Below are 60948 nucleotides of genomic sequence, written 5' to 3'. Positions count from 1 at the left end.
GAGGAAGGGAAACCGTCTAGTCCAATAAGTGAAGGATCTGAGCACTTTAATTGGGAAAGAGAAGAAGAGATGGCGGGCGACCAAGATGATCTTCGAGCTTTGGAGGATTTTGCTCAACCAATCATACCAAATTCACCTTCATGCATCTTGCTGCCCACAGAAGCTAGAAACTATGATCTTAAATCTTCACATTTCCATATGTTTCCTTCTTTTTATGGCTTACCTAATGAAGATCCTTTAGCTCATATTAAAGAATTTTACAATGTTGTGAGTGGGTTACCTTTACAGGGAGTAAGTGAAGCAAATCTGAGGATGAGAGTGTTCCGTTACACCTTGAAAGATAGGGCCAAGGGTTGGTTAATGACTCTAGTACCTGGTTCACTCACCACATGGGATGCCGTGGCTAAGAAGTTTTTGGAAAAGTTCTTTTCCACTTAAAAGACAGCCACATTAAGGGGACAAATCTTCAACTTCAAACAAGATGATGGAGAACCTTTCAATGAGTGTTGGGAGCGCTTTAAAGGCCTTCTGTTGCAATGTCCACACCATGGGTTACCTCTTCACTTACAAATGCAAATTTTCTATGATGGACTAACCCAAACATGTCAATCAACTGTTGATAATGCAGCAGGTGGAGCTTTGAAGAAAAAGAATGCTCAAGAGTCATATAACATTTATGAGATGTTGGGATCTAATGCTCAACACAAAGATGTAAGGGGTAAGAGAGTTGGAGTATATGAAACAAGCTCTAATCATGATCTTTCTTTGCAGGTAGCTAACCTAGAAAAAAAGCTTGAATCCGTGCTCAACATGGTGCCAAAAGCAAGTGAAGTGTGTGCCATTTGCAACATACCAAGCCACCTTACTCATCAATGTCCATCTAGGGAGGCTTACCCCGAGTATGTCCAAGAGCAAGTGAACCTCATGAATTCTTACAATCAAAGGCCAAGGAATGATGTGTATTCCAATACATATAACCCAAGTTGGAGAGATCATCCCAATCTTTCGTGGAAGAACAACAATCAATTCCAAAACTTCCAACCAAAACCTACTCTTGAGGATACGGTTAAATTGTTAGCCCAAAATACCTTGCAATTCCAACAAACCACCAATAGCACTCTCCAACAACATTCGGCGGCTCTAACCAAAATGGAGACACAACTGGGGCAGATTGCAGATGCCTTGAGCCAAAGAGAGGTTGGAAAGTTTCCAAGCCAACCTGTGATACTCCAAAGGAACCAAGAGCAAGCCAAAGCAATCACTACACTTAAAAGTGGTAAGGTTATCAATAATAGAGTTAGCAATGAAGTTACTAATGAATCTAATCATGTGAATGCAGGGGTTATTCAAGGAGAAAATGAGAAACCAAATGAGGAACCAAGCCATGCTACTCCCTCGTTTGAAGCACCAAATCTTCACAAGGCCGAGAAACCTTACACTCCACCAATACCATTCCCTGGAAGACTTGCCAAGAGCAAGCAGGATAAGTCATTTAAGGATATTTTTGATATTCTAAGTAAGGTGAATGTTAACTTACCCTTGCTTGATGTCATTAGGAACATGCCAGCTTATGGGAAGTTCTTCAAAGAGTTAAACAACTACAAAAGGAAGTATGGACCACATGAGAAGGTAGTGGTGTCCGAGAATGTAAGTGCCGTGTTGCAAAGAAAACTTCCACCAAAGCTCAAGGATCCAGGAAGTTTTTCTATCAACATCACCATAGGAGACAAGAAGGTAGAGAAGGCGATGCTTGACTTAGGTGCTAGCATCAACTTAATGCCTTATTCCGTATACCTTCAACTAGGTTTAGGGGAATTGAAAGCCACCACCATCTCATTACAACTTGCGGACAGATCCGTGAAATATCCAAGAGGTATAGTAGAGGATATTCTAGTTCAAATTGATAAACTAATCTTGCCTGCGGATTTTGTAGTGTTGGACATGGAAGAAGCTCCTATACATGACCAAGAATTGCCTATTTTGCTTGGGAGACCGTTTATGGCCACGGCCAAGACCATCATTGATGTGCAAAATGGACTCCTCACTATGACAGTGCTAGGAGAGACCGTTCAATTCAAAGTGTTTGAGTCTCTTTCACATCCTTCTTCATCTCTTGATTGTTATGCCATTGATGTGCTTGATTCGCTTGTTTTCTCTAAGTTCTTGCAGGCACAATCTAATGAACCATTACAAACTGTTTTGAGTCAATCTCAAGATAAGTTTGATGAAGAAGATGCACTCATGGAAGAGGTAGCTGCCTTGGAAGCATTGGCACCATATCCTTTGAATATTTTGCCTCTTTTAGAGCCTTTAGAACCATCGAGGTCACATTTAACCCCTTCCACTGTTAAGGCACCAAAACTTGAACTTAAACCACTTCCACCACATCTAAAGTATGCATATCTAGCTGAATTTGAAACTCTTCCAGTTATCATAACTTCTGACCTCACCCCAAATGAAGAAGATAAACTAATTAGGGTGTTAAAAGAGTTCAAATCAGTTATTGGTTGGTCTATTGCAGATATCAAGGGAATAAGCCCTACCATGTGCATGCATAGGATTCTTTTGGAAGAAGGAGCAAAGTCAACCCGTGAACCACAAAGGAGGCTCAATCCACACATGAAGGAAGTTGTGAGGAATGAAGTGTTGAAGTTGTTAGATGTGGGGATCATATATCCCATTTCTGATAGCAAATGGGTGAGTGCTATTCAGGTGGTACCTAAGAAGGTGGGAATCACGGTGATGAAGAATGAAAACAAAGAGCTTGTGCCCACAAAGCCCACGGCTAGTTGGCGTGTTTGCACCGATTACAGGAAGTTGAATTCTAGCACTAGAAAAGATTACTTTCCTATGCCTTTCATAGATCAAATGCTTGAGAGATTGGCAGGTTACTCACACTATTGTTTTCTTGATGGTTACTCAGGTTACAATCAAATTGCAATTGCTCCGGAGGATCAAGAGAAAACTACCTTTACTTGCCCGTTTGGCACATTTGCATATAGGAGAATGCCTTTTGGACTTTGCAATGCTCCAGCAACATTCCAAAGATGCATGTTGGCAATCTTTTCTGACATGGTAGAAAGATTCATTGAGGTATTTATGGATGACTTTTTAGTGTTTGGTTCCTCTTTTGATGAATGTCTTAACCATCTCTCTTTAGTACTTCAAAGATGTCAGGAAACAAATTTGGTTCTTAATTGGGAAAAGTGCCAATTTATGGTGAAACAAGGAATTGTGTTGGGGCATGTAATCTCTAGCCAAGGAATGGAGGTGGACAAAGCCAAAATTGACATCATCACCAATATGGCAGCTCCCACAACCGTGAAGGGAGTAAGAAGTTTTTTGGGACATGCGGGTTTTTATCGTCGTTTCATTAAGAACTTTTCAATGATCACTCGTCCATTATGCAATCTGTTAGCTAAAGATGTTGTATTTCATTTTGATAAAGCTTGTATGGATGCATTCAATACTTTGAAACATGAATTAACCTCAACCCCTATTATTATGGCACCAGATTGGTCTTTACCTTTTGAATTAATGTGTGATGCCTCTGACTATGCTATTGGTGCTGTTTTAGGGCAAAGGGTGAACAAGCTCCCACACGTGATCTACTATGCAAGCCGGACTCTAAATGATGCTCAACTTAACTATTCCACAACTGAAAAGGAGTTGCTTGCTATTGTTTTTGCCTTAGAGAAGTTTCGGTCATATCTTGTTGGATCTAAAGTTATTGTGTTTTCTGATCATGCAGCCCTTAGGTACTTGATGACAAAAAAGGATGCTAAGCCACGCTTAATTAGATTGATACTCTTACTACAAGAGTTTGACTTGGAAATTCGAGATAAGAAGGGAAGTGATAATGTTGTGGCTGACCATTTATCACGGCTCAATGAAAACCATGGAGTTGGACAACCTTTGCCTCTAAATGAATCATTTCCTGATGAACAACTCCTTGTTATTCAAGAAAAAGAACCATGGTATGCTGATTTTGTTAATTATCTTGTTTGTGGTATAATTAGAAATGACCTTTCTTTTCAGGAAAGAAAGAAGTTCCTTGCCATGGTAAAGCACTACGTTTGGGACGAACCATATTTGTTTAAATATTGCCCTGACCAAATCATTAGGAGGTGTGTCCCAGAGAGTGAGCAACAAAGCATTCTAACGTTCACCCATACATTGGCATGTGGAGGACATTTTGGTGCCAAAAAGACATCTCTAAAGGTTTTACAATCTGGTTTCTTTTGGCCTACTTTATTCAAAGATGCTTTTGATTTTTGTTCTAAGTGTGATAGGTGCCAGAAAATGGGGAACATTAGCCGAAGAAATGAGATGCCATTGAACAACATTTTGGTGGTGGAGCTCTTTGATGTTTGGGGAATCGATTTCATGGGACCATTTCCATCCTCTTTTGGTTACTTATACATATTAGTGGCAGTAGATTATGTATCCAAATGGGTTGAAGCCATTGCTACAATAACTAATGATCATAAGGTTGTTTTGAATTTTCTTAAAGATGTGATTTTTTGTAGGTTTGGAACCCCAAGAGCTATTATTAGTGATGGTGGCAGCCATTTCTGCAACAAACCCTTTGAATCCTTGATGAAGAAGTACAACATCAACCACAAAGTGGCAACCCCGTACCATCCTCAAACCTTAGGACAAGTGGAGATTAGCAATAGGGAGATCAAGAACATTTTGATGAAGACCGTAAGCCCTACAAGGAAGGATTGGTCACTGAGGTTGAATGATGCACTATGGGCATATAGAACAGCATATAAGACCCCCATTGGCATGAGTCCTTATCGCCTTGTGTTTGGGAAAGCTTGTCATTTGCCAATGGAGCTTGAACACCGTGCATATTGGGCCATCAAGAAGTTCAACTTTGATTACAAGGATGCTGGAATAGCAAGGAAGCTCCAACTTAATGAGTTGGAAGAACTCAGAAATGAAGCATATGAGAATGCCAAAATCTACAAGGAACGGACTAAGCTCTATCATGACAAGGCCATCCTACGGAAGGAGTTTCACCAAGGTATGAAAGTACTGTTGTATGACTCACGTTTGAGACTTTTTCCAGGTAAATTGAAGTCTAGGTGGGTGGGACCATTTAAGGTGCTGCAAACATTTCCCCACGAAGCTGTGGAGATAGAGAACATGAAGAATGGCACCTCTTTTAAAGTCAATGGGCAGCGATTGAAACCATATTTGGAGAAAGTGGAGGAAGAGCAAGTTTATCAAGTTGTAGATTTTCTTGAGTTTACAACACCGTGAACAAGCTACCATGTCTTGCCTAGACATTAAATAAAGCGCTTACTAGGAGGCAACCTAGTGTGGTTTGTGTTCTTTCCTCATTTTGTGTTTATGTTGTCACCATTCCATATTCTTTGCCTACTTGCATTACATACAATTTTAAGCATCGAGGACAATGCGTTGGTTAGGTTTGGGTGTGGGATGGAAGGTTTGTGTTTTTTTTGAAGATTTGTGTTTTTTTTGTGTTAGTTGTGTTAGTTTTGGTTAAGTGTGTTTTTGCTTACTAATACGAATGTATATGAGGGCTATGTTTGTAGACAAACTATTGGGTTGCTATGAAAAAGGGTTTTATGACACGGGACATGTCATAACTTTCGAAGGGGTGTTTATTTTTAAGTTCATGTCGGAGCTCAAAGGTAAGCCGCCTTCCCGAATTTCAATTTTCTTTTATACTAATATGTTGTTAATGATTCAGGCATCCACTCTAGAATTTAAACCATTACCGGATCATTTCAAGTATCACCCTCCATTCAAAGATCAATTCCATGCCGGTTGATTTGATTAAAAAAAAAAAAAAAAAAAAAGAATAAAAATAAACATGGCAGAAAGATGAGCCTTCACAAAGGATGTTTACGTGAAGCCCCACTACGAGGCGTCGGAGCAGAAGGCGTCGGAGCAGAAGGCATCGAAGCGGGAGGCATCGGAGTGGGAGGCATCGGAGCGGGAGCATTCCAGGCCTCAATACTTGGCCAAACGCTGGATGACCCAGGAAAAAGGTGCCTCTGGAGATAAGCCGCAAGCCTTTGACGGTCACTGTGAATTCGACCCTCAGATTCTTGCAGTTCATCAAACTTCCTCTTCATGCCCGACGAATAGTTATTTGCAAGCACATGCAAACTTCTATTCTCGTACTTAAGCTGTTTGATCTCCTGCTTAAGACTTTCCACCTCTGCCATCAACGATTCCACTTGGCGGGACCGAGCAAGCAGGCGTTGGCCCATGTTGGACACAGAGCCTGCACATTGAACGCTGAGAGCGAGAGACTCTTGAACGGCCAACTCATCGGACCGTCCTGAAAGCAGCCTACTGTCCTTAGGAGTAAGGAGGTTCCTAGCTACTATCGTAGCTGTTGTTGCATCGGTCATCATGGAGTCTTCACCTGAAAGAGGACCATTAGAAGATAAAAAAGAAGGGCGCCATACATTACCTTGACGGGGCGCAACCGGATCGCTGCTGAGACTCAAATCTAAGCTAAGGTTCGATGAGTTAGTCATTTTTCAAAAGTGTTCAATGAGAAGGTGTGGATGGAGTTAAATTTCGAAGGGCCGGAGACGATTTTCAAGAATGGGAAATCTTCAGAGTGTGTATGTTGGCAGTGATCGATAGCTCTATAAAAAGCCAAAGCGACGCGTCCACCGATTCAAAGAGCCGGATTTTCTGGCGCAAGTTAGGCGACGCTCCCTCAGCTTTTCAGAAAACGCGTTCAACTTTGTCAAAAGATTTCTGACAAAGCTGAAAACACGTGGAGGCCATCATTGCAACTACACATCTTTAGCCGACAAGCGCAAAGTTCGGCGACGCTTTCTCTGCTTTTCAGAAGACGCGTGCAGCTTTGTCAAAAGGAGCCGCATCTGCACTACCACGTGTCATTCAGAAAGCAAAGGGGCGTCGTTCAGAAATCGAAGGGGCGCCTGCTCAGAAATCGAAGAGGCGTCTTCAAAGATCGAAGAGGCGCCAATATTTCAAAAAGCCGGATTTGCGGGATCAAAACGTCTGTCGACAAGGGTAAAAGAATGGTACCACCACTTGTTATTATCTCTATATATGTCGACCTTCATCTTTTATGGCAAGGAAACCTAAAGAAAATGCCCAACTCTCCCTCACTTCTGAGGGCGCACTCCCAGCAAAGCCTTTCGAAATACTCAATTCTTTCTTCTTCCCCAAAGATGATACCAGATGCCTGGAGTACAGATGACCCAGGAGGAAACGACGGATTGAAGTGTGCTGATTCATTCACCGCTTCTTCAAAAGCAAAGGTATCTCATATCATCAAGGTCAAAAGCAAAAGTATCTCATATCATGCTCTTTCCCTGTCTTTTTCTTTGTCTTTGTTCTTACTCGCATGGCAAAGTGAAAGAAGCAATCAGCCAGCACTTGGAGTCAGTCTTCTGTTCTGGAGCCAACTGCCTGGAATCTATTCCTGATTGCTTACCTAGCATTGCTCTCGAGTAGTCATCTTCAACGGTTGATACACTTCCAGAGAAGGGACCACTCCTGCAAAGATTGAACAAAGAAACAGATAAAAGGGGTAAGCTCAGACCTTCGGGGAAGACCAAAAGAATCCTGCTGCCCAGTTCAAGATTATGTAGCACAAAGGAAAATCAACGATGGGCGGAAACCAGTTCAAGAGAAAGCCTGTGGAATCACCAAGATCAATGCCTCAATGCAATCACCAAGGAGAAGAGGGAATTTACACTCCATAACCAGATTTGCGTCCCTAAACTCTTCTCTTTGTTAATTACATTTTGCCATGTTTAGTATGTTTAAGTGCTTTTTGTGTGTTTACTTATGTTTTGTGTGAATCTATACTTAAAACATTGAGGACAATGTTTGATTTAAGTGTGGGGGGGTAACTAATGTTGTTAATGCAAATTCGTGGGATTTTATCACCCATAACTTCAAATGTTGTTCCTTGCTGTTTTAAGGTGTTTTTAAATTGTTTTAGAGTGTTTTAGTGTGTTTTGTTTTATAACTCCGAAAATCACATAAAAATTTGAAAAAAATGTTTTGAAAAGCCTAAAAAGAGTGTTTTGAGTCGTTTTTGTGTGTTTGTGTCTTAGGGTACCTTCCAACACAATGATAAGGATTTGGTTTGTAATTGCATGACGGTTAAAAAGAGTTATAAACATGGATGAAAGTTTGATTTACTCTTGGTATATGCTTGGTTATGGTTATAATGTATGACTTCACATGCAATCATAAAAGAAAAATTCGTTTTTGTAACATGCTTGAAGGAAGGAACTCAAACAAACGCTACAACCTTGTGAGACTTGAGCCTAAACATTCTTTGGAGAGTTATTTTCTGTGATTCTTTGTTTTCTAAAGTTGTTGCATGATCTCATTATTCCTTGCTTGGTTGCTACTTAGAATGCAATTGTATCATGCTAGAACTAAATGCTAGAACTTATATCCATTTCATTCAAAGCATTGAATTGCATAACATATATCAAGATAAAGTTGTGTAGTTGCCACCATAGCCAAATAGCCTTACTTCCCATATTTCGTATTTGTTGTAAGTTTTAACCCCTTTGAGCCTTGTTTAGCCTATGTTCTTTGTTAACCCATGTTATCCTTACCTAGCCTAGAATAGGACCATCCATGCCTTTGTTCTTAAAGCATAGTAAGCATGACGGAAAATGAATTCCTTTTTTATTAATATGTTGCAGAAAATAAGTGTGGGGGAAGGATTATTGATGAGAGTTGTTGTGCCATAGGCACGGCTAAAAAAAAAAAAAAAAAAACAAAAAAAATTGAAAAAAAAAATGAAAAAGAAAAGAAAAATAAGAGTTGTTTGAATTTCCCCTATTAGTCTAAAAGTTGTTTTCCGCGCTCTAAAGGGAATTCTAAGTGCCTAATTCAATACTTTGCTCACTATTGCTTTAAGAATGTTTGTTTATCCTTCACCTTTCATTGTTAACCAATACCCTAGCCCCGTTACACCCCTTTGACTTCTATCTTGATCGTTATGTGTTCAATAATGTGGAGTTTGGATTTGATATGAGCTTATGGAATCACTGGTTCTCATTCTAAGTAGTAGCATTCCATTCATGAGATCATATTCATGTCATTATTGTAAATCCAGAAAATGCTTTCTTTGTTATAACATATGTGAGATACTAGTCTTTCATGTTTACATCAATCTCTCACATATAACTAGTGTAGGGTGTGTAGTCAGAAAATCTGTGTGAAAATAGAGTGCATTCTAGTAAGGAATTGAGTAAATTCTCTAAAGCATGTTACTACATTTGAAATGTGTTTTAATTGCTTAATTGTGAACTAGTATGTGGTGACTATGATTAAGAATGTACTTAAGTTTAAAGATGGCTAAAATCTGTGAGAATAATGATTTTTAACTTGTCATGTGCATTGGAAATCCCTAAGACGGTTGTTGGAAGGTTTAGGTTGTGTTTTACTTGTTTAGTGTCGTTTTGTTTATTTGTTATTATTTTGTTTTGCTCGAGGACTAGCAAAAGCTAAGTATGGGGGAATTTGATAGGAGCATATTTAGGCGACTTACTTAGCTTGTTTTCGTGCATCTATGTTGTTAATTCATAGTTGTTTTAGTAGTTTAAGTCATTTTCGTGTGTTTTTAGGTTCATATGGCTAAGGAAGCAAAAAGATGCATTTTGGAGCAAAATTGGGCTTGGAATGGATAGCATATGCTTGGAGCCAAAGTGATGGACGAATTTGAAAGCCTTGTATGCACTTTGGACATAAAACAAAGGGCCTAGCCCAATCAAACAATCCTTTGAGCCATGCAAAACCTCTAGCCCAATCAACAACCCTTAGCCACATGCATTTCCACCTTCCTACTTCATCATTTCATCATTGCACCACCATTCACACACACATGCACTTACTCTTTCATCATTGCACCACCAATTCAACACATGCATTTCCACCTTCCTACTTCATCATTTCATCATTGCACCACCATTCACACACACATGCACTTACTCTTTCATCATTGCACCACCATTCACACACACATGCACTTACTCTTTCATCATTGCATCACAAATTCAACACATGCATTCACACACCAACAACCTAGCTCTTTTTCCATCATTATTTCATCCACATGCACTCTCAATCATAACAACCACATTCACTCTTAAACAATCACCCACATATTCTCCCCTTCCCCCTATAAAAACCCATGCATTCATACACAAAAATCACATCTCATTTTCATACACAAGACACCACAAACACATCCAATCTTTCCCTTTGCCGCAAATTCCCTTCCATTTCTACACAATCTCTTCTTGGCTTCATTCCATTCCATACACTCTCCCATTCGCAGAAACCATTCAACCTTAGCCGCTCCACCTTCATTTACAACACACTTGGAGCACCCACACCAAAGGCAACTCTTAAGGGATTTCGACATCAGTTTTGCTTCAAGGGTTCTTTCTTCTTAATCCTATGTTCACTCATGTTATATATTTTTATGTCAAACCTTTTGTAAACATGAAGTGTAACTAATCTCTCTCTAGGGATTCGATGTAGCCTTGCAAGATTGCCATGTAGTTAATTCAGAATTCTCATTTAATCTATCTATTTCTTGTTTCATTCTCCGTTTTAATTGTGACTTAGTGTGTTGATTTTAATGTTTGATCATCATTTGAATTAACCACAGGTTGTTTAGCCAAGATTAAAGCACACATCATGCATAATCTTGGTGGATATGTGAATGAATGAAGGGAATGTTTTGCAAACATCCTGCCGAGTGTTCCCTTTGGTTTTGTGAAAGTTTCTTGTGCACTATATATTCTTGATTAGGAACCAAAGTTGCACATCACAATTAGGTTCATGATTAGAGACATTTGATCAAATCCACACATCATATGGTTGATCATATCTAAGTGAAACAAACTCAAGAAATAGGTAGATGGATGAGTATAATCTGATTCAACAGGCATGGCCTTGGGTTAGCAATGGTAAAATCGAATCCCTAGCTTCATCTCCATTGGTACTATCTCATTTTATTAGCTGTTGATTCATTCATTTTGTGTTTACTTCATTTCCTTATGCTTTCAAGTTACAACAACAAATCTGCCTACATTGATTAGTTTTATTTCTCTAGTAAAGAGTTCTTGCAAAACAAGTGATTATATAGGTCCAATTAGTCCCTGTGGATTCGACACCCTTACTTGTGCCATTATACTAAACATATTCTAGCATGAAAGGAAAACAACAATCACAGGTGGCTTAGGAAAAAATAAAATAACAGCCCCTTGAATTAAGGGAGTTGATTAAGGGAGTTGACACCCTTGAATTAAGGAAGAAAGCACCCTTGTATTACGGAAAGCACCCTTGTATTACGGAAGTTGTCTGGCTTAGGAAAAATAAATAACATTCCCTTGAATTAAGGAAGAAAGCGACTTCCAATATATGTATCTATATACTGTGAAATATGAATCAAGATTCAAGAGAAAGCCTTTGTCATTTTTTATTTTTTTATTTTTTTTTTAAATCTCACACAGGTTTTTGTTTGTTAAATTTTGCCCTTAATAACTTGAAGCTAATAAAGTTACAGAGAAGATCATCCTAAGACCTTATTTGAACATGATTTGTTCAATAGGATGGTACCTATGTATCCTTGATTATCATGGATATTTACGTCAAACTACAAAATTCATTTATTTAAAAAAGTTTAACAATTCTCACCACTTTCTCCTCTCCATCTTCTCTACGATAAACCTCCTCGACCGCTCACATTTGTTTGACATGTTTACATTGTTAGTTATTATATCTTGGGCTCCTTTTTTTTATTTTTTATTTTGTTTGAACAAATGATATTATCTTTATTAAGGAGGAGAGAGTGAGTTTAGTTTTACAATGAGTTATCAATAATGTGGTTCAAATTTTTTTTATGACGATAATCGAATCTAAGTCCACTCATTTACAAGTGAAGAGGAATAACACTCGACCGTAATACTAAGTTGCATCTTGAACTCTTCTTTAATGAGAAAATTTGCGCTTAACATAAAACTTTCGTAAAATTATTCGGTTTTGTAAAATACACCACCCGTATCTCCAACGTGAGATAACTTTACTCCCATAAATTATTTTCCTTCATGCTTTCGAACCTACTCTCACCCTCTATTTAGCCGGTATCAACCAAAATTGTTCTTAGTTAAGATGAGTTCGTGCGTGTGTGTTTTTTTTAATATTTAAAAAATTGACAAATTTGTGTTTTTGTTGTAGAAGATCTGAATGTGAGGTAGTTTGGGTAGGTTAGATGAGTGTTTTAAGGTAATTCATTAACTTAAGGTAAGTAGGGGGCGTTTCCAATAGGAAGGATGTGTTCAATAAATTATTCAATAAAAGCACATATGATGGATTGTCATTTCGTCTCAGGTTCAAACTCTCTTTCCTACTCTTAATTTAGAATAGGTAAAATTAGTGTAGAATACTATTTGTATTCCAGTAAAAAGTAATGCTATTGTTTTCGAACGATTAAATATATGACATAACAATGTAGGAATTGGTACAAATTGTTTAAAAGTTTTTTAAGGTCACATAGGTACTTGAAGTGTTAGATTTCAATTTTTAATGATAGTTCTATGAGAATTAAATTTAAAATGTTCGAAACTTTAACTGTAAACTCCTCTATACTAGAAGAAGTTTACAGTAAATGCATCTAATAGAAGCACCAATCCTACATACAACTTGTATACGAGCTGAAATTATAGGAAACTCCGGCGCTGACTTTCTAGAAATATGTGTTTAGGCACCGATACAGAAGACTTTGTAAATTGTGAAAAGTTGGATAAAGTCTAGTTTGATGACTGTGTAAAATATAATGCACATCGTTGAATTCTGCAATACCGTTGAAAATCCAAAAAATGCGGCATTGGAATACATAAAATATAGCACCTTTTACAAGATTAAATGTATCAAATACTTCCTAAGATTCTTGAGTTGTAACAATCATATAAAAAAAGAATTTTCTAACTCCAACACACTGGTCAAAGTTTCTTGGCATTGGCTCCCTCTGCATATCCCGACTCCCCAATCTTTTCTTTATATACGGACAGCATGGATGCAACAACAATACAAAGCAAAGCATAAACGAATGGCTTTCAACTCCAGGGCATGGCTCCTAAGCATAGTGCTCCTTTTTTGTATGCTGTCCATTTCTTCTGGGAGAATGCCTCAGAATTCCGGTCGAGTGAAAGCAGTTAATCTTGGAGGGTGGCTGGTTACAGAAGGCTGGATTAAACCTTCTCTTTTCGATGGCATTCCCAACAAGGATTTCTTGGTAAATTAATTTACTTCATTGATATGTTGGTAATTTAATTCTTATCTTTCATATGATATATCTTAGCTTTTCAACTTTAGTTACATATTTTTCATTTTAATTGTTGTAGGATGGAACTGGACTTCAGTTTAAATCTGTCACAACTGGGAAATATCTTGCGGCTGAGTTGGGGGGAGGAAGCATCATAGTTGCAAACAGAACGTCAGCTTCAGGCTGGGAAACATTTAAAGTAAATTTGATTTACATTTTTCGATATATAATAATGTAAATTGTTTTCATTAACATTTACATGGTGCTTCTTAATTTGTTGCAGTTGTGGAGGATCAACGAAACCACGTTTAATTTCAGGGTCTTCAACAAAGATTTTGTGGGGCTTGATGTCAATGTCAATGGAACTCAGGTGGTAGCTGTTTCGAAAATACCGGGTAGTTCGGAGACGTTTGAAATCATAAGAAAACCTGATGATTTGCGCCGGGTTCGAATCAAAGCACCGAATGGATTCTTCTTGCAGGTGATGATTAATGTTCCTATTCTTGTCTTAATTGTTGAGATAAATTATGATGGTTTGATTGTTAATCTGTATGTGTGCTGCAGGCAAGATCAGAGGTGCTGGTGACAGCTGATTATGCGAGGAGTACTGAATGGGGAAACAATGATCCATCTGTTTTAGTGATAACATTTTCTGGAAAATTGGAAGGAGAGTTTCAAGTAACCAATGGTTATGGTCCAAAAATGGCTCCACAAGTTATGTGGGTAAGAGATTTTAACAGCACAAAACTTTAGCAAGACCTTTGTTGCCAGACCTGTTTATTTTGTCAAACTGTAAATCTCGGTCACATTTTCAAGAATTAACATAATCAGTGATCAAGATTTACAGTTTGGCAACGTAAAGACAATTTGGCAAGAAACATGTTACCTCACTAGTGGTGCATGTTTAATGGATATAATTCACATATATCTGACAAGATTCATTGCTTGAAATGTGGCATTCATCAGGAACATTGGAATACATTCATAGTTGAGGATGACTTCCACTTCATATCAACAAATGGGTTAAACGCTGTGAGAATACCAGTTGGTTGGTGGATTGCAAGTGATCCCACTCCTCCACACCCTTATGTTGGAGGTTCATTACATGCACTAGACAAAGCCTTCCTGTGGGCACAGTATGTATTCACTTTTATTAGTCTGCGTCTTATACGTTAACACATTTGCCTCCACTACTTTCACTTTTAGAAACGAGTTAAAAATAAATGTGTGGTCCCAGGCCTTTTTAGCTGAATAAGTCGAGGGCAATTGCAATAAAACAAAAACTAAGAAGTGGTTGAGTTTTTAGTCCAACCCAAAATCCAACTTAAAACATGTTGATATATAACATTTTTTTGGACCAGTACCACTATGATGAACCACTTCCAAAGTTTGAGAAAAATCATAAACCAAAACTATAGCTGACTTTATTGGTTTTGTTTTTAAGAAATCTTTTTATAATACAAACATGTTTGTATTTTGGCAGGAAATATGGATTAAAGGTAATAATTGATCTCCATGCAGCACCAGGCTCTCAAAATGGTTATGAACACAGTGCTTCCAGAGATGGCTCTCAGGAATGGGGACAAACAGATGAGAACATACAACAGACTGTTCATGTCATTGATTTCTTAACCTCCAGGTAAATAAATATATACACTTGAAGCCAAAAATAGAGACATCATAAGCTACTCCTACTTTAATTGGAAAATTAAGCGGTAGAATCAAATTATTTGTACAATCTTAATTATTAAGAGTAACACTTGACTCCTTACATGTAAGAAATCATTTCTCTTTACATGACGATATGACGTCAGAATCAAAATTGTTAATTATCATTATCTTCATCTAAAGATCATCCCTAAAGAAAAAATCATTCGATATGGAAACTGTATAGCAAACCATATGTGTCGAAAAAATTGATAGCTCATAACATAATGAGGATTACTAAAACATTCTCCAAATCGAATAAATATTTTTAGAAATGATCGTTAGATGATGATAATGGTCCGATTTATAACGCTTGTACAATATAATAATAACATGCCGTCAAAAGAGAATGACTTTTTACATGTAGTGTCCTTAATTAATGACCATTTTCTGTACAATCAGTAATAGATTTGCCAGATTACTATACAATCAGTAATCAGTACTCCAAGTATCATGAAAAAACTGCTCTTGCCGGATTATTGAGGGGATCAGGATCCTCTCCTGATCTTTGTATGGGGATCCTCATGACCAAGAAGTGTGGGCCGTTGGATGAAAATCCAACGACTATAATTATTATAACTTTAAAGGGACCCCCTGTTTGTAGCCGTTGAATTTTCATTCAATGGCCCATACTTCTTGGTCATGAAGATCCCCATACAAAGATCAGGAGAGGATCTTGATCCTTATCGGGGTATATGTTGTCCTGTGAGCACTAATCAAGTTAATTCTTGCTTAAATGTATAACTCGAATTTAGAGTCTAGAAATATAACTACTTGTATAGCAACTTAAATCTTGCCAGAAATTACTCAAAACATCACCCTGTTAATTCTAGGGTTCTTCTTAATTGTTAAATCCAAATTTGATGGCACATGCTTAGGTATGTTAGGTGCCCAAAAATTCTATGTTCTATTCATTAAAATTTTAAATCCCTAAATTTGGTGGTGGTGTACTATTGTAGGTATGCTAAGAGCCCAAACCTATATGCAGTTGAGCTCATCAACGAACCCTTGTCACCAGGAGCGTCCCTACAGAACGTGACCAATTTCTACAAGGCTGGTTATGCTGCTGTTCGAAAGCATTCCTCCACAGCATACGTGGTGTTGTCAAACAGGCTAGGACCAATGGAGCCTAGGGAGCTTTTCCCCCTTGCCAAGGACTTCAAGCGTTCTGTGATCGATGTCCATTACTATAACCTCTTTGTGAGCACCTTCGACAACATGACTGTCCAACAAAACATAGACTTCATCTACACCAATCGGTCCCAGCAATTGAATTATGTCACCACATCGAACGGCCCTCTCATTTTTGTTGGTACGCGATCAACTCCCTGTTTTGTTTCTGACACATAAAAGTTCAGATTTATTTAAATAAAAAAATCGGGAGTGTGAAATCATTACTCTCGACCTAAATACCATTTGTTGATTATTTGTAGGTGAATGGGTGGCTGAGTGGAATGTTAAAGAGGCAACAAAGGCGGATTACCAAAGATTTGCCAATGCTCAATTAGAAGTTTGGGGGAGAGCAACATTTGGGTGGGCTTATTGGACTCTTAAGAACGTCAATAACTACTGGAGTCTTGAGTGGATGATAAAGAATGGTTATATAAAACTTACTTAGGTTGGTGACATCAATACGCATAAACATTTCTCTTAGTCATCACTATCTATGTACTGTAATCTTAGTTCAATTTGGGTCCCTTTTCTGATGACGTCCAAATTGTTTCGATTGAATATGAGACGTCTATTAATTCTGCAATATGACAGCAATAAGGGCATTTTTATAACTAATGTATCCAACTTGGCCGGAAATCCATTCACTTTCCATCATGTATCCAACTTTTGCAAGGAGTCTTAAAAACCCATTTTCAGAAGCAGGTTTAAAAGTGATCTAACATGAAAACCTGTTGCAAGTGGTGGATTACTCCAATGGTAAGGGTTTTTCTCTTTAATTCACTGCGTTCCAGATTCAAATCTTACTCTCACCCCTTAGTGTATATTAATTCGTATAGAATACCATTTATATTAAAAAATTGTTGAGAATATCAAACATATTGAGAAAAGAAATGACATTGTATGTGTTTATAAGTAATAGGGCTACTTCTCATATTGCCTATTAGTTTTATGGTGAAACATCAACTTTGTCTGTGGTACCAGAGCATGATGTCCTACATGTGAAGCCCAATGCCCACACATGCTCAACGTCACCCCATTTGTGTTATCAACGTGCTAAGCTTAAAAATTTATCCCACATGAGAAAGTGTGTTGAGAGTATCAATCTTATATTGGAAAAAGAATGGGTATTGCATTTACTTATAAATAACTAGGCTACTCCCCATATTATCAATTAATTTTGTGGTAAAATCTCAACTTTCTTAAAAAACATGAAAAACTGTTACTTACAACGAGGGTTTTTGCCTTAGGAAGTTCATCATTGTAATGGAATGATCTGCAATTGACATCCATTTTGTTACTCTTCGTCACGGCGTCTGAAGAGCTGCTGGATAGACCTTTAGTGTTGTGAGTTAATAAGATTCCAAACATTGTGAGCATTTTTCATTAAATTCCCCCTCTATGAGTAAAAGGAAGAGTCAATTGTATCAGCATTAGTTTCCGTTTGTAGGAGAACAAGAAAAAAAAAATCGCGAAGCGAGGAGTGGACACATCCAAAGCAATAGCACATGCGCATTCAACAAACATGAGGATTTTTATCACTTGCAAAAATAGGGATAAAAACATTTTAAAATACTTGCAAGAGTACAAGGTAGTTGTAGTATGAACATCTCAAGCAAGGTCATTTCCACATGGATCGAATTGAATGAATAATTTGTATTTAAACTAATTCTTAATTAATTACTTGAAAGCAAGTTTTGGAAAATGTTGATTTTGTGACTTAAAATAATAAAAACGAATTTAATAAAAAAAACAAATTAAGAAATCAACTAGAAAATAATTTAAAGAAAATCAATAAAGAGACACTAGGGTTCCGCCATCACCTTAATAATTCTACATAGTTCTTCCAATTACTTATGAATTACTCATGCATATTTTTAAGGTTAGGTTTTCCTAATATATGTCCTACTTGGAACCTCCAATATAGAACGTATATCTAACATGCAACCCATCCGAGTGTTCGGATCAAATATGAACATAAAAGACTCATTAAGTTTTGTTAAAACCCTTTGAAAAACCATGCAACCTTTAAGACGTGGTGTTCATCCTAAGTGAAATTACAATTATTAACCATCATAAGCTAGCGTCAATTTCAGGGAATATTCCGATCAAAATTGCATCAAATTACTTTTCTAAATATCTTAATGGTCGCGAATGACTACGACACTTAGATAGTTTAAACACAGAGATTAATAATTCAAAACATGCATGCATAATATGATAAGTAAATTGAAAATAAACTAGATATTCTTGCTAAGGCTCGTGACCTCGCCCTGGCAAAATAAATTAATTATAAACAATCATAAAACAAAATATTATTAAGAACATGGAAAGAAAACACCTTGTAAATAAACTTCAATTGTCAATCCAAAGTAGTGTGTCTCCTCCTCTAAATCCTAATGTCTAAATAGCCTTATTTATACTATTACAAAATAAAACCCTACCTAGAAAAGGTCTTAAAATAAAACTAGAAAATAAATTAAGATAAACTAGGAAACAATCTCCTAGTCAAACGTGGAGAAATCTGCCACGTTTTAGACCTAAATCTCCTCCAAATCCAACCCATGATAGCCTTTTTTTCTTTTCTTTTCTTTTCTTCTTATTCTTCTTTTTTTTTTTTTGGGTCTTTTGAACAAATAATATCATTTACACTAAGGGTGGGGGGAGAGAGTAAGCTAAGCCTCACAATGAGTTACCAATAACGTGGTTCAAATTCGCCTTTGGCGAGAATCGAATCTAAGACCTCCCACTTATAAGTGCAAAGGAGTACCATTAGACCGTAGTACTAAGTGACATGATAACTTGTTTTAAAAATTAGAACAATCTGAACACATCTCCAGAAGGGGCCGAATCCAAAATAGGCCATCTTAGGCTCCAAAATTCGCAATTAAGCCCAAAACATTACATTGACAGCACTGGGTGCTGCTCCTTTATTTTTAGTGCCAGAAAATAACCGCTACGTGGAAAAATCTAAAATTTTGATACAATCAAGCTAAGCGACTCACGAACATCCTCCAATTAGAATCACTAAAAAATTCCACCATTTGATCACTTTTTTCTCATGAGGAAGTTGAAAGTCCTTCGTTAAACATATATAACAAAGTATCAAAATTCTCACAAAATAACCAATGAATTATAACTGAGAACAAGGTAAAATATTTTGTATAATATCAACTCATCAATTACTGTTAGCTCACACTTCATCAATGTGTACTAAATTTTCAGTCAATGTTCACGCTATGCCATTTCAGTTAGACAGCTCTACACATAAGTTTGCCGAAGAAGGGATTGAGTCGAGGAGTTTGATACCTTGCAGTTTACCAAAAAATATTAAGTTTGTAATATATCAGAAAGGAGTCAAATTCCAATGCTAGTCGGAGCCGTGACAAACCTCATTCGCTTGTCTCACCACCACAATGTTCGATCTTCTTGACAAGACGCATAGCTGGTGTGCGACCAAGTGGTGGCAGTGGCCAACTGGGATAAGAATGGATCACACAGTGCACATACAAGTCTTCCCCAAAAATATTTTAATAACAATAGTAATAAGAGCAAAATACATACGAGAAAATTGTTTGGGCCCACCGACTTTAGAGTCCAATTTGAAATCCTATCTGAGAGCTCAGAGGACCACCTCACTTCATATCTTAACATGTCCGAGGGTTCAGGCCACGTAGATGATCAAATCCAGGAATACCTCTTCCCCTTAAATGCCTAGGTACGCATCATCTGACATGCTAATATCTCACTACTATGATTGTGTGAACCACCACAAGACATACCTAAAAGGCCACCTACCAACAATGACAGTCACTATAATCACCAAATGATCGATCTACCCCTACTTCATCTCAACGATATGACTGAGGTTGCCTATTCTCCACTGCCTATAAATAGAGCCATAGACCTTCAAACTCAAGACCTTCGTCATATTCAATCTCTACGATTCAACAAAACCTTGAGTGATTCTTCAATCAACCCAACTGCTCTTCAACACAAACCCAATTGCTCTTCAGCAAAACTCTCTTAGCTATTTAGCTACAATCTCAAAGTTTTCCCTTAAAGCAAACACTACCTACGATCTCTCAGATCTAAAAATTTTACAACTCTGCCACCCCGTAATGATTTGGTTTATGTGTGCAATTCTAACCACCCCAATTGCCTCTCATAGGCGTACGTTTTGTACTAAGTCTAATCCCATAGCAGTTATCTCGGTGGATCCTCTAGGATTATCTTGTCATTCATGATTTGAATCTTACTAGAGTTTTATTGCTTTCTTTACATTTCTGGATAGTTTACATTTCAAGTCATGTAGGTCGGCCCATCGTCTTAGATTTCACTGTTGTAAATGTTTGTAATCTTGACTCCATCATGAAATGATTACAATTTGTTTTTCGTTTTAGTTTCTATTTTCCTTTCATTTACTTTTTTAAGCAAGCATACATGAAGTTACATGGAATTTTAAGTCCTTGTTCACTCGGGACCCAAAAAAAAAAAAACCTAAATGAACCTGCATCCCACTTGGTTCATAATAATTTGGTTAAGAAGTCATATTTACGCACAACTTTCACACACATTCAAGCACGAACATTGTTTGTTGGAAGCCTCCAACAATGACACGCCTTCTCTCTTTCTCTCGAGCCATCTTGTGACCCTAGACAGAAAGCAGCACCCATGACAAATAGCCATTGAACACACTCCAAACTCTATGCTGAAAGTGAATTTGAATCAAATTTTTATAGCTAACCTATTTGAGGTTTAACTCGCTTCCCCACCCCTTAATGTAGATATAATTTATTGTAAAAAGGGTTTAGGAGTGCTAAGTTGGACTGAAAATTTTCATTCTGCCGTTATAATTTTCGATGAAAAACCAAAAAAAGAAATAAAAACAAATTGGATGAAATTAGACTGCATTGAAATGGATACAAGAAAAAACCATGAAGAAATCATTTCATTGATAACTTTCACGTAATGACCATGAGAAAAAAGAAAGTCGTAGATACATGATAATACATTTTCTTTCCCACAATTATGCCTAAAAGCCATCGGTATGAAAAAATAAAAACACCTTCATGCATGTAAATAATCACCCACATGAGTACAACCGTACAAACCAAAAGCCATAGAGAAAGCAAGTACTCGTAACAAATATTCTACGTAATTAACAGTATACAAGTGCACACACAACACAGATACGTTGTTCTTCTTAAGAGTATTGTATGAGAACACATTTCGTTAAACAATTGCAAAAAAGACATATGGAATACAGTCTGTTTATGGTAATGGTTACTACATATTTGTATGGTAACGGTTCACCTGAAGATTTAGAAATTCATTTCCGACAATTGAACCTTTTCGAACTATTTCTTTTTAAGAACCAAAAAGATTTGCGCCAAAATAGCAGATGCTAAGAAGTGCAAAAGACTGATATCCCAAAAAAGTGCCGCGTCCTTGTCAGTTACTTTTTAAGTAATTTATACTCTGTCAATGTAGGTTTGGTTTCGATAGATGAAGTGGGCATTTATTACCAAATTTAAACACACAAGTACTTCTATTTTCTTGGATTCGTTTTAATAAGAAAATGAGTGTATTAACTTTTACCTATAATCCATGAGTGCAAATTGATAAAAAGAACTAAAATGAATTAAATCTCACCTGAGAGAGTAAGTAGATGCTGGTGCATCTTAATTGGTCTCTAAGTAGGGTTACATAATAAGTGGGGAGCACTGCTAATAATCGCACATGACGCTTGATGAGATACTTTAGTTGCTTCCAATGATGTGTTTGTTGGGTGCATCAAAGCTTTAACCCCACAAATGGGATTTAAGCAACAAATACAAGTGGTGTACGCATTGCACTAGCAAGTGACAGTAATAAGCAATCAAAGTCGCATGCCCAACGTGTTGGTGGGAAAGAAAGACATCTTTTATTAATATGAACAAAAAAACTTTTTATTTATTTCTGTTTAGTTGTTGATGGAAACAGCGAATGTGCAAAACCAATAATCCATAAGCACTAGATTTCTTTAGGTAAGAATGAAATCGCATACTCTGCCCTCTTTGCTGTCGATCGGATGTGGGTGAACTCAAAATACATGTGATCGATACACATGCATTCGTAAGTACTTGGATAATAGAGATATAGTATGTTCACCATAAAAAGAGAGATAGTATTTGGAGTGGTCGGTCCCCTACTATCGTTATATTAGGGAGGATATTTTTGGTTGTGATGGTGGGAGCTCTACTCTTACTAGACATTGTAAGAGAAGCAACTTACTTGTAAATGCCCACTTGAAGATATTCGTAGGTGCTAAGAAATCTCTTTGCTTAAACAAGTTTTTAGGCCAATTAATAAAGGGGACCAAATTTTGAGCATATGGACGTCTCAACTTTATGTGAGCTGTTCACATGTGTAGGCGCCAAAGTATTCGAGGACCACTGGTAGGCGCCAAAGTATTCGAGGACCAATGGTAGGCTTACAGGCTACAGGTATACGTTCATAGTGATTGCTATATCTAGCAATGATTAATGGTCAATTTGGGACACATCCAGCGCTGATATTAACAGCCATAGAAAATTTAGGCAGAGAGGGATCGATAACTTTCTTCGATCATGAAGTGATTGTTACCTCTTTTGGCTGCACTGCCTTCCAATTGGAGTAGGATTCTCTCCCTCCCCTCCTTTCACCGTTTTCTTTTTGTTTTTCTCTCCATAAAAAAATCAATACAAAATGTTGACGTGGTTTAATCGTACTTGTTTAAATAGGATGAGAGGAAGAGGAGAGAGATTAGGAGAGGAGAGAATCCTCCTCCCTTTCAATTTCCCTCATATATCCAACTTTCACGAGGATTTCGTAATCTATAAACCATTTTTCACAAGGTGGTATTCAAACTTGTAAGAGATAATGCATGTGGTTAAATATCCTAATTGACACATCCCGACCCAGAATGTTCACTAGAACTCCGAATCGAGCTGTGCTGGCCGACACCTGGAAGGTGACGAAGCCATAAAGTATAATGATGTGGAAAATGTGAATAAATTTAAACCTAAAAGTACCTAAAGACAAGAGTGTGCTATGAGAGAGGATGAACCCATTTCACATGCAATGTCAGAGCATAAGTAAAGTACAGTAGTGTGGGTAGTGGCGGATCCAGGATTTTAAACTCGGGGGGTCCCAATAGTAAAGGTTAAAAAATTTATAGACAAAAATAACATTGAAAAGTTAAATATAATACATTTTATTCAAAAATCATTTGCATAACAATATTACAAGCTATAAAATCCTAATTCAAGCGTCCACGACGAGGTTTCATGGTCTGAAAATGTTCCATGATAGCTTCATTACCAATACATGAAAAAACATCTTTCTCAATGTAAACAACTAAGCTGTCACTCAACCATTGATCTCCCATTTTGTTGCGAAGTGGACCCTTAATGATATTCATAGCGGAAAATGCCCTCTCCACTGAAGCAGTTGCAACCGGTAAAACCAAAGCCAACTGAACAAGCAAATATACATATGCAAATGTTCGATGCAACCCTTTCTCCACCATTTTCTTAGCAAGCTCATTAATTCCCCGCAATTGAGAAAAATCATTATCAGAACGCACAAAATGAATGTAAATATCAAGTTGATCTTGAAGTGCCGATCTATCTCGATCCGTGAAATCTTTAGGATACATATGAGCAAGGCGAACAAGCTTCTCTTTATCAAAAGCTACAAATGAATCATTCGGACTCAAGCATGCCAAGCAAATAAGCAATTCGGTATTACCTTCAGCGAAGCGATCATCTAATTCTGTAAGTTGGAAATCAATGACCTCGAAAAAGAGCTCCACTTTGTAATGATGATGATTGGTCTTTCTTGGAGCCTTACGCAATGACCTCCCTTGAATGACATATAAATCATCCATATTAGGCACCTCAATTTCATGTTCAACACAAAAAGATGATACTTTATCAACCAAAAGATCAAAATTTTCATCATTCCTCATGCAACGTAGTTGTTCTTTACATGTCTTGACTAAAGCCATTGCATTCACAATCTCTTGATCTTTTTTTTGCAATGCTTGTGACAAATCGTTTGTAACTCCTAATATGGATTTCATCAAAAAGAGGAGGAACACAAACTCAAAAGATTGTAAATCTTTTAATAACCTTTTTGCTTCACCAGCACTATCATTGTAGCAATCTTCAACAATCATGTCAAGCACATCCACCACAGATGAGAACATTGTAATCAAACTAATCAAAGCACCATAATGTGAATTCCACCGTGTATCCCCAGCATGTTTGAGACTAGTTTCTTGATTTAACCCTTGCCCCGTTTCAAGACAATCATTTTCAATAGCTTTCAAGAGATTTTCTTGTTGTTTCTCTCTAAGTGCATCACGACGCTTACATGAGCATCCAACAACATTTACCAAACTATTAGTCAATGTGAAAAAAGCGGCAACATCGGAGTTTTTCTTTGCTACGGCAACAAGAGCTAATTGTAGTTGATGAGCAAAACAATGAACATAAAATGCACAACTTTCTTCATCCAAAATTTTTTTTTTAAGGCCATTGAACTCACCTCTCATATTACTCGCACCATCATAACCTTGACCTCGTAGGTTGGAGTAGCTCAAGTCATGTAGTTTCAAGAACTCATCAATGGACTCCTTTAGTTTACTTGAAGTTGTTTGGGTAACATGTTGGACTCCCACGAACCTTTCAATTACTTGACCTTTGTTGTCCACATAACGCAAAATCACCGCCATTTGCTCCTTTGTTGAAATATCACGTGATTCATCTACCATTATAGAAAAGAATTTACTCTCTTTCACTTCTTTCATAATAGCCTTCATAGTTTCGAAGGCACATGAATTGACAATATCTTTTTGAATTGAAGGAGCTATTAGCTTGAGATTTCCCGGAGCATTTTCCAACACAACTTCCTTTATTTTCTCATCATGATCTGCAAGGAATTGCAAGAGCTCTAAATAATTCCCCCTATTATTCGAAGTGACACTTTCATCACGGCCACGAAAAGGAAGGCCTTGTCGCAACAAGAACTTAGTGCAATCTATTAATGCATTCAAGCAAAGACGATATTTCATACACTCTTCTTCTGATTGTTTGATCACAACTGCTTCAATATGTGTCTTTTGGTTCATTAGATAACTAGCCGCTTTTCTAGCTTTATTGTGGAAACTACCAATAGGACCAACATGTTTGTCAAAACATTCTCTTGCATTCTTCCATTTCTTAAAGCCTACCCCAGTGAAGGCATCGCTTCCTAATTGTGAAAAGTTGATTTTAAAGAGATAACAATGAAGACAAAATGCCGCATCTTTAGATATACTATACTCCAACCAATCATATTCTTCAAACCACGAAACAACAAATCGTCGCTTTTTCTTTGCATGCAAAGTGTATGGGAACTCATACTTTGTAGGCCTACAAGGTCCCATTTGCAAATATGCTCTGCGGACCTCATCTTGAATATTAGAAGGTGATGCGAGATTTACTTGACACTCAAATTAAACCCTCGTTTGACAATTGTAGTAGAATGGATAAGTGAGGGATCGTTCTAGACCGGGGATTAGGAGGGCTTGCTAAAACCTTCTAAATTGGCTTAAAAACATAAAAACTAAATTAAAATACTCTTAACAAGACTACTATGACTCAGAAAGGCTTTGAAAAACTCAAATTGTCTAAAACAATCAAATTGACTCAAATAGAAGCTAGAACTTGATTTAGACGAATTTGCAATTGTTTATGACTCCAAAAGCTTAAAGATACAAAAATAAAACAAATAGGAATGATTAAGACTTAACAAAATAGGGGGGGGAAATTGTGGTTGGACGATATTAAATTAAAAAGACAGAATATAATTAAAGGCAAAATGTAAATATGAATGTGATAAAAATATGGATGATGGAATAGCCAAGGGGTTCTTCTCCACACATGTTACACTTGCAAAACAAAATTGATTCTCAGTTGGTCTTTCGATAAGTTATGAAACTCAATGCTCCAAGTTAATTAGGTCCGCTTACATTAACTGTCAGATTTCCCTAGATTCGTTGGATTGAATGGAATACGCATTACAACCAATTTATTCTTAATCAAAGTCCCTAACTATGGAATACGCATGATAGAGACATTCAACAAAGATCATTAAGTTCAACGGAAATCATAAACATTGACGAGGCATTCGTTACTATGGAATACGCATGAAACTTATGCCAAGAATTCGTTTAACGCGATTGTTTATAAGCAACCTCCACTACTTGTGAATATAAGTTCGTAACTATTAGGTGAAACTCACTTATATTCTAGCGTCATATTCATTCAAACGGTTAAACAAATTGAATCCACAACTTATAAAATTCCAACCAAAAGTAATCAATTCATATTGCAAGCATAAACATGTATTTTGAATCACCCCCTAGCTAAAGGGGTTTTAGTTCCTCATAACTTTGAAATCAAAGAAACGCCTAAACATTCCAACAACTCAAACGTGAATTGTACGAACGTTTAGGCACTCTTCTCTTCCATTCTCATACGTACAAAACAAAGAGAATTAAATTTAAACTTTGAAATCAAAGAAACACCTAAACATTCCAACAACTCAAACTTGAATTGTATGAACGTTTAGGCACTCTTTTCTTCCTCGTTGTTGTAGCACAAGGTCTAAGGTGAGCTTTGGGGATTATGTGAAGTGTTTTGGAGGGATGGGAAGTGGTTGGATAGTGGCTGCAATGAAGGAGAAAAACTGCACAGAAAATGGAAGGGGAATTGCGGCAATGGATGTGTATTGGTGTTGTGTGAAGTGTTGTGAATGGAAATATGAGATATGAATTGAATGAATGAATGCTAGGGTATTTATAGGGGTAGTGGAGGGAACATATGGCTGTTTGTTTAAGTATTTGTGTGGAGGAATGATGGAAAAACAGCTAGGACACATGTGAAAACTGGAATTGCACAAGGAAAGCAAAGGGAACCCACGGCATTGAGTGTTTGTTTGATGATGATGCATGTGATGGGTGGGAACAAAAGGGGGAAACATGGCACAAGGGGGCTTGAATGAATGATTGAATGTGCATGTGGATTTTTAAAGAATGAGTGGTGGTGTAATGATGAAGTGAATGCATGTGAAAATTAGCTAGGAAAAGTTGTGGAAAGGCAAGGGAATACACGGCATTAAGTTGTTGTTAGTGTGTGAATGCATGTGAATTAAAGCTAGGGTGAATGATTATGTGTTTGTGAATTATGCAAGATTGTATGGATGAATGATTAGGGTCTTGTAAGGGTGGGAATGCATGTGTTGTGCATGGTTGTGAAGCTGGAATTAAGGGGGAAAGCCACGGCAATGAAGATGGGTGCATGTGTTGGATGATTTGTTTGTTGGTTAAAGCTTGTGAGTGAATGATTAAAGATGTATGTGGATGAATTATACAATGGAAAAGTATGGGAGTGACACTAGGTTGAATGATGATGAGTGCATGTGAGTTGAAATGCATGTGGAATGAAGATGGAGAAGGTGGTGTAATGATGCATGGTTGTAGTTTAGGGTGTTGAATATGGATTTGCATGGCTTTTGAAGTGATTGTGGGTTTTGGAATTGGAAGGAAATGCATGGCCTTGGGGTTGGTTTAAGAGAGAATGGGCTAGGCCCTTTGTTTTATGTCCAAAGTGAATACAAGGTCTTCAAATTCGTCCAACACTTTGGCTCCAATCATATGCTATCCATTCCAAGCCCAATTTTGCTCCAAAATGCTCCAAAATGCATCTTTTTGCTCCTTTAGCCATATGAACCTAAAAACACACGAAAATGGCTTAATCTACTAAAACAACTATGAATTAACAACAAAGATGCACGAAAACAAGCTAAGTAAGTCGCCTAAATATGCTCCTATCAGAAGGATAGTCCTTCATTCGAATTCTTTTTCCCGGGTCTCTCTCAAGATTATTAAAATCAATGTCACACTCATTTTGTCTTGAGCTCGAACTACCCGAACAAGTAGATGGTGCTATTGGCTTTGGCTTGAAAAATCTTTCCATATTTCTTATTTCTAAACTACACATTTAACCAAAAACACAAAACATATACCAATCAACCAATAAACAAAAATTCCATCTAAATTTCAATTATAAAATGAGTATACAAACATAAAACACATCAACAATCATATCAATAATAGACTAAAAATCTCCACCAATATCTAATATAATTTAATTGAGATTAGATTAAAATACCAAAAAACTTACTTGAATTTGGAACCAAATAGTGGTGGCTTGGAGAATTGAAACAAGTGGAGGTATAATATTGGAGTAATGTAATTATAATATTGGATTGGGTGGGATTAGAAATTTAGGGGTTTGGGTGAATATAAGAAAGATGGGGGGATTTGGGGGAAAAGCAGTGGAAGGAACGGGGAAAGGAGAAGTGAAAGGGACGACAGGAAAGATGGCCCATGTGGGGCTAACTTTCAAAAAGAATATGTAATTGGTGGACCAATTTCAAACGTTGATTTCATTGGTTTAACAAAAAAAAAAAAAAAGGGCCAAAACACTGCGTTTTGGACCAATTTTTTTAATGCCCTGTTTTCTTTCTTCTCCCCTGTTTTCTTCTTCTCCGTTGCAACCTGCAACAGTTGCAACCTGCTGCTGCAGCAACACAGACAGTCTGCACAGGCCTCGTGTTCGAGTACGAGGGGTCCTCCGGAAAATTTCTAGCAACATTTTAGGATGGCCGAGGGGTCCTGGGACCTCCCAGGACCCTCTGTAGATCCGTCCCTGAGTGTGGGTAAGGATCATACTCTCAGAGGTAGCCACCTATACTAAGATTTGCCAAGAATCCTCGTCGATACGAACCTTCAGTAGTTAAAACCTGGAGGGGTGCAAAAACAAGGGTGAGTGGGCCTAAAAATAAAGTTTTTAATAAAAACCTTTTGAAAATGTTATAACCCCTCACCGTAAAACCCGTATAATTTTCCAAAAAATAATAATACATACGTATATAGAAATCATGCTCGAGAGTAGTGAAAACCGAGTATATGCCATGTTAAAGTATCTCAGCAATAAAATAAGTAAGTCAGGTGAAATAAATCAATGTAAAATGATATGCCAACCAGAGTCACCTAACGTGACCTGTACGGCTAAACCTATAGCTCATTAACCAATTCCTGCACACGAGTCGGAACCACCTAATGTGGTCTATACGATAAGGTTGGGTGTAAATAAGTACGCTCAAGTGCTACGATCACGTGAAGGCTGTGCGAATAATCGTGGGTTACCCAAGAGTCAGAACCACCTATTGTGGTTTGTACGACAGGGCTGAGCACCAAACTTGGATCCAAGGTGAGCGTGCGGTGTGAGGGGTGAACATCATGTGAAGGACTATGCCCTGGCCACAGGCGGGAGCACTAACATCGGGGTGCAGGAAAATAAGCTCTACATGCCCCTACGTATAACCATAACCAATGCAACCACTAAGATTATACAGTACTCACCTGAAACTTACCTGGCCTCTGCAGCATCATACAATAGTATGCATATACATACCAATGCATATAATAAAATGAAATGCAAGCATGACATGGCATTTAAAAGAATACGCTCGTTTCAAAACAGTTTATGGGAAAATGTAAAGCATATATACGTGTGTATTTATAGAAAACCAAAAGCCCAATCACCTGGAGTCTACGCTATAACTCCCTAGCACAAACATCAAGGCATCACGAACGATCGGTGCCTAGAACAATTATCAAATCATGTCTTAGAATTCTTATCAATAGAACATATAATTACATATCCTATTCGGGAAGATCCGTACGTCGGATTCCCGATCCGTAAGTTTCTAATATCCTCAAATATTACGTATTATAATGTATCAAAGTTTGGTGACGATCCAATGGTCGGATCATCAATTGCTATAACTATCAAGTGGCAGACCTTAATGGAATTACATTCAAACGACAGAAATTCGTCAATCGGACTTCACCAATGGAATCAAGGTATTCAAATTTAGCATCGGAAGGTCAGGGGACGTCTCGGCTCACGCACCGCCATAGGTGGCGGTTGGCCGCCCTAACTTGCCAGAAAATTCAATTATTTCTAAAAATCCTCAAACTTTATAGGAATGAAGATCTCAATGAGTTGAGCAACTTTCATACCTATGACTAAAGCCAATTTGGCCGGCAAAAGCCTTAATTTCATGAAAACCCGATGGAACCCTAGGTTTGGGTGCTTCTTGATTCGCCATCTCCGGTGCTTCACCACCCCTACAATTGATTGGGCTTTGTTCTAGGTCTTATGGGGAGTCTAATGATGGTGGTAATTTGTGGGAATAGCTTCAGGATTTTGGGATTTCTCGCACGGACCCGTCGTAGACGGTTCTTCACCCATTTGCAACAATTTTCTTCTAAATCTGGGGTGGAAAAGGAAGAAGGAAGGGCTAGATGATGTTTGGGAGTGGTGGTTTGGCTCAAATCATCGGAAAAACAATGGATTTCGTCGTAGAAACCCTCCGGCCACGACCTGGTCGCAAGTCGCACGGGTCAAGGGTTAATTCTGTGCTTCTCGTTTTTATCCCTTCCCCTTCTTTCCTCTGTTTCTAATTGGTCATCCTCTTATCTCTCATTTTCTAATTGGCCTCCATCTCCCTCATTTATCTCCTTTATATCCTATCTCCACCGCCCAACTTTTCTTCTCTTTAATCTGGGCCACACACGTGGCTCCCCAGATTTTAATCCAAAAATTTGGAGTATTCCATAAAATCATAAATTTACAATTTTACTCTCGACTTCATTCGTTAATATCTCCTTCGTTATAACTACAAATCATGATCCGTTTGCGCTCACACCTCCGTAGCGACAAGTACTACGAGAATACACTAAGAAAATGAAACTTACGTGACACGACACAGCAATCAACAAAAGTCAACACTTTGTCTCGAAGGGTATTTTTGTAAATTCACCTTTTTAAAATTATAAAAATCATAATAATTGGAGACGGGTTGTTACACTAATGGATAGGTTATTTGGTTTTTATTCATCCGTCCCGGATTCAAAACTCTCAAATCTCCTGAATTATTGTAATAATTCTGAATGCTTTCCTCCTCCTTTTGATAATAATAAAATTATAAAAAAAAAAACTTTTAAGAGATAATGATTTCATACTTTTCTTTTTTCGTGGTTGTCTATATTCCCATGAAGTATTAATACTTTTCTTTTTGTGGATGTATAGAGAGACCAACTATTTTTTTTTTTTTTTAACAAATGATATTATCTATACTAAGACCCTCTCTAACCCTTGGGGATAAAGCTTAAAAATTTAAGTCATAACCTAGAAACTACTTTTCTCCTCAAACCCTTATGATTTTAAATAATGATTTTAGCCTTTTTTTTTCAGTAACTTTTTTTGAAAATAAAATTTATGTAGATTATCCTAATTTATTTTTATGAATATTTTAATATAAAAATATTCAAATTCCGATAAGTAAATGAAAATCGTACAAATAAATAGGTATTTATAAAATTTTAAGTGAAATTTGATTTAAATAATTTTCTTATATTGTTTTAGACATTAGATTATAAAATCACCGTTAGATTATAAGTTAAAAAAAACTAAAAAAAGTTTGAAATATAACAATTTGGTGTGTCCTGAATAGTTTAAGCCTGGATTAAATCCTGTGTTTGGGGGGGGGGGGGGGGGGGCGGGGAGGACCGGGGAACTAGCTCAAAAATATATTTTGGGAGGGGTAGGCTTAGCCTCACAATGGACTAGCAATAATGTGGTTCAAATTCGCATTTGGCAAAAATTGAACCTAAGACCTCTCACTTATATGTAAAGAAGAATACCACTAGACCGTAGTACTACGTAGCGAGAGACCAACTATTTAGACCAAAGAGAAATGCTAAGGAGACTCTATCAAAGTGAGACTCTCTATGGACTCTCAGTTACGACTAACATTAAATGTGAGGTGGCAGAGAGTTTATAGAGAGTTCCACGTTAAGAGAGTCTCCTTAGCATTTCTCAACTCAATTTTGTAAACCATATGATGTGATCGTTGACGATTGTATTTTTACTTAAGTTTTTATTAATGTATTTATTTTCTTTACATGACACATCACATGATTTGCTCAAATTTAAGTGCAACCTTCCCCAGTAAATTGTCAAAGTTTGAGACAAGCGGTCTAACAGATACTTAACATTGATTAATTCAGCAAGTGTGAGGTTTCATTACAATAAGACCTAATCCAAATAAGTTGTAGTCTGGTAGAACAATATATTATATGTTGTGCTTTATATTCTCAAGTTTACGAAGTGTAATTTTAATAGTCTTTAGCACACTTTCTTACATATGAATGAAACCAATTAACCAATTCCCCATTCGGTTTATCAAGAAAAACATGCGACTACTGCGTGCTTGGTAAAGATGGTAAAGACCCAATATACGTGCTAAGATAATTTTGTTAGGTTTTTTCCCCTCATTATATATAAGGCCTCCAACAAAAAAGTACACTTAGGTTCGAATTACAGATGTGATTCGTGAATGAAATGAGTTGAGGATTACTAGAACTCTCAGCAATAATGCAAGATTAATAGGTCAGCTTCTACCTCTCAAGCTATTCTATAGAATGTAGAGAACAACTTGTATATATTAAAATAGTTTACTATAATGTTACTTTTCAATTAACACAATAAAATAACATTACGTCAGAAAAAAATTTACACATAATATTGCATTATTGGACTATTCTTATAGAAAGTAACTCTCATATAACTCGAACTAATGAGCGCCTAGTACTTCCTATATTAGCCCATTTTTTGTATAAAGTACTTACCATATTAGAGACAAAAAGGTAAGTGCACCGCACCTTTTCGCATCTCTATCTCTTAGGTGTCAAAAATTGAAGTGAGTATATATAGCTAGGTTAAGCAAAACATTGGACATTATAGACAGAGCTAGTATGGAACAGTATCTAGTTAAAAAGTAAATCCTAAAGATTGTAATTCCATAAAAATTGACCATATAGAAACTTATAATTTCCCATATCTTCCTCTGTTGCTAATAATAATTGATTCCTGCTTCAGAACAATTAGCTCCGGGATGACATTAATCTATAACAAATAAAAGATGCTGGAGTTTTTTCGACCCCGAAAGGCCCAAAGGAGCACAGACCCAAAAGAAGTCAAAATCCAAAGAGCATGGAAAAGAGAGGCCGAGCGATTCAAGGAGCCTATGGCTTCCGAGTCCCTCGTCAGCAATCAAGCCGAGCATTCCTCGGCAAGTACTTTCCGAGCACAGGAAGGTGAGGTAATCTTTGACAACTTTTAGGCACGAGGCCTGGGAATAGAGGAGGCATGCCTACTCAGATGTCAACTACAAGCCACGTGATAACTAAACGGGAAACAAAAGGGACATAATGGCTGACATGTGGGGCTCTTGGGTATGAAATCTTACCAACTCCTAGGCCGAGCAAGGCGTTCAGCAGCCTCGTCCCAAGAAGGGGCACAAGTGGATTTGTGAGGAGGTTATCTCGTCGCCACATGTCAGCCAAAGAGGAGAAGGACAGCTCGTAGGTCATGTCAATACATACGGCACTTACTTTAAAAGTAAACAAAGTATTAAAACTCTAGTGAGATTTAGGCCATGAAGGGAAAGACAATGCTAGAGGAGTCCATCGAAACCACTAGTGTCGGATTGGACTTAGTACAAAACATGCACCTCAGAGAAGAAGGCTTCGTTGAAGCACTTGGGTTTGTGTTGAAAAACATTTTGGTTGACTGAAGAAACACTAAAGATCTTTTTTGATTTTTTATTTTTAAAATAAATCATACAGATTGAATTTAACGAAGGTCCTGAGCATGAAGGCCTCTAGCTCTATTTATAGGCATGGCAGAGAAAATAATCTCGATCATATTGTTGAGCTGGAGCAGTGGTTGATCGATCATTTGACTCAGTTAGTGACAATAATTCTTGGTTGGTGGTCTTTAGTTGCATCTTGAGGCGGCTCGCATGATTGCAATAGTGACCTCAGTGTTTGGGATGATGTGTGGGTATGCTTTTAAGGGGGCGAGATATTCCTAGACTCTGATCATCTGCGTGGCAAACAAATCTTGGAGAGAACTGTGTCCGAGCCCTCAGACATATTAGAGAGAAATGAGGTGGTCGTCCGAGCCCTAGTTTTGGGCTTCGAAGTATATAGGAAAAAATCGTGTGAATTTTATAATAAATAAAAATAGATAAGCCCTATAGCAGACCTTATTTTAATTGTGTCCTAAACTTTAATATGTAAATTGATAAAGTACTATGTGTTGTGGCCTATATTTAACTGAGAGGTGTGGCATGAAGAGAAAAAGAGTGGAGAATAGACTTGAGGAATTATATGTTAATTCCCCATTCCTTGAGCCTTTATTTATAGTAATAAGGAAGACAGAAACTTAATCTTCAAGTAATACAGAGTCTATTAGGAAAGATCTTCTAGATCCCAAATGATTCTTAATCTATCTCTACTTACAATTTACACAATCACAATATGCATTAGAACATATGTCACAACACTCCCCTTTGAGTGTGCAAATACTCAAGTAGATGGCGCATCAAATATTCAGGCAAATATAGAAGTAGTTGATGAAGTCGTCTCATCTAGTCGGCATAAGTAGTGAATGTAAGTCTCAAAACAAACAGAAGAATGCATGGGTGGTAAAACTCACAAAAACTTGCTATGGCAAAGCCCAAGGTGCGACAAAAGCCCATAGTCAAAGGAGAAAAGTGAGAAGTTGCATTAAGTCAAAACCATACGTCTTTGGGACGTAAGTAGAACGTGCACAAGGGTATGACCAACCCAAGATGGGTGCCTTGTCAAAACCTAGTCAGGTAGCAAAAACCCAGTCGAAAAAATGCGCATAAGCATAGGGAAAAAAAGTACATTAAGGTCAAGTGAGAATACTTCTGAATACTCCCCCTGAGTTTGATAGAACTTCCAAATGAAACTGCAAGGATTGTAAGTGAGAAAGTTACGCATACCAATTCCTCGGACAAGCGTCTGGAAGGTAGACATCGACAGTGATGTCGTGTCGAGGTTGACAAGGTTGTCTGGGATCAAACTGCGTGACTTTAATCTTCTGATGCTCATGCTGATGTAGACACAATATGCTTAGGGTTGACTTGTTAGATGTATCATGATATGGTCGATACATACGGTGTAATCTTCATGGATCGTTATTGGGACTCAACGATAGATGAAAATCGCAAAGAGTTTGAATATGCTTAACAAGAGTTCTCGACCATATCTCTCACGTGATGAGATACAGTGAGTCTTGAAACGGTTCAAAGGTTTAGCAACTAAAGGTTTATATCACGGACCTCCAAGATATTGTGGTGTTCCTTAATGGTAAAGACATAAGCATTCGGGAACTTACCTTGTGCAGTCAGATAGATAGTTTGATTCAGCAAATCCCACAAGATAGACATCATTTTGAAGATCAATGGGGTGTGATCTATGCTGAGATGCATAGGAATAGATAAGCCCAAATCCGTAGTAATGGAAAAACGCTTTAACACCAAATTTGGTGGTGGCGTGTAAGTCCATTGCTACTTTATGCCAAAAGATTATCAACACATAAGATGTTTGATCTAGTGCATTGAGCTAAGTACAACAAACGCCAATTGTACATAGATATGGTTGCCTCACGTTCCAATATCGAACCTTATGCTTAATATCCTCCGTAAAGATCTTATTTGCATCTAACGTACAGACGATCAGGGTATACTCGAACATAACACCTTCTGGGTCTAGTTCTAGTGGTGGACCAGAATACCATCAAAATTAGCTCAAAACTTCAAGTCGAGGTGATGTCGAGTTTGCCTAAGATCATTCATACTAAAGTCTGACTTCATCTGCAAATGAGTTTCTCAACTCTAGCAATTTTGAATTTTGTACATGCATAGGCATTAACTGATCAAATATTCACTTAGACGGGTATACCACATCCGTCCGGATGGTTCTGGATCCGTAAAATGGAGGCTTCATCAGAATCGAAAGAGTGTTCTTGTGGTCTAGAACTATTTGAATCAGTACATGTAAGTCATTTGGAAACTCCATGTAGGTTTCATATCAGGATCCAAGAGATACTACAACTACGTTAGTAATGCTGCAAACAATCACAGGGCGTATGAGAGAAGCCTTGCGCCAGAAGTCGTCATATCGCACTCCTTCATTCATCTTATTCATCATGAATTAATTCTTTTAGTAACCAATTAGTTCTTCATTGACACTAATCAATGGAACGCAGTTCGTTATCGTCGTTTTTCATTTATGTCGGTAGTAACCATATAAATGAAACATCATCTATGATAATCTCATTCCAATTCCATATCTCATCCAAACTAGTATATTGGACCAAGAACTTCAAGTCTCGAGAGTAATCCAGATATAATCTCATGAGATGCAAATGATTGAGATAATGATCAAGGGGCGGATTCAATCGTACCATGTTCCTCTACTTTTTGGGAGGTGAATCTTTCAAATCGAGTGATTTGCCATGTTTCTAACATAGGACAGATTGATTGGCTAGCTGCCAATGTACGAGGGTCAAACACAGTAGTGGCATTCCTACTTTCAAGGATGGAAGTCCGTTGTACATAGGCACTTTTGCAGTTGGTATATGTGATCTCGTCAATTTTGCTAGATCAGATGAAACGTCTGGTTATACTCTAATGATTTAGATTGGGATCAAGTTGAGACATAGTGGGGACGTCCATGATAATTTGGATTATTCTTTAGGAACGTTGACGTTCTTATCTTCCCTTAACGACGGGAAAACTACCTCATAAAAGTGACAATCTGCAAAAATAAGCGGTAAAGAGATCGCTTGTCAAAGGTTCTAAGTAACGAATGTTAGAAGGAGAATCATAAGTGACATAGATTTCCATCCTTCTCTGGAGACCCATTTTTGTACGTAAGGGAGGCGTAAATGGCACATAAACTGCACAACCAAAGACGCGCAGATGCGTTATGTTGGGTACATATCTGGTAACCAACTAACACGCGCTTTATAAGCTTGGGTCATGACGGGCCTTAGGTGGACCAACATGGCTGCTTGTAATATTGCATGGCCTCAATCAGAGATCAAAAACTTGGTACGTATGAGCAACAATCACTCAATCATTTGAAGGCGTTTAATGAATGTTTCTGCTGGGTCGTTCTGGGTATTAAAATGAGGTACTAGATATTCAACTTCAAAACTAAACTGACATGCAATATCCATCAAAAGTTTTTCAATGTCAATTTTCCAACTTATCTAATTGAATAGATTTGATTAGATAATCAGGGTGGTTAGCCCTAAGCTTGTTAATCTGAAACACAAGTGTGGAGAAGGCAACTTGTGGACAACAGCCACACGTGTAGAAGCATCAACTGCTACCATAAAGTATCTAAATGGCATCAACTGCTACCATAAAGTATCTAAATGGTCCACAGAATGGTTGAATCAATCCATAAATGTCCCCTTGAGTCCTTTGTAAAAAAGATAGAGGGTGCTGATGCATGATACACTTCCAGGTATGATGTCTTTACTTATGGTAAGAGGATGCCCAAAATGGTGCATCACGGATCATCCTAGAGATCCCAAACATACATCCATAATGAAAATTCCTTTGGAATCCAGAGCTTCTGGTCTGCCACACATTGGGCCTGAATGGGTGAATTACACTCGTTAGATGTTCCATTTTCTCTAGAATATGCTTCTAGCTATATTTGTTGGAAATGCAGAGGAATTTTACTCCATTTTCTACATTGGTTTCAAGATGGTAATAGTTCTCTCAAATATCCTTAAAGCTCAAAAGAGCGTTCTTCAAGAACGAAGTAAGTATAAGGCTTTCCATTATGGTAAAATTATTACCATTGGACAACACAGAGTAGTGCCATGCCCCACATTCAAGTTGGATAAGCTTGAAAAGGTTGTCAGGGGATGATTAGCCATGAATTTAGCATAAAACCAGACAGCTAACTTCCCCACAAAACATACCTAAGCGTGAGTTAATTGGATTTATCACAAGCATTAATTTTCATTAATTAACTCTTATTCATGAGTAATAGTGTCATCCAAACACCAATCTTAAATCCGAGAACAAGATAAACTGTTCACAAAGTAAATCAAATACACAAACTCGATTAGTCTCACGAATTGACTACGGAATGGTACTCCTCAACAACATTGGTAGAAGCATATAAAGTGCATAACCAATGATCTATTTCGTCAAAACGAAATTAGATCTGCAAGGTTGAGGTTCAGGAATATTATCCTTTATTCTTGAAATTTTAGGTCCTAGATGCCGAGAATCATGCTTCGGGCGTGATACCATCTCTTAGCAAGCCTTGATTCTTACCATATGTTTGTAAAAAAAAAACTCAAAATGTGATTGTGAGAGAGAGAGAGACCCAAACTTGGGTTCGATAGGCTTTAGTCGAAGTTGGAGGTGTCTGTTCAATAGGTCTTTGCCAAAGCAAAGCAATAACGTTCAGTGCACATTTGTCGAAGCAAAGCATGACCTTCATTGCATCTTTGCGAAAGCAGGGCACCACCATTCGGTAGATTCAGGCTGAAACTAGGTCTATACTGTTCGGTACCACCATTACTGGGGTACCTTTCTTTCACAAGTGTGGTAGTAATGAGATCCAAGAATTTGGTAAACTTCCCCTCTCTATACTACTTCTTCAAGAGTAATTTAGATATAGAAGGACGAGAAAGATTTTGTTCCAATCACATTTTGATTCAGGCAAAAATTCATCTTTGCATGATTTGAAACGGTCCATAGTGAGTCAAACAGCCATGGAGTCCTCGACAGTGAGGTATTTCCATTTGATATGCTCCAGGCATAAGTCTTTGAATGAAGATCATGGCGGAGGCTTATTCAGCTCTTCCACACTATAACTGGCTACAATGATTACGCAACTAGTCATAGTCAAGCGGGGTGCCACGTCTTGGATCCACATAAAGTAGTTTCTGGTTCGGAACTTCCAAATCAGTGAAATCTAACTTGTTACGGTTCAACAATACACAGAATGGCGGAAACAAGAATGTGATTGGTGTTTTAGGAAATAAAATTTCCATAAACATCAAAGTTAGAACATTCAGGTTCTAAGACATGGTTTGGTGTAAACAAATTTAAGCATGGAGAATTTCGGGTCTTAACATGAGTGTTGTGCATTAAGAAACTTCAAGTTTCTATGGCACTTTTCCAAAACTTCGATTTCGGAAGTATGAACTTCAGGTTCATAATAACTGCAAACAAATGCAAAATATACAAGAAAAAAAATATGCAATAGATAAATGCATGTAGGTCTTCAGGGCCTATGATAGTTATTTAATTAATTATTGGTCTTCGGGCCAATGGGAAGAATTGGGAGAAAAATATATACCCAAAATACCTAAAAAAAATTTAGGCAATTAAAATTGGTGACCCAAAATGGACCAAAGCCTACAAGGGCTTAAAAAAAATGGAACCATGAAGCCCAAACCTAAAAATTGGGCTAGGGTCACTTCGGGCTAAGCAGTGCAAGAAGTAGGCCCATAATTGGGCAAGATCCAACAACCGAAAAAAGGGCAGCGATTGTGTGCTTCGCAGGCATGGATGCACCAGTATACGACATTGATCTGGTGTAGCACGATGCAGGGGAGCACCACATCTATACGGGATTGTGATTATGTGCTTTGCGGTGTATAGAGCACCATAGCCTCACGGGCTGATGTCATGCGGGCCGAGCCAAAGCAATGGGCCGCTGCATGGGAGCCCAAAGGAACAAAAAACTTTGTATTTTTTTTTCTTTTAGGCCAAGAAGAAACCAAGGCCCAACTAGGCTCGGTTGGACCAAAAGAACCATCCGAGCTATTGCTGGGTGTCCTCGCCGAAGAAAGAAGTCGGCGCCGTTGCTTTAGGCGGCCATGCTTTTGGTCAGGAAAACTTGGGGTGGGTTCGTGTTTCAACAACAACCATGATTGGTAATGGAGAATAGATATCGACGTTCAAAATCAAGAACCCTAGAAATTTAAATCGGAACTTAGAAAAATCCGATGAGATTCAAATGAATCTCGACCAAAAATCTGTCAGGGACGATCTTCAGGTCATCGGGGACGTTGACCCATGGCGGTAGTGTGGCTGCAGGCCAGACTTGGCCATGGTTTTGGTGATGGCGACGCCATTCATGGCGTCGGGTTTGGGTTCAAGCCTGGAGCAATTACTCCGTGGCGTGGCTCGGGGTTAGCTCAACTCTATTGGCTCAAGATGCTAGTCTAGCATGCTGGGCTCGGCGGCTTGCTCAGTGGGAGGGGTTTTCAAACCCTAATTTATATATATATTTTTTTTCAAAATATAATTATGCATATATAATTTAATGTTGATCTATATATAATTTCATGCAATATCAATTCCTTTAATTCAAAATTATAAGTATAATCCATACACAATAGAATCTAAAATTCAAAAAACGTAAAGTTGGGTTATGCATTATGGTGAATGTCCATGCTATCAGGACTACAAAAATATTGAGATAAAAATCGTTGTTTGGAAGAACTGATTGCGTGATGATATTGATGAATTGGTTTGGTGCTAAAAATTATTTCTTCAATTTCGGCTTTCCATCTCTAAAGCTTGTATCACGTTCAAGAAAAAAAAATTGTAAATTAAATCAATAAAAGTATATGAATTCAATAAAATCAAAATTTAATCAATTAATAATAATTGAAATGTAATACTCTCCTGATTGAAGAATAACCACGTCAGATTTCTTAGCGCAGCGGAGGAGCGTGCTGATAATATGTTGTAGCTTATATTTAAGTGAGAGGTGTGGCATAGAGAGAAGGGAGTGGAGAATAGACTTGAGTAATTGTGTGTTAATTCCCCAGTCCTTGTGCCTTTATTTATAGTAATAAGGAAGTGAGAAATTTGCTCTCCAACTAATACAAAGTCTATTAGGAAAGATCTTTTAGATTCCAAAAGATTTCTATTCTATCTCTTCTTAGGATTTACATAATCACAATATGTATTAGAACATATGTCACAACACTACGTAAATATACGTTGATGGTGAAAATAAAGCGGTTGATCTTAACAGCCTTCGGCCCTTCGGTGAATTCAAAGTAGTATTTGATCGGAACCGTGCATTTTAAACTTTGGCTGTTCTTACCCCATATTTCCTTAGCTTTAACCACAGTTTCATTTTATTGGAACTTCCTTCAATATTGGTGCATGAATTTATACTTGAAAACCACGACATGGGTGGACTAAGACCTGATTTGGTACTAAGGTAATTCTGAAAAAAACTAGTATAAAAAAAAGCTGGGAGCTGTTTTTGTGTTTGGTAAACATTTAGCTTCAGTTTTTTTTCACAGTTTTGGGTGAAAAAAAGCCAAAAACAAGAAGCTGCAAAACCCAACTTTGAAAAATCGGTTTTCTTTCACATCTGTTTTACATAAAAGTTTACCAAACACTATAATACTGTTTTTTTTTTTTTCAAAAGCACTTTTACAAAAAAATTTACCAAACACTCTGCTGCTTTATTTCACAACCGTTTATTCTCACAGCACAATAAAATCAACTTTTTTATAAAATACAGCAATACCAAACCAACCCTAAATAAAAGAAAGCATCAACCAATACTTAACTAGTATGTTATGGAGCTACTTGAATATTTCTATTGTTTGTACGGAGCAAGTGGGTAGACCAGGAGTAAAGCCAATCCCCAGCAAATAGTTGAACTGAGCGTGCAGGCTCGGAAAATGACATCATAAGTAGGGGCATCCTAACCTATATTACCTTTTTGTAATGTAGGTATACTGTATGTACTTGCACTTGAAGGAAAATCAGCTGATCATTAAGATATTTTCTATCCTTTACTCAATCCATTTTTAATTAAATCATCGTTTTTTTTCTTTCGAAAGGACGATAATGGATTAGATGAGTTAAGTTACACATAAAATTTGCTCGTCGAACCAAGATCCTAAGATTAGCCGTCAACTACAAGTAGGCTTCCTTTTCGCTCAAAGCAATTACAAAGGACTATAACTCCCTGATAGAACAAGGCCGCCCTAACCCCCATTATGTCTTCCTTTCCGCTCAAAGCAATTAGAAATGACTATAACTCTTTGATAGAACATGCCCGCCCCAACCCCTCCCCCCCTCTTACCCACTGTAACCACTCAAACAAGAACTCGATTTATCTATCATTCTGAGCTAAGTTATAGGACAAACGCTAGATTCATTCTATACTTAGATGACAAGTTTATTTATTAAGAATGGGAAAAAGTAAATAATTTAAGAATTTAAGATTATGAGAAGTAAGGAATATGAATCAGATCTATCTCTAGTTGATCAAATTTCTGATTTCAAGAACTTTTACCAAAAAAAAAAATTTACCAACAATTTTATTTTACCGCTGTCCATTCTCACAGCACAGTAGAAATAAATTTTTTTTTTTTTTTTTTAAAAAGCAAAGCAAAATCAAACTAACCCTAAATAAGATCGACTGTATGAATCTTATAATATCATTTCCCTCGATTTCACTTCAAATCTTCCGTGAACTCCAAAAAAATATAAAATGCACTTTCTAAGATAATTTGCATCGCTCACTGAAATGTGTTCACCGTCTATATGTTGTACAAGGTAATATCCAATCACCCAACAATCAACATAAGTTCTGCGTGTCAAATGGAGAGCATGTAAAACTCTTTGTAAGTGACTTCAAGCTTTAGAAGGTAAAATAAAAGAAGTTTTAACGAAAAGCCTGTGGTACTGTTTATTTTAACGAAAAACCACATTTTTATACTAAAAAGTCAATCCTAGTACTATTTACTTTACTCTTTATTTTGTCCTTATCGTTAAAACTCAAGGTTTTCAAACCATTTTCATTAGTTTTACTTAAAATAAATAAATAAAAAGTATACAAAGCTCCATTTGCCTTAAAATTAAACAAATAAAATAAAATAATTAAAGTGCTGGCGTGGATTTTTCCTTTCATGCAAACAGCTCACTCTTACAAATCACAAGTCACAGGTCACAAGACTCCACAACCCTCAATCTCCATTAAGAACTGCAACAACCAACGCTCCAGATTCGCTCCTCAGTTTCTGGCTCTTCTTTATCTTCCCCACCTTCGCTTCACCCCCTCTCGCTCTTTGCCTCTCTCTCTCTCTCTCTCTCTCTCTCTCTCTCTCTCTCTCTCCAGAGATTTAGAGAGAATAGCAGTTTGCAGCCTTTTCAGGTTGTTAGTAGTATAAGCAGAGTGGAGAAAAATGTTGTTGGGGAAGAGACCAAGGCCTCCAATGAAGAGGACCACAAGCATGTCAGAAATCACCTTCGATCTGAACACCATTAGTACTGGGGTACCTCATTCTCAACCGTCCGATCCCAACAACCCTTATCAGCCTCTGGCCTTATGGGGTAGTGGTGGTGGTGGTGGTGGGCTTGATGGGTTGGATCAACGGCTTATGATGAAGTTGCCTTCACCATCATCAGCATCGCCAAGAAACCACAGAAGAAATTCTGCTGATTTTGGAGAAACTGCCCACTTCTTGAAGGCTTGTGGTCTCTGCAAACGCCGACTTATTCCCGGCCGCGATATTTACATGTACAGGTATTCTTCTTCTTCATTAGAAATTTACTAGTAATTTTTCTAGTGATATTTCTACATATTTTGTCTCCATTAATTTTCGAATTTGCCTTTATTGGTCTAGTGATATTTTTATCTATTTTGTTTGACGAAAATAAGTTCATGTTCAATTCCTCGCATATTAATCAAGAGGTTGCTTTTATGAGAAACTTTTTTGTACCTAACGGTTTTTCCTCTTAATCTGCTCTTAGAAGTTTAGAAAGAAATATTTTAGATAATATGCTATTAATTAATTCTCGAAATCCAGTTAATATTTTTTGGACAAATTGAGGGTTATGTCAACTGTATGCCAGACAAGGTTATGGATTTGTTTTCACTTTTCTGTCAAATTAATTATTTTTCATGAACATTTCTTACTTCTTGCTTTTTTACCATTTTTAGTATTGATCTAATAATCTCCCCGGATATTTATTTTTCTTGTTTTACTGGGATACGCAGTAAATATGCTAAAATTAGGAAATCGTATTTAATTAACTGTGACTATATATATAAATTCTTTTTCTTTTGCAGAGGTGACACAGCTTTCTGCAGTCTAGAGTGCCGGCAGCAACAGATGAATCTTGATGAGAGTAAGGACAAGTGTTCTTCCATCGCTGGACACCAAGTCTCCGCCAAAGGCGAAACCATGGTCGCCTTGTAGGGTTGTCGACCCGAACACAGAACCATCTTTGCGAGCTTTGCTCATATGAATATATAAGCATAGGGTTTTGGGGGGTGGGGTGGGTAGTGTGGCGTGGGGGAAGAGAGAGGGAGCATGGAGCGGGGCGGGCGGGGGCGGGGGCAGATGTTGGGGGAAGTTTTTAATTAGGTATGTTGCATGAAAAAAAGGGGAAAGATTTTGAAGCCCTGTAGTCTTGATTATATATGTGGATTAACCTCAAGTGTGTACTTATCATGTTCATGGTTTGCTCCCTCTTGTTTTCATATAGGTAGTACCGGAAGAAAATTGAAAATTTACAGGGTTAATTGAATCTTCCTTATATTATACATCTTTTTGTTTGATTTATTTACTGGGATTTGGATTCCATTGGCATATATATATATATATAATTGTTATTAGCACTCCAAAAATTGTATTTTGTACTCCAAACTTTTTATAAATAAAAAGAAAAACATACTTATGAGGCTGTAGAATGAAATATTTGAAGTGCTAATAACAGTTTCATATATATATATATATATATATATATATATATATATATATATATGTTACTATTTGAGTGGTATCAAAGCCAATTAGTGAGAGAATCGATGCATATCTGGGTCGGTCGTGGCTTGTGTTGGATGGTAATTTTATTTTTGGTCAAGAGTAGAATGATATTTTACAATGGTGGAAATGTGTTGTGCTCTTATATGACGGTGTGGGCTCAAACTCGATCAGTGGCTAATCTAACATCTAACTTATTAACGCTATCGCTCGACTGAAAAGAAAAATAAAAAAGTAGAATGGTATTGGATTCCAATAGATTCACTTTGTTTTGTAACTTTTGTAATAGTAGTACCCCCTCGATTTTCTAGTTTTTCGTTTTTTAAGTTTATGTTTTTTACAAACAAGATAATTACAATAAATTTAACTAAGTTACAAAAAGGATATTCGAACTTACCTGCTGAGATGAAACATTCTAGCAAACTTGATTAAACCTAAATTAAAGAAAAACAGAAAAAGCTTCCCTCAAATTTCTATTTAATTCGTTGAATAAAAAAAGGTAAAAGAAATAGGTAGTCCAACTCAGAATGGAGAACAAATTTAATAAAAAAAAAGGAAAATTTTATTTAAATCCAACTATCTTATCTTCAAACCCAACTTAAATATTTTTGCTATTAAATTCTTCATTTTGCCCCAATGTTATTTAGAAAGTAAAATTAAATTAAAAGAACATGAACCCACATATCTGCCAATCACTTTTCGGCGTCTTCTTCACTGATGCCGGCGTGAATCTCTTGTTGCCAGCGTCTCTTAACCCCCTCCTCTTTCGTATTATCTCCCTCTTCATTTGTCCTTCTCCCTCCTCTATTTCTCATGCTCTTCAATTATAACACCGGCGTCGGAGGCCTACAAGCATAGTCGAAACTACGTGAGGGCAAGGAGTGGCTGTTAGTGTAACTTGAATCAATGAGTGTTTTGATGTAGATGGAGCTGAACAGAAAAACAAACGATGAACAAAACAAAAACTGGAGAAATGAATGGTTTTTTTGTTCTTCTCTCTGCAGAAACTTTGTAGAGGAATATTTCTTCTCTATTCGAAAAATGAGCACTCACTCTGCTTTACATTAACTGAAGACCTTAACTTGGGACCACATAAACCACTACATTTCATCCTAGACACACATCTTTCTAATTTCATGGATCAATCAACACATGGCACTCATGACCTTTTTACAAAACTAGACATTTACACTTTGCCTCATTTTGCACAAGTGGATACACCAATTTAAACAAACTTATTCTAAAACTTTTCAGCTCAAATACTTATAGTTCAACACTCCCCTTTAAGTTTTGAGCTGATTTCACACCAAGCATATCTCGAAGATAGTTGAACTAATCCTTAGAAAAGGTTTTGTGAAGATATCAGCTACCTATTTTTCAGTGGGACAGTACACCAAATCAATGATTCCTTCTTGCAGTGCATCCTTAATAAAGTGATACCTTCTATCAATGTGCTTTGTCTTTTGATGGAACACTGAATTTTTTGTGATAGCAATGGCAGATGTGTTGTCACAGTGAAGAGGAGTAGCTACAGTTTGTAATTCTCCAAAATCTTCCAAAACGAACCTTAGCCATATTGCCTGTGTGGTTGCTTCTAATGCACTTATATATTCAACCTCTGCAGTTGAGAGTGCAACACAGTTTTGCTTGACTGAAGCCCAGGAAAACACACCACTGCCAAATGAGAATGCATATCCTGATGTGCTTCTGCTGTCTTCCAAAGAACCACCCCAGTCACTATCACAGAAACCAATTAAGCAAGCTTTTCTTCCTTTCACATACTCTAAGCCATAATCCAGAGTTCCCTTGATGTATCTGAGCACTCTCTTTGCAGTTCCATAATGTCTGTTGGTAGGACAGTGCATGTATCTGGCCAATAAACTAGCTGCATACATTATATCCGGCCTTGTAGCAGTGAGATATAGAAGACTTCCCACAATGCTCCTATACAATTCATCACTTGCAGATCCACTTCCATCATCTTTAGATAGTTTTTCAGTAGCTACCAGAGGAGTTGAGACAGTCTTTGCTTCATTTAAACCAAATTTACTCAGTAAAGAACTTGCATACTTCTTCTGATTAATGAAGATGCTGGAATCTGTTTGTATCACTCCCATCCCAAGGAAGTGGTGAAGGAGACCTAAATCTGTCATCACATACTTCATTTTCATATCTTCTTTGAACTCTTTTAGCATTGGATTGCAACTACCAGTGTAGATTATATCATCTACATAGATAGACACAATCAGAATATCTTCTCCCCTTGCTTTTATATACAGAGTTGGTTCACTCAAGCTTTTCTTGAATCCACACTGTGAGAAATAGCTGTCATTCTCTCCATACCAAGCTCTCGAAGCTTGTTTTAAACCATAGAGGGCCTTATGAAGTTTGTACACCTTTTCTTCCTTATCTTTTACTACAAAACCTTCAGGCTGCTCAACATAGACCTCTTCTTGTAGAACTTCATTCAAGAAAGCCGATTTCACATCTAACTGATACAATTTCCAGCTCTTTTGTGCAGCCAAAACTATTAATGTTCTAATAGTATCCAACCTAGCAACCGGTGCATAAGTCTCATTGTAGTCCAAACCAGGCTTTTGTGCATAGCCTTTTGCAACCAACCTTGCTTTATTCTTCAACACTGAGCCATCAAGATTTAACTTAGTTTTGTAGACCCATTTAACCCCTATAACAGGTTTTTCAGTTGGTCTGTCAACAAGTTTCCAGGTGCCATTCTTTTCAATCATAAACAGCTCATCCTCCATAGCTTTTAACCAAGACTCATCTTGTTTGGCATCCTCAAACTTCTCTGGATCCATGATACATAGATTGCATTGAGCCAATACATCATTCAGATTCCTCCACTTCAATGGTGTATTATCAAATACTTGATTTTGTCCTTCAATTACATTTGACATGCTTGAAGATTCACCTAAGATAGGTGACCTGGATTGAGGTTCATAGTCTTCACTATTAAGAGCTCTTCTAGACTGAGATAACATAGGTGATGTAGGAGACAACACCATTCTGTCATTGCTCTATGTGCTTATATCAATGTGAATAAAACTTCCAGTATTAAGAAATGTTGACCCTGAGTCATCTTCCCAATTCCAGACAGCTTCTTCATCAAATACAATGTCTCTTGACAAGAATAACTTCTTAGATAGTGGATCAAACACCCTATACCCTTTTTCACAAGTTGCATATCCCACAAATACTCATTTTAAGCTTTTAGGTTCAAGTTTATGTCTCTGTTCACTTGGAACATGAACATAACACAAAGATCCAAATACTCTCAGATGGGCTATTCCTGGCTTTCTACCAGAATAAGCTTCAAAAGGTGTAATGTTGTTTAAAGCCTTTATGGGACATCGATTCAGAATATATACAGATGTATGCACAGCTTCTGCCCAGAGAAAATATGGCATCCTCTTCTCATGTAACATAGATTTCGCCATTTCAATCACTGTTCTGTTCTTTCTCTCCACTACTCCATTTTGTTGTGGAGTATCTGCAAGAGTAAATTGTCTTTGTATTCCTTCCCTTTCACAGAACTGATCAAATTCTGAAGACTTAAACTCCCCTCCTCTGTCACTTCTCAGAGTCTTAATCTTGAAACCACTTTGTAATTCTGCCATAGCTTTGAATTTCTTAAAACAGTTGAATGCATCTGACTTATATCTCAAGAAATAGACCCAAATCATTCTGGTAAAATCATCTATCAGCAGCATGAAATACTTATTTCCAGCAATTGACTCAGTCTTCATAGGTCCACACAAATCAACATGAATCAGTTCAAGTGGAGCAGTTGCTCTATACACTTGATTTCTAGGGAATTCTTCTCTGTGCTGTTTACCAAATTGGCAACCTTCACAGACTCCATTGTAGTCTGCAAGCTGTGGCAAACCATGTACCATTTCCTTGTCTCTCAATTGTTTGAGACCACCAAAATGTAGATGTCCAAGTCTCCTGTGCCAAATCTCAGTGGAGTGAGTGACACTAGCTTTCAGCACCATTTGATTCTCAGAGAACAAAGTCAGTGGATAACACCTATTCACTTTCTTTTTCACTTTCATAACCAAGCATTCCAGTGATGGACCATCATACACATTGCACATTCCACCTCCAAACACCAAGAAGTATCCATGTTCATCCATTTGACCAACACTGAGTAAGTTTTCCTTTAACCCGAGAAGATACATTACTTCTCTAACATATTTTCTCCCTTTATTTGTATCAATAACTAAAGATCCCATTCCTGCAACATTCACAAGATCTCCAGTTGGTATTTGAACTTTACCAGCTACATTGGTTCTAACCTCAACAAGCAAATCTATATTTCCTGTCATATGATTGCTACAACCACTGTCTATATACCACTCTCCATTCACCTTTGGTTCTGTGACAGTGTTGTTTGCATAAAACAGATTCCCTGTCATCTCCAATTGACTTGCATTATTTGCCTTTTGCACTGACCTGCCTACATTACACTCTCTAGCCCAATGCCCAAATTTATCACAGTTGAAACACTTTGGTTTCCCTTTGTATCTACATTCACCAAAGTGATACTTAGAACACAATTTGCGCTGAGGCTTTGCAACCTCCTGACCCACTGACTGAGATGCATTTGCACTCTGATAATTGTGCAGAGAAGATTTCTGCTGAAATTTGGATTTTGATTCCCATTTCTTGCCTTTAGAATTCCAATTTCTCTGAGTTCTAAATGAACTAGAATGACCACCACTCTTGTTCTGCTCCTTTAGATTCACATAAAATGAAGAGAATGCTCTCTCATTTGTATCAACCATATGCAGATCAAACCGTTGTTCTTGACTCTTTAAGATTGCAACTACTTCCTGCAATTCTACAGTCTCTAGACACTTTGTATTTTCTATAACCAAACAGATAGAATCATAAGGTTTACTAAGACTAATCAGGACCTTCTGCACTAGTCTCTCATTCGACAAAGATTCACCAAATGTTCTCATCTGATTAATTAGATCATTCAACCGTGTAAGATAGCTAGACAAGGACTCATCATCTCGCATCCTAGCATATTCAAATTCTCTTCTAAGATTCTGCAATTTCACAGATCGTACCTGATCACCACCATGATACTCTCCATACAACAAATCCCATGCCATCTTCGCTGACTCAGCATTGGCGATTCGAGGGAAGATTTGATCTGATACTGTATTCTGAATGATTCCCAAAGCCTTCCCATCTTGCATCAACACAGCTGACATTTCTTCATCTCCATCATCCTCCGACGATCCTTCAGACTTCTTCTTCTTCGAATCGGACGTTTTAACTCCCTTCTCTACCAGATTCCACAACCCATGTGATTTGAAGATTGTCACCATCTTGATTCTCCAGAACTCGTAGTTCTCACCGGAGAAGATTGGAGTCCTCACTTCCGAGCCTCCAGATGCAGACATGATTTTGATCTGAATCGACAACCTTCACAGAGTTTCAAGAGAGCTTCAATTGAGCTCAATAACTTCACAGATTTACGCCCAAATTGTTAAATCCAACTAGGCTCTGAGGCCATGTTAGTGTAACTTGAATCAATGAGTGTCTTGATGTAGATGGAGCTGAACAGAAAAACAAACGATGAACAAAACAAAAACTAGAGAAATGAATGGTTTTTTTGTTCTTCTCTCTGCAGAAACTTTGCAGAGGAATATTTCTTCTGTATTCGAAAAATGAGCACTCACTCTGCTTTACATTAACTGAAGGCCTTAACTTGGGACCACATAAACCACTATATTTCATCCTAGACACACATCTTTCTAATTTCATGGACCAATCAACACATGGCACTCATGGCCTTTTTACAAAACTAGACATTTACACTTTGCCTCATTTTGCACAAGTGGATACACCAATTTAAACAAACTTATTCTAAAACTTTTCAGCTCAAATACTTATAGTTCAACAGTGGCGGCCGCCCCTCCCTTCACTGGAAAACATGCCTAGAACCGCTTCGATTGAAGCTTGCACAGGTGGTGTGTCGTGGTAGTCCTTGGCTGAGAAAGAGCTCCTTCCTGCAACTTCCATGTCAGGGCGTTTGGCATACGTCGTCGAGTCCGTACAAACGGAGACCAAAAGCCGTACGTCGACGAGTGTGGTGCTTCTGCTGTCGTTCAACTACTTGAAGCTATGTTTTCCGCAACTCATTCAAACAGTCGGAGACGTGAAGATCAAGAGCAAGAATCCGAAGCACAGTGCTTGATAATGTAGAAGAGAAGCAGATTGAGAAAACTCAGGCATAGAACTTCCTCTCTAGTTACAAGTTTCCGAGTGGTACAGAATCGGCAATGCGGAGAACCACAAATGTCTATGACCGAGAAGGGATGGTGAAGTCGTCGACGAGGAAGGCGTTGAGCCGAAGAGGGATCATTTATCTTGTATGAACAGTTCGAAGTCAAAACTTGTGGAAACTGAATGGTGTGCCATATAAGGTGGTTGTGATGCTAAAAGAATTTGAATTGAAGTTGCCATGGAGAATCGCTGATGAATCTTCCGTGAGGTTTGAGATGGAAGAGAACCACTGGGTGTGGAAAGAGATTTCAGTTTTGTTTATTTCTTTCTTTTTTTTCCAGTTTTAATCAAAGGATGAATTAGGAATTTTAAGAAAATATTTTTTGTATTGGGTGTAGAAAGAGGTTGAATGGGCTCCAATAAAATTTTCCTAAAAAAAACTCAATCATGTTTATGAATATTTTTTTTCTTTAGTCTAATGGTTATTTAAATTATGAATTGGTCAACATGCTAAAATCAGACCAAATGGCTAGCGTAATTTGTTGTTGGGGGGAAATTTTCAATGGATACACTGGTTTTCACCACATAACGCACTTCATAAAGCTAGTCTATGTATGAACTAAACTAATTGAATCAAGACGTGTGTTCATCTTTATACACAGTTGAATCATTGGAAATTCGACCAAAAAAAAAAAAAAAGAATCGTTGGAAATTAAGTACTCAAATCCTTTAGTTGCTCTATATGATCTTCATAGAGAGATGCATGATTTCTTACTAACAACAATTTTCATCCAAAAATGATTTTCTCACCACTAACATATAGATGTAGGGTCACATATATAATATCGTGGTCGAGTTTTTATTTATTTCTAGTGGGAATTGTGTGGAGTTGGGTGAAATTTGATCACCGCATTATTCATATTTAAGAAGATTCTGTTGCATGACATAAGAATCCATGATTAGTGCTTACATATGAGGGAGGGAACCGGAACCTCTCCAGAGCATGGGACCGAAGTTTGCTGAGCAACCTATTCAGATTCTTAAAATTTGATTTAACGACTATAAATATGAGGTTTTTTTTTAAAAAAATTATAACAATTACAGTATTTGAATTAAATTTCAAGGATCCGAATGAATTGCTCAGCAGGTTCCTATCCCCATGCTCAGGAGGGGGAACCGGTTCCTGAGGGGAGGAATCTGTGTCCGAGTCAGCTTTGCATATGGAACGGCCCCACTTTACAAAATAATAGAGAATTAACAAATTGAAGGAGAGGTTCATTTCGAAATTAATTGGAGACATTGGAAGGTGCACTTCTGCCTACTGATTTGATCTGGACTCGAGAGAGACCAAAGCCAAGGTGGGACCACCCTGTAAATACATGTGTCCCCACATCTTTTGTCTCGTGGGCCCTAACTATTGGCTCCACATGATTTCTGATCTAACAACATCAGCCATGTGAGCTGGGTGATCGATCTCCAAACCCTACAGTGGCTGATATCTTAGGGTTTCTACTGCCTCTTGCTAAGCACAGAAATGTTTGATCCAGAAAAACAAGCAAAGAAGCAGCATGGATGCGGAATATGAGGAGTAACAGAATCGAGAGAAGTTTGCTTACAACAAAATGTCATTAGGATAATATCTCAAACCAATAACACGTTGGAAAAGAAAATAGTTCTTGAATAAAATTGAATGAGTGAAATACAATGGTATGTTTGATGTGAACAACTTACCCACATAATTTTCTATGGGACCATACACAGCTGTTTTTTGTTCTCCAACTCCCTTATTTCTTTGTTTAATACAAGATGGATTACATGAAAATCAGTAGTTTTGGCATTTTCAGCTGCAACAAGAGGCAATGCTCTCAGGTGTATATTGGCTGATTCAAGGGTTTAAGGTTGTACGTTATAAGAAAAAATTAACTCATGTAAAGGCATTTGACCAAAACAAATAAAAAAAATAAAACAAAATCTTGCTAGTTCAAGGCACTTTACTCAACGAAAAAAATTTTGCGGGACAAACCTGGTCAACATTTAGGTTTTTGTTATAGACGTGAAAATATACTTGAGGGGCAAAGTTAATTTCGTCAGGCAACGTTTTGGCGCCAAGGTAAAAAATTGGCACGTAATTAGCTTTTGGATCGTTGCCTGACGAATGATTTCATCAAGTATTATAGTTGTTGGGTAAAGTTCCACTATGACCTGTCAAAAAACTTTCTAACACATTTTTTGCTCAATGATATTTTTATTGGGCAAAACCAAGTTAATTAAAACAAGGCGTGCAACCTTCTCTTTCTCCTTCTCTTTTCCCTTCTTCTTCCTTCATGCACACTGCTGCTCTTTGTCCTCTACAATATGCACCTCTCACTTTCCCAACAGAAAAATAGTGTTTCGTCTGGCAATGTGTATATTATGATTTAGGGTTTAGGGTTTAGGATTCTCAGTTTGTCGGGCAAATTGAACAATTTCGTTGGGCAAAGTAGAAGGATATTTTCGCATATTCAATTCCTTCGATGGATTTTGTAGTATGCGAAACTAATTTCAACGATCCAACTATCAAACTAGTGTGAATATAGTAAGAGACGAAAGGTTCGATGGTTACAAATGTACCATCACAATTTAACGGTTCTTTTAATTAGTTCCGATTTTGATGATTTTCTTACAACTACACTCCTCAACCCCAGAAGAATACAACAAACAAAACCAATCATCATTTTTAAACATTTACACTAGTGGCTACCACAAAATCTTATCTTCTATTTAGTAGAAGTATAGAATAAACTCTAAGTGTTTGTTGAATCTATTGTTTTTACAGGATACGCGGACTACGAAACTAACTTCCACTAATATGAGATCATATACTCCAAAAATCACCAAAAGAAAACTTTCAGGGATTAGGTAACAGCACGAAATCCTTCGATGGTTAAAAAAGAAAATTCATGATTCAACAGCTATATCACTTTAGATTTTGATATTTTTTTCATGTACACTAATTGAGGATAAAACTACACACTAAATTGATCTGATCATCAAATTTTGATGATTTTTAACCGTTTTAAAATAAATAAAATAAGTTGGGAAAAAACCAAGAGACCATTCATTATGTCTAATGGAGAAGGCCTTTTGATTCACTGCAAACCTTTGAACCTCATATGTTCCATCATAGAATTTTTTTCTTAGGGCTAGTTTGGGATTGTTGTGCTTGAAAAAAAAAAAAAAAAAAAAAATCTTTTGCAGTAATGGTGGTGATGATAGCAGTAATGGTGGAGGTATGTTGGTGGTGTTAATAGTGGGATGTGGTGGATGGGGTGTATAGGTAACAATGGTGCTAGTGGCGATGGTAATGTCGATGGTGGCAGTTGTGGTTGTGGCGGCAGTAGTGGCGGTTGAGGTTATAGTGGAGGTATGGTTGTGGTGCTAATAGTAGGATGTGGTGATTGGGGTGTAAAGGTAACAATGGTGCTAGGGGCGGTGGTAGTGCTAGTGGTGGCGGTTATGGTGGTGGTGGTGGTGGTGGTGGCGGCGACATAAATGATGGTGGTGACAATGGTGGTAGTGGTGGTTATGGTTGTGACGGCAGTGGTGGTGGTTGCAGTTATGATTATGGTGGTGGCAACAATGGTGGTGGTAATGGCATTGATAGTGTAATGTTAGTGTTTGTAGTGGTAGGTCGTAATGGTCAATTTATTCTCTAAGGGATAAAATGTGTGTGGAAGGCAAATAATGTCATATTTAAAATATTAATGAAGGTAATACAACAGTTGAAATACGTATTACATGCTCAATTCTGTTTTTTTATTAAAGCAGCTTTTAAAAGCAACCTACACGATAATTTTAAAAACTGCTGTCTAGCGGCCATTGCTTTTAAAATAAGCAGCATATTTTACTTTTACCAAACATTTTTTTATTGCTTAACTGTAAAGTGAGATAGTTTTTGGTAAAAAAAACAAATACCAAACGGGGCCTTGGTCCACTCCAAATTGCACGAGTAGGTTTTAATCGGAGTTAACGTTTCATGATCTCTGAAGCCATAGACATAAGTAACCATCCATTTACTTTCTAATTAATTGTCTTCATGCCACACTTCTCATAGGTAGCATCTTCTTTGGCGGGATGTTGGGTTTGTTTGGGATTGTGGTGCTTTTTAAAAAAAAAAAAAAAAAAGGCTTATTAAAAAATATGGATCATTAAATGTGTTCGATAAAACAAAAAACAATTGTTTTTTTTTTGTTTTGAAAAATTGCTGTCAATGAAAGTAGAAAAGCAAAAGCAGGGTCTACCATGCTTTTAAAAAAATGTTTTTTTTTTCTTTTCAAAGCATAGTAATCAATGCTCATTTAATGAAATTTTCAAATACCAAGTATGCCCCCACATGTTTTACAAAATTACAATATTTGCCTCTACATTATTGTTTTTGACAATTATTATATTACATTAAATAATATATCAATTTTAGTTATTTAACATATTCAAAACAATTTATATAAAAGTTTACTAAACACTAAAACACTGTTTTTTTTTTTTTGGTTTATTAAAAGCACTTCTACAAAAAAAAATTAAAAAAAAAAAAATTTACCAAACACTCAATAACTGTACTTCACAATTGTTTATTCTCACAGCACAACCGAAACAAATATTTTTTTTTTAAAAGCACAATAATACCAAACTAGCCCTATATTTTTTCATGTCAAACCATGTGGATTTCCATCATTTGAGACCACACATCACGGTTCGATTCGTTCAGGGTGATTCCGGCATTAAATTCAGAATTACTCGATTGGACGAAAATGGGAGCAACCTCGTTCTAAAAGATGTTCTTGACATCGCACGTGGTGATGAAGTAGAGAAGATCCACTAGTGCAAGAGCACGATGATGAGGACAGTGGCGGCAGTGACAAGCGGGCACACCTGTCTGAGATTGAACGACGGCTCAACAAAATTTTGATGATCCGACCCAAGGGTTTTTTTTTTTTTTTTTTTTTTTTTTTTCCAACCTAGGCTTGTGATACCAAGTTGAAATTCTTTGTTGAATTGTATTCTTCTCATAGAGGAGGAAATTAATATGTGTGTGTGTGTGTGTGTGTATGTATGTTTGTATAAGAATACAACCCTAATTACAATGAACATAAAAAATTTAGGAAACCTATTAAGGATAGAAATCACTAATTATAATAACTACGTGTTCCAACAGTATCTTTAATGTCAAATCCAAGCAAGAAAATTATAATTTCACACAATTAAATCTCCATGTAGCTAGTTAACCAAAATATCCAGATATATCAATCTTACATATACATCACCCCGTAAGTTATGAGAGAAAATATTAATTCATTCTTCTCTCATAATTAAGAGAGGATGTTGCCCTTTATACTCAAATGAAAGACACATTAACAAATATGATGACATGGGTTGATTGTTTATATGGTGTGGCAGTGTCATAGTTGCACTTTTCTATGTAATACATATTTACACAACTTAAGACTTTTTAAGGAAACATTGTAAAACTCTACAAAGTGATATGTATCGAATTATTCATGGATCAAAACGTGAGTTCCTAACACAAAAAAGGTAGATGCACTCGCAATTAAAATCGATGGTGTGATGCTTGCAATTGTTCCTTGTTCCCTATATTCTTCACTCTTGCATATATTCACTTCCCGAACCTATCAAATTGGTCAACAAAGCAAATCGTACAAACAATATTAAGGACATTCGGTAGACCAGCTTTATTAATTTTGTTCCCCTCGAATATTAATTTATTTCTGTTGAGATTAAGTCAATTGGTAAAATCAAACGGAGTTGATATATAAGATCTATAACAACTGAACAAGGTTACAAGGTTAAGCAAAGATAGAGTAGTATAATTATTGTAAAGGGTCAATGGCCCTCAAATTGGCAAGATGGGGAACAAATTATTGGGATCGAATAATAGCAAATGCCTTTCATAGATATTTTTAATGTTCTTTCTCTTTCCTTGTACACATAAAACAATTGCTCGGCCCTCAAGGATGTGCGACGTACAGGCTATACATACCTGTACTTTGATAATTTGATTATATTATTTGCTTCCCAAATGTGCGGTTTTGTGTGCATTGTCACATGCCAAATCTTGTAATACAAAAGTGAAGTAGTTAATTAACAAAAACAGAGTGGCATTGTAACTTGTCGCTGCCTTCCTTGGCCGATCTAGCTACCTTATGATCTTTCAGAGAATCTAACATTTAAAACAACAGGGATTTTAATTTCTTTATATGGCAAGTTGTGCCTAGTAGCCCATGAGATTACCACTTTGGTTTTAAGCTTTAGAAAATTATTTTACAAACAAACAAACAAAGTTTCGACAAAACAACTTTTGAATACGAGCAATCACTTGATAATCACGTATGTGAAGTATTCAAATATTTATTGTGATTGTGGGAATTTATATCTACAACATATATTATAATTTGTTTCATATCCGCATGTTTTATTAACGGACAACCGTGCAGATTAAGCTTTAGGATTGATTTCATACATTTTGACAAGATTTTTCGAATTTTGTGGCTACATAGTGTGACAAATGAAATAGATTTATTATACATGTTAAATACAAATAAGGATCATATTGGGATTTAGTTTGATTTTGAGTAAATTTGATATAAAGCAATACATTTTTGTTACCACAAGATATTTTGGCAGTTGGGGATTCAAATTTTAAACCTAAAATTTAAATTTGAAGGTTTACATGGCACTTTGGCATTTCTTAAACTTTTGATCCTTAACTGATATGTTAAATTTTAAACATAAAATAATAATTCATATGCATTTTCTTTGCATTGGAAACGAAAAGAAACACAAGGATAACGGTTTAAACCAATAAAAAACTAATAAAAAGTATTTAATAATTAATTAAAAAAATCTAAAGATGCTGTCAAATTTGGCAGCAAGGAGAAGAGATATCAATCCATGTCATGCCACATCAGATTTGACTTCTCGGTTGGAAAACATTAATGCTGTCTTTTATTACTACTATTGATGATTTGGACATTTTTTTATCTCCTTTGGAGATGCTCTTAGATTGGAATGAAACTTTTTTTTAAGTCATTATTGGGTTTAGTCCACCTGATTGGGTTAAGTCCAATCACTAATAATTTAGAATAAAATATTATTTTCCTTCTTCGTGCTCTTAGTTTTAATTTCAATTTTTTTCTCAACATACACCACAATTTAATTGTCTTAACTAATTTATGGTGTAGGTACTATCATTGTTCTAAAAAACTTTCTAGGCGCTAAGCATCCTGGTTAAAGCTTAAGGATGCTTTTGTTGCATCGGACTGTCTCGAACTGGACTAGCTTCAAGGACTAAGTTGGACTAGCTTAGACTAGACTAAACTGAACTAGCTTAATGAAACGTTTGGTGCGGTACCGGACTAAAAAAAAAGGATAATGAGACAACAAATATAAACCCTTTAAACATTATGCAGCTTATTTGCATATGATCATCAAAATCCATGAATTCATTCTACTAAAAAAGTTCCAAATCCAGAAGAAACTTAACTCAGTATAAATTAAGAATCAACCAATTCCAGAAATAAAGTTGGTAACTTTAAGATATTAATCAACAAATTAAGATTCAATACAACATCAAAAGCATCAAAATCTATTAACTCGGAAACGGATCTAGCAAATGAACACTAACCCAAATCATTCACCAAAAAGAGAGAGAGAGAGAAAAAAAAAAAAAAAACCTAAATCAAAGAAACAAATCCAACAAACAAATCCAGAATTCCAATCAATTAACCCATCAAATGAAAAGCAAGAAATCAAACAGTACTTGACAAACCAATATTATGTAGAAAAAGGGAGGCAGAAAACCCAATTCAGAATTCAAAATTAAGAAAGCAGGACCCAAATTTCGTCTTCATCACACTCTTGACTCCCTCTGTGTATTTCTTTTCCATCTATTTCTGGAACTCTGATCTGGCGACACGACAGAAAGCATCAAACTCGTGGGTGATGCAGGTCCGTCGTTGATCATCTACACGCTTCACGGCTATGAGGCGGTGCGACGAGGAAGGAGAGGGGAGCTGGTGAAGGTGCAAAGCAGAAGAAGACGACGAGAGAGCAGCTGCTGCAGCAGCGACTGATGTGGGAAGGTGTGAAGGAGAGGGGAGAGACGGGATTAGCTAAGACCTTCGTTTTTGGTGGGCTTCGCTAATACCTTCTAACAAAGTGTATAATTCGAGCGAGTCCTACCTAAGCTCATTAAATCTAATCCTTGTCCAAAACAAATATGAGACTACACTAATAATTAGTCTAGTCTAGTCCAGTCCCCCCTAATCCGCTCAAACAAACACACCCTAAGCGTACACAAAATTGTTACAAGTCTCTAGGTGAAAATTAGGTGGGCCTAGGCGGTGCTCCTACGAGAGAGTTCAGGTAATTAAAAGGGATTGGCTCAAATCCTATAGTTAAGGGATTAGTCCAACTACAAATAGTCAATGACAGTACATTTTATAAAAAAAAATTAATCCTATAATTAAGGGATAATGTGTATTTACATATTTAGTACAATTTATAGGGGTATATGACACACCCCGTCCCGAAGGAGGGCATGCTGGGCGTCACGTGAGAGTGACGTAACCATTTACACAGTACGGAAGCTTTAAAGATACAATTTCTAAGATAAAACACCCAAATGTGAGTCCTAATTTTTGGCCATTCTGTCAGAACACCGTTGAACTTCCTCGTAGTCACCACACCTTTGCATTTCCTTAAACCTGGAGGGGCGCAAAACAAAATTGAGTGGGTCAGCAAAACAAACTTATTCAGAACTTTCTTTTCTCTTTAAATATACTAATCCCTCGCCGTAAAACAAGTATACTTTCCAGAAAATAAACATATATACGTATGTATAGATATGCCAATCATGCTCCAAAATATGCCATTCATGCTTGAGAATATGCCACATTAGAATCTCATAATAAATGTAAATGCTCAAGCATAATTCACATCAATAACATATAATCTGGCAGCCGGGAGTCACCTAACGTGACATGTACCGCTGCATATAGAGCTCCAATCTCAACTCAACATCTGAATCTGCACACGAGTCGGAACCACCTAACGTGGTCTGTACGACAGGACTGGGTGTAATATATACGCTCTAGTGCTACGATCACGTGAAGACTGTGCGAATAATCGCGGGTCACCTACGAGTCGGAACCACCTAATGTGGTCTGCACGACAAGGCTTGCACCTAACTTGGATCCAAGGCGAGCGTGTGGTGCTGGTGAACATACACGTGAAGGACTCTGCCCCTCTCTGGGCGGGAGCACTAACACCGGGGGTGCAGATTATGAGCTCTTTAAGCATCTCAAACTACTAATGAAATACAACCATGAATACCACTTACCTGGTACTTACCTGTGCGTCCACAGCACCAAATACACATATATATAAATGTATGCCACTACCAATGCATGTGATGATAGTAGTTCAATCGTAGCTTACCTGGGCCTCCTCAGCACCATGCAACAGTATGCATAATTATGGTAATGCACATATTAAAATATGATGCATATATGACAGGATAATTAATTCGTATTTCTTTTAAAATACGTTTCTGGG

At 37.2% G+C, this 60948-nt stretch overlaps 3 protein-coding genes and 1 non-coding gene across 4 annotated transcripts; 2 read left to right on the top strand and 2 right to left on the bottom strand.

The window, feature by feature from the left end:
* Nucleotides 1-443: 443 nt before the first annotated feature.
* Nucleotides 444-554, bottom strand: LOC137718902 (small nucleolar RNA R71). Its single transcript, XR_011065981.1, has one exon. It is a non-coding gene; the product is annotated as a small nucleolar RNA R71 (small nucleolar RNA).
* A 12483-nt stretch (nucleotides 555-13037) lies between these two features.
* Nucleotides 13038-16850, top strand: LOC137718678 (probable glucan 1,3-beta-glucosidase A). Its single transcript, XM_068458227.1, has 8 exons — nucleotides 13038-13300; nucleotides 13410-13529; nucleotides 13614-13811; nucleotides 13895-14053; nucleotides 14297-14466; nucleotides 14814-14969; nucleotides 15997-16349; nucleotides 16471-16850. Exons 1-8 carry the CDS (start codon nucleotides 13082-13084, stop codon nucleotides 16653-16655), a joined length of 1560 nt encoding a protein of 519 aa, XP_068314328.1. The 5' UTR covers nucleotides 13038-13081; the 3' UTR covers nucleotides 16656-16850.
* Nucleotides 16851-23489: 6639 nt separating this feature from the next.
* On the bottom strand, nucleotides 23490-35792 carry LOC137717125 (uncharacterized). The gene is made up of 4 exons (XM_068456429.1): nucleotides 35623-35792; nucleotides 35228-35337; nucleotides 24782-25486; nucleotides 23490-24679 (listed from the first exon to the last, which is right to left on the bottom strand). Exons 1-4 carry the CDS (start codon nucleotides 35790-35792, stop codon nucleotides 23490-23492), a joined length of 2175 nt encoding a protein of 724 aa, XP_068312530.1.
* A 7604-nt stretch (nucleotides 35793-43396) lies between these two features.
* On the top strand, nucleotides 43397-44589 carry LOC137718700 (FCS-Like Zinc finger 6-like). Its single transcript, XM_068458246.1, has 2 exons — nucleotides 43397-43832; nucleotides 44379-44589. The coding sequence occupies exons 1-2, from the start codon at nucleotides 43492-43494 to the stop codon at nucleotides 44506-44508; spliced, it is 471 nt and encodes a 156-aa protein (XP_068314347.1). The 5' UTR covers nucleotides 43397-43491; the 3' UTR covers nucleotides 44509-44589.
* Nucleotides 44590-60948: the final 16359 nt, after the last annotated feature.

This window comes from Pyrus communis, chromosome 15 (assembly GCF_963583255.1).
Source record: "Pyrus communis chromosome 15, drPyrComm1.1, whole genome shotgun sequence".
NCBI classification, from domain to species: domain Eukaryota; kingdom Viridiplantae; phylum Streptophyta; class Magnoliopsida; order Rosales; family Rosaceae; genus Pyrus; species Pyrus communis.
This window is presented reverse-complemented; position numbering and strand designations above follow the sequence as displayed.

Bases quoted from the DNA above. Each gene is read 5' to 3' on its own strand.
- LOC137718678 (XM_068458227.1), top strand. From the start codon at position 13,082: ATGCAACAACAATACAAAGCAAAGCATAAACGAATGGCTTTCAACTCC. The intron at 13,301-13,409 runs GTAAATTAATTT...TAATTGTTGTAG, and splicing joins TTCCCAACAAGGATTTCTTG to GATGGAACTGGACTTCAGTT. The intron at 14,054-14,296 runs GTAAGAGATTTT...GGCATTCATCAG, and splicing joins TGGCTCCACAAGTTATGTGG to GAACATTGGAATACATTCAT.
- LOC137718700 (XM_068458246.1), top strand. From the start codon at position 43,492: ATGTTGTTGGGGAAGAGACCAAGGCCTCCAATGAAGAGGACCACAAGC. The intron at 43,833-44,378 runs GTATTCTTCTTC...TTTCTTTTGCAG, and splicing joins CGCGATATTTACATGTACAG to AGGTGACACAGCTTTCTGCA.
- LOC137717125 (XM_068456429.1), bottom strand. From the start codon at position 35,792: ATGGACTTACACGCCACCACCAAATTTGGTGTTAAAGCGTTTTTCCAT. The intron at 35,338-35,622 runs GTAAGTTCCCGA...TGTCTACATCAG, and splicing joins TATCTATCTGACTGCACAAG to CATGAGCATCAGAAGATTAA. The intron at 25,487-35,227 runs GTATGCGTAACT...TTTCACAATTAG, and splicing joins GACGCTTGTCCGAGGAATTG to GAAGCGATGCCTTCACTGGG.